Below are 72,089 nucleotides of genomic sequence, written 5' to 3'. Positions count from 1 at the left end.
TGTGTACTGACTTGTCTCTCTGCAGCGTGTGCGCAACCTCTGGATGGAAGATGGAGAGACATCGACATCTGCAGCAAGACGGTGGGAAACTGACTACCCTTGCAACTTGCACTGCATTAAGATGTCGCATTGCAAGTGCTCGGTTGAATACAACGCCCACGAGTGACAACTGCCGTTTATGAACCTCACTAAAGAACACTCGGGCACAGGAACTCATTTACTTCTTATGGGTCGCCTGACAGTGTAATGCATAACTTATTTCACAGGTGGTGAATGACTTTAGTTGTTACATACATTGAAAACGAAGACCTCTAGGTATGCTGTATGGCCACAGTTGTCGCCTATATCAAAATAGATTTCCCATGCCCGAAGTTGGTACACATGGTCCCCTAACTCTTTTGAGCAGTGTATTTTGTAAATATTATTTCTCATTACCAAAGAGCTCATATTGTCAATGCACTACCAGAAATATTTTTCTTTCTTCGAATCCGGTCAACTTATGGACGAGGCACAACGACTACTCCCCATTTCATACTTTCTTTGATTTCTCTTCCTTCTTTACTCCCAATATTTTGCCATTCCTTTGTTCTTCAGTTAGGATCCTTCTCTGGTTGCTCTTTTTCTTTCTCTTGAGAACTTTCAAAATGCTTAATTTTGGTTCTGAAGTATTGTTCGTTATGAGTGTGTTATTCTCAAGCGTTCACTTCTTCTTTCTCTTTTATAGTTTAATTAATGCTTGTTCTTTTTGTTGTTGAAGTAATGGAAATCTTGTTTTATGAGTCTGTTCTATTCATTTATCCAAGAAAGAAGCACTTTTCCCGAATTGTAAAATTTTTTAGAGTGTGCTGCAATGTTCTTTATTGCTCTTCACATTTCTGTTGGATTTCTGATCCCAAAGGTTTCGAGTATATTTCATCTCTATATTCCTGTATTCTCCCCATTTCTTCCACTTTGAGTAAAACCCAACACTTCGCAATGCGTGTGTTCTTCATACTGTGGTGTAATACGTGAATGTTACATTTATGGAGTTGGATTTATGGATATATCTGTTATTGAAGAGTTAGCATGCAGTCTTAATTTTCGAGCTCGCATTTCATTTGCTTCATTTTGTTAGGAATATATGAGGTGTAGCTATAAAATAACGGGGCTATTGCTGTAACACAATTTCTTTCAAAAACATACATATTTAGTTACTGTAACACCCAATACACTCCCTTCCTCTGTCCCTACAACGCTCCATGCGAATATCCCATTGATGAGTGCAGTGCTGGAAGTCTTCCTCTGTGAGCTCAATGATGATGCTTGCTGATTTCTCTTTCACTGCTTCAACGGACGTTAATCTTTTACGTTTCAATGCAGATTTGATCTTGAGGAATGGATAAAAGTCACTTGGTGCTAGGTCAGACGAATAAAGCGGATGGTCCTCCATTTCCATGTCGATTAATAGTTTGACCTTCAGGAATCAAGTGAAGACACACAATTTCAAGAGTATCGAAAAGAATAATCGTCATCGCTTTGAATCTGGATTTGGTCACTCGAGCTTTTTCTCTCTCGGTAAAGTTGGGCCCTTTCAGTGTATAGATTGCCGCTTACTTTCTGCATCATCAGAGAAAATCTTAGACTCGTCATTCGTTACCACTCTTTCCAAGAAATTAGGATCTTTTTCAGTAGTTTTCAAAGTGTTAGCACAAACATTTTCACGATCTAATCAGTGCCTACCTGCTCCACTAGAAGCCCCTCAACAGACAAAGCGCGCATTTTCTTGATGTATAGCCCATAACTTTTTCTTTGACAATTCTAGTTGTTTGTTTATTTTCTCACGGAGTCGAGCAGGAATATTAAGATAGTAATGTTGATTAACAGTTATAAATTCAGGAACCCAGTGAAGATATAAAATTCATTCAGTCTCGAAAAAAAAAGCAGTCATCAGTGCTTTGAATCCTGATTTGCACATTCGAGCTTTTCTGACTCCCGATGAAGTTGGGTCCTTCCATTGCATGAACTGAAGCTTAGTTTCTGGATCTTACGTGTAAAACCACGATTCGTCACATGTTATCACTCTTTCCAAGAAATTACGATCATTTTCAACGGCATTCGAAGTGTCAGTACAAGCATTATCACAGGCTTCTTTTTGTTCGATCGTGAGAGTTTTCGGCACCAGATTCGCACACATGTTTCTCATGTTAAATTGGTTACGTAATATTCGCCTTATGCTCTCATTGTCAGTTCCTACACTTTCGAAAATCCATAGAATACTCAACCGACGGTCAGATCGAATTAGATTATCTAGTTTTTCGATATTTTCATCAGTTTTTTATGTTGAAGGTCGTCTCAAGTGTGAGTCATTTTCAGCGTCTTCTTGGCCATCTTGGAAACGCTCGAACCACTCAAAAACTCTCGTACGCGATAAGCAGTCAACGCCATACAATTATTTTAGTAAAAGATAGGTTTCAGTAGCAGTTCTTCCAATTTTCATGTGAAACTTCACGACAGTTCGTTGCTCTATTATTACACTTACCATATTTCCGCCAAAAAAGAATAACGGCTGTTACACAAACGAAGGCCACGGCAACACTGATTTGCTTACGGACACCATAGGTGCCACATTCGACTGAGAAGGCTTAACGCTTCACTGCTGTTGGTCGTTCATTTTCGCGCATGCGTGCTTACTCTGTGACAATTTCAGTCCCGTTGTTTTATAGCCACAGCTGTTCCTTCACTTTACTTGATGGTTGTACGTTACCACGTACAGTGTCTCCTATACCGGTGTGGAAATCTACTAAGAAAGTACAATTACTGAGACGTGATATATAACGCAGCTGATAACACGTTCTTAAAGCAATGGCAAGAAACTTCGAACACTGAGATGACCATATAATCAGAACTGAGCAACAGGTATGTACAGGTTGGCGCACGAAATGTGTTACCATTTTGTTTTTGAATATTAACTGTGTTGTCAATACAATCTAAAAGGAACATATACTACAAAGAAGAGCCGTCCATGGAGATTTGTTCTAACTCAGCACATGCTCAATATTTCCACCATTTCGTTTCCTAACTTCCTTCAAACGAACACTGAAGTTAGTGATTACCCTACGGCACATGTCATCCGTAATTTCACTGCAAGCTTGAAGAATAAGTCTTCTGAGCTCCATTAAATCACGTGGACGTTTAGGGAAAATTTTTACCCCCCAAAGAAAAAAGGCACATGCATTGAGGTCTGGACTATTGGGGGGGGGGGGGGGGGGCATTTTGTCCGTCATTGGAGCGACCTGGAAACCTGAGTGAATGATCCGCATGTCGAAATGCTCGTGTAAAAACTCCAACACAGTGTTTGCAGTATGTGGCCTTGCTCCATCTTGCATGAACCACTACGTGTTGAAGGGCAAGGCAGTAGCAAGAACCTGTGGAATGAGGCTATTGCGAAGCATGCTCAAATAACGCTCGCTGTTCACAGTTTCTTCAAAGAAAAAGGATCCAATAAGTCCGTGACTGGAAATTGCTGCCCACACTGTAATCCTCGGAGCATAATGCTGTCGTTCATGAAGCACTTGTGGGTTTTCAGTAGCCCAAAAGCGTACATTTTGTTTGTTAACCATACCGTCTAATGGAAAATGCGCCTCGTCTGAAAACCAAACGCCGGCCGGAGTGGCCGAGCGGTTCTAGGCGCTACAGTCTGGAACTGCGCGACCGCTACGGTCGCAGGTTCGAATCATGCCTCCGGCATGGATGTGTGTGATGTCCTTAGGTTAGTTAGGTTTAAGTAGTTCTAAGTTCTAGGGGACTGATGACCTCAGAAGTTAAGTCCCATAGTGCTCAGAGCCATTTGAACCATTTGAAAACCAAACGTTGTGAGAGTTTCTTCCCTATCCTCCGCCCACAGAGCAAACAGTAGTCTCTGCTGCTTGTGTTCTTCAGTGAGCTTCTGTGCACAGGTCATCTTGTATGGGTACATATGGAGGTCACTTTTAAGTATGCGTTGAACGGAGCGTCTGGATATTCCCAGTTGCACTGCTGCCTTTCTACTCGATTTCCCGGGACTTCTCTGTACAGCAACTCGTACCGCTTCAATATTCTCCGGCGAACAAACAGGCCTAGGCCGAGGTCGCTTCGCTTCCAGTACTGTTCCTTCCTGTACAAATTTATCGTAGAACCTGTGGATGGTCTTCTTGCAAGGGACCCATCGTGTGTTAAACTGTTGTCGAAAACGCCTCTGAGTCACAACAAGGCTTTTCCTTTCATGAAAAAGTAACACAATTGCCGATCGTTTCTGTGTCGTCAGTCTTCCACTGTCAGCCATTGTTGCTTACTAGTCTCCTAGCGGCTGTATCGTGAATTACACGTCATTTCGTAACTCCTTTGTTTTTCCAAGCTCTGCTTGTACCGCTGTAGAGATCCCAGCGGGATATCTCATGTGCGTCGTAAATTGTGAAGGAAACAACTGGTAACACATTTCGTGCACCACCCTGTATGCAGGGTGTTACAAAAAGGTACGGCCAAACTTTCAGGAAACATTGCTCACACACAAAGAAAGAAAATATGTTATGTGGACTTGTGTCCGGAAACACTTACTTTCCACGTTAGAGCTCATTTTATCACTTCTCTTCAAATCACATTAATCATGGAGTGGAAACACACAGCAACAGAACGTACCAGTGTGACTTCAAACACTTTGTTACAGGAAATGTTCAAAATGTCCTCCGTTAAGGAGGATACATGCATCCACCCTCAGTCGCATGGAATCCCTGATGCGCTGATGCAGCCCTGGAGAATGGCGTATTGTATCACAGCCGTCCACAATACGAGCACGAAGAGTCTCTACATTTGGTACCGGGGTTACGTAGACAAGAGCTTTCAAATGCCCCCATAAATGAAAGTCAAGAGGGTTGAGGTCAGGAGAGCGTGAAGGCCATGGAATTGGTCCGCCTCTACCAATCCATCGGTCACCGAATCTGTTGTTGAGAAGCGTACGAACATTTCGACTGACGTGTGCAGGAGCTCCATCGTGCATGAACCACATGTTGTGTCGTACTTGTAAAGGCACATGTTCTAACAGCACAGGTAGAGTATCCCGTATGAAATTATGATAACGTGCTCCATTGACCGTAGGTGGAAGAACATGGGGCCCAATCAAGACATCACCAACAATGCCTGCCCAAACGTTCACAGAAAATCTGTGTTGATGACGTGATTGCACAATTGCGTGCGGATTCTCGTCAGCCCACACATGTTGATTGCGAAAATTTGCAATTTGATCACGTTGGAATGAAGCCTCATCCGTAAAGAGAACATTTGCACTGAAATGAGGATTGACACATTGTTGGATGAACCATTCGCAGAAGTGTACCCGTGGAGGCCAATCAGCTGCTGATAGTGCCTGCACACGCTGTACATGGTACGGAAACAACTGGTTCTCCCGTAGCACTCTCCATACAGTGACGTGGTCAACGTTACCTTGTACAGCAGCAACTTCTCTGACGCTGACATTAGGGTTATCGTCAACTGCACGGAGAACTGCCTCGTCCATTGCAGGTCTCCTCGTCGTTCTAGGTCTTCCCCAGTCGCTAGTCGTAGGCTGGAATGTTCCGTGCTCCTTAAGACGACGATCAATTGCTTCAAACGTCTTCCTGTCGGGACACCTTCGTTCTGGAAAACTGTCTCGATACAAACGTACCGCGCCACGACTATTGCCCCGTGTTAATTCATACATCAAATGGGCATCTGCCAACTCCGCATTTGTAAACATTGCACTGACTGCATAACCACGTTCGTGATGAACACTAACCTGTTAATGCTATGTACTGATGTGCTTGATGCTAGTACTGTAGAACAATGAGTCGCATGTCAACACAAGCACCGAAGTCAACATAACCTTCCTTCAATTGGGCCAACTGGCGGTGAATCGAGGAAGTGCAGTACATACTGACGAAACTAAAATGAGCTCTAACATGGAAATTAAGCGTTTCCGGACACATGTCCACATAACACCTTTTCTTTATTTGTGTGTGAGGAATGTTTCCTGAAAGTTTGGCCATACCTTTTTGTAACACCCTGTATACGTGTGTAGCAACGTTTGCAGTGGTAATCCATTCACTTCAACATAAAGCGATTCACTTCTAAATATTCCTTTGAGGTCTGGGAGTGAAAATGCCATCTAGCTACTTAAAAGGCTGGTGTTGCTAAGTAAATTTATTGCTGGTTATTCAACTACTGCAGCGTCTCGAACGCCTGTGAGGTACGTCGAGGTGGCGATCAGTTTAAGTCCCCGGCAGACTTCACACACACTACGTGAGTTCCCGTAGACTGACAGGAGATTCTGGCCCGACGTCAATTATTCGTGACCCGGCTCTCGAAAGCCGTGTCGCATGAATGAGTAACAGCAAATCGATTCAATCCGCCAAAAGTTACCGAGGCCTCCGCCCGCCAGAATAGACCAGCCGCGCTGCTGCTGGCTTTTAGACCTTGGAATCTGGACCGCATTGTGGTCACTGGTCACTAGCCACATCGCAGTCCTTACACAGATTCCCTGGTACAGTAGAATCGCGGTCGCCTGCACGTAGATTCATCGTGGTGCATGTAAAGTTACCAATGCTGTGTCATTCATGTGAACAGTTCGAAATAATGTTGCAGAATCGCTTATAGATTGCGATAGAGCCAGTGTCAATACATCAACATGCACGTTTCAAAACAGGAAGGTCGTACAGGGAAGTATTGTGGATGTTAGATTATTAATTTAACTCAGTATGCAAGCTACTTCAAAAAGAAAAAAATGGTTCAAATGGCTCTGAGCACTATGGGACTTAACTACTGAGGTCATCAGTCCCCTAGAACTTAGAACTACTTAAGCCTAACTAAGCTAAGGACATCACACACATCCATGCCCGAGGCAGGATTCGAACCTGCGACCATAGCGGTCACGCGGTTCCAAACTGACGCGCTTAGAACCGCACGGCCACACCGGCCGGCTCTTCAAAAAGAATAGTAAATGTTTTACGAGACGGTAGTATAGACTAATTAGAAAAAAATTCCATATAGTATGTCTCCAAATTTATTGATTACGGAAAAGCAGCTGGTTGCAGAAATAAATTTTCATTTCGTGCAGTGGTGCTCCTACTGATATTAGTTAATTTATCGATCGTCATGAAGCCGAAATTGTGAGATTGCACTTGAGTTTAAATAATTAAATTTTTCAACTCTGCATGTGATTTTGATTTTTTTGGCCATTTATACCGTATCATTTCAGCACGCCGTACATTTTTATAAATTCTGGGTGTGCCGACACGGTATATGCGTACGGGTATCGTTACGGAACCTCTGCTGTTTCTCGTAGAGAACATGGTAGACGATCTCCTAACCGCAGCGTACCAGGTTCTAGAGTGTTCAAATGGTTCAAATGGCTCTGAGCACTATGGGACTCAACTTCTGAGGTCATTAGTCCCCTCGAACTTAGAACTAGTTAAACCTAACTAACCTAAGGACATCACAAACATCCATGCCTGAGGCAGGATTCGAACCTGCGACCGTAGCGGTCCTGCGGTTCCAGACTGCAGCGCCTCTAGAGTGTTCACTCATGTTTCCACCAAAGTGCGTGAAACTGGTTCACTCTGTTGAACAGAGAGAGGATGATGTACAAGTTAATATTAGTTGATAAAACGCGCACTTCGCCTGTTACGTGGTCCCAAACTTTGATGTTACGTTAGTCGTTAATATCATCCCTCAATATTTCCGTCTTTCTTTGATTTATCTCGGTCCATATTTTTGTGCATTGCTGTTGAGAGTTCTCAGATTTGTCACTGCTCTGTGTTTCATGCAGTAGAGATTTAATTATTAATTAATTCTGTGCATGTGAGGTGTGTTCCTGTTTTGGGTGAGCTTTAGTGGTGACGTTATGTTATCGCTGATTCATTTTAAACATTAGCAAAGTTTTAGCATGGTGATTCAGTTCCGCCCATTATGCAAAGAAACTTTCTTGGTAAGTGACTAAACTTTTATCAGCTACTTTGTGCCATCATCAGAATATACTTTAATTCAATTCTACAAAATGTAAACATGTTTTAAGCTAGTTTTTGTGTGTTTTGGTATTTATCTAATTCTTATTATGCTGTTGGGTCTGTAGGATCCTCATTACATGACTGCATAGTAGTACATCGTAATCTGGAACTGACTGATGATACTCTGGGTTTGGTTGACGGGTCAACAAATCACTTTACCTGTAAACGTAACTTTGTGCACGCCTCTCTGGTTTGCAATTACTATTAACTTCGAAATATTTTTTCTCAGATGTATGCTTATCTGTTGTGAGACTCCACACGTAGACACGATACTTGCTTCCGAGGAACTCCTGTCGCAAGTTACATTTTTCCGCTTCACAGTCTTTATTTTGCTATTGTGCGTCCAGTCCTTGTTAATGTTAATTTGTTTTCGTATCAGTTTGGTGCCAGATTCAACCTGGTTTAGATTATCTCACTCTCTCGGTCCATCGGTGTGGCTTTGTGCTCTTATCTGTTTGTTTTTGTGTGTGTGTCTGTGTGTGTGTGTGTGTGTGTGTGTGTGTCTGGGTGTGTCTGCATGTATGTGGGTAGCTACGTGGGTGGGTGGTGAGTGGGTTAGTTGTTTTAGGTGAGATGTTATGTGTGTTTTTATCTGCTTGTATCTTCTTTTCTGTATAGTTCCTTTAATGTGTTAAATATTATACCACGGTGTAGTGTAGTGTATTCTATTTTCCTTCTGCTAATGCTTATTATGCACGGAATTTCCTTTCATTTTAAGTTTACAGTATAGACTGAGGCTGCGCTTTAGTGCATTTAAATCCGTTTCTATTTTACACTACTGGCCATTAAAATTGCTACACCACGAAGATGACGTGCTACAGACGGGAAATTTAACCGACAGGAAGAAGATGCTGTGATATGCAAATGATTAGCTATTCAGAGCATTCACACAAGATTGGCAGCGGTGGCGACACCTACAACGTGCTGACACGAGAAACGTTTCCAACCGATTTCTCATACACAAACAGCAGTTGACCGGCGTTGCCTGGTGAAACGTTGATGTGATGCCTCGTGTAAGGAGGAGAAATGCGTACCATCACGTTTCCGACTTTGATAAAGGTCGGATTGTAGCCTATCGCGATTGCGGTTTATCGTATCGCGACATTGCTACTCACGTTGGTCGAGGTCCAATTGTAAGTAGGCTGTTTATGTTTTCTTATTGGCAACGTTACGTAGCGCTCTGTATGAAAATCACTGGCTGTGCTGTGTGCAGTCTGTGGCTAGTTTGCATTGTTGTGTGCCATTGTAATGTTGGGCTGTTGGCTGTTAACAGACTGCGTTGCGCAGTTGGAGGTGAGCCGCCAGCAGTGGTGGATGTGGGGAGAGAGATGGCGGAGTTTTGAAATTTGTAATACTGGATATCATGAAGTGATTATGACTATTAAGGTAAATACATTGTTTGTTCTCTATCAAAATCTTTCATTTGCTAACTATGCCTATCAGTAGTTAGTGCCTTCCGTAGTTTGAATCTTTTATTTTGCTGGCAGTAGTGGCGGTCGCTGTATTTTTGTAGTTCGAGTAACGAAGATTTTTGTGAGGTAAGTGATTTGTGAAAGGTATAGGTTAATGTTAGTCAGGGCCATTCTTTTGTAGGGATTATTGAGAGTCAGATTGCGTTGCGCTAAAAATATTGTGTCAGTTTAAGCACAGTCTTGTATAATTTTTCAAAAGGGGACGTTTCATATGTCGACCCTTAGCCTAGGATACCTCACTGTAATCTTGTGATTTTTTTCTTGTAGTTTGTGTAATTAGTGTAGCTGTTGTTTATTGCTAGCGCGTAATTATAGAGAGAATTTCCTTTGTAGTTGCAGCCTTTCATTGTTGTACAATAAAACAGGTGTGGCACGCATGTAGATTTGCACCAAGTATTTCGTAGCTGCAATGAACTAGATATTATTTTCAGTACTATGTTAATGTGTTCTCTTATTTTTGCTCTTCAAATTGTGCTTTTCTGTGTTGTCGTGTGAAATATTGTGACAATAATGGCGTGTGAAAAACATAATACTAGGCTCCAAAGTAAACTGAGAAATGACAGTGAAGACGAAAGCAGTGTGTTAGCGCCGCCGAGTAATGAATTAACTTACGTTCAAAGTAGTAATTTGGTAATTGTGCATAGGGAAATGGAGCGGGCTGCAAATAATGGTGTAGGCAGTGAAACAATTAGTGAAGAGGGAAGCATTATCGATCGATCGGTCGGCAATAGCTCGCCTCAGGAATCCGAAATGACAGGACACAATCTCGCAAATACTGTAGATTCAGGTTTTTTGTCCTCACCGTTTTCTCAAATAAGTCAAGACACATTTTCTGCTTGTCAAAATGTGAATGTTGCCGGTGCAAATTCACTGCCGAAAAGCACTGAGGAACATGTTTCAGACACCAGTGCATTGTTATGACAATTAATGCAACAAATGGGACAAAAGCTTCAAAAGTTAGACACAATGGAACAACACCAGAGACAAACACAGCAACAGTTAGACACAATGGAGCAAAATCTTCAAAAGTTAGACACAATGGAACAACACCAGAGACAAACACAGCAACAGTTAGACGCAATGTAACAAAATCTTCAACAGTTAGACACCACACTTGAACAAACACGTGAAGATTTAACTACTGAGTTACATAACATTGAATCGAAATGTCAAAAAGTCTGTAATGACGTAAAACACAAATTTGTGAGCATTTTCAACCTATTTTTTCGCGGCATGAAAATGCATTACAGAATCACGAAGCAGCCATAAAAGAACTGCGAACTATTGTTCATGAAAATCATGAGACCTTGCAAGCTAAAATTGACTCAGATGCATCTACCGCTTTGGTTACACAACTTGCAAAAACTCAGGAAAACTTAAAGGACACAGTAGATACTCTGAAAATTGGTTCAGAAAGCCACATGGAGGAAATTAGTTCATTATCAGAGAAAGTAGTTGAACTTTCGGATCAGCTAAATAATTTATCTACGAAGGTAGATGATAATCTGAATGACAGAAAACCGGTAGTCTTTAATGACACAAAAGAGTGCGAACAAATTAGAAAATTCAAACAAAATCAAAATCAAATCAATACACGGTACAAAAGAGAAATCCGGGAAGTACAAGATCAGCTGACACAGGTAATACAAGAATTACGTATTTCAGAGGACACTCGCGCCCCAATATGGGAAGAGGGACATAGAAATACGGAACAGCCACAAAATAATAACACAGGGCATTTCGGAAATTATGAAAGAAATTGGCAAGGTGCACCGAATTTTGAGATGGAACCGCCGACACGACGTAACAATGACCGATATGCTACTCGCCGACACGATGATTTTGACTATAAGCTGTTCATTACTACATGTAAATTCAAAACGTTTAAGAATTCTGCCAACGACATTCATCCACAAGCATGGCTTCATCAATTCTCTCATTGTTTTCCTCCCAACTGGTCATTAGAATTTATGTGATTAGAATTTATGTGTGGCTACTTAGAGAATGAACCAACTGTAAGAATGCGGTCGGTCATTCACGATTGTCACAGTGAAGGAGAATTTTACCATGCCTTCCTCTCAGCATATTGGTCTCAAGCTACACAAGACCGAGTAAAACATAGCATCATAATGATGAAACATTTCGAACAATCTGAATTTTCCAGTCTTGTGAAATACTTTGAAGACATGTTGCACAAGAATCAGTACCTGTCAAACCCATACAGCCCCTCAGAACTCATCCGCATTTGCTTAATCAAATTGCCTCAACATTTACGACATATTATTTTGGCAGGACGTTGCAAAGACGACATTGAAGCTTTTCAGGGACTCTTACAAGAATTAGAAATTGACACTGACAATCGTGGAACGCGAAAACAGGAACATAACAATTACAGGTCACATCCGTCGCAATGCCGTGATGAAAGAAATAATAAATGGACATGACAAGGCTATTCTTACAACGTAAATCGTGACCAAAATAGACACCACCCATATGCCAACCGTTGGCAGAATAGTAGTTACAGAGAAAGATCGCATTTCCGTAGTAACGAATATGACAGAGATTACCATAGAAACAGACAATATGGGAACAAAAACAATTATTATCAAGGGAGACAGAATAACTTCAGACGCAACAGTTCAGTGCGCAGTTACGATTCCCGGAGAAATTCTCCACCACATGACCGACAAACAAGAAACTATGTAAACTACCGACAAAACGACAGACCTGAATTCCATCAGAACTGGCGAGCTTCAAACAGGGTAGGGCCTTCTCGTCAAGGTGAATTTGTAGAAGTTCGGTCTCCTAATCCCAATAACGGCGCGCGCCAACAAAGAGACAGACAATGACTCGCACTGCAGGCAGCCGCGTGCGCCGGCTGGCTCAGACAAAAATAACATAGACGCTAACCTTGAGAAAAATTCCAGCATTCTTTACCGACGTATACAACATGACAATTACTTTGAAGTTGAAACTCTGCGTACTAGAAAGGGTAAAGGATTGCCCCACATTTCACATATAAAACCGTTTATTGAAAGATAATCTGCTTTTTAACTTCGTCTTTGCCATAAAACTCTTCACTTCACATTACTAGTATGCTTTGTTAGACGCAGAAACTGTTAACATGCAACAGTGTTTGAAGTTAACTATCCAATCTAGAACCTAGGATACATATTTAGACAGTAGTTACGAGTGCACTGTTATAGTGAACAATCGACACAGTGCTACTGTGTGTGTACATTCTTGCTTGTTAGTTGCACGATCACGTAACGACTATAAGGCTCACATACTTAGAACATATACCGGCACTGCTAATGAGATTTTTATGCAACATTTTGGTTTACTTGAAATGACATTCTTTATTTGAAGTAATTTCTGTGGGATTAAATATGACTTAGCATTTGGTTTCTTTGACAGCTACACAATTATATCACGACGCTACTAATGTGTGACACAATTTACATTGTTGCTTTTGTGCTGTATCTGCTTTATATCTGCACAGTTTTTCTGAATTCTTCTGAAAAGTAAAACATGTTTTAGTAGTAACTTTTGTGGTATAACTACAATGAGACAACCTATTTCGTATCACAACAATACGTTACATTATAGTACTTTCTTGATCATGGTAAGGTACGTAATAACTACGATAACTGTACGCAAAGCATTTCACTTTCGTTTATCATGAGGCAAGTACATTGGCTTCTGCAGAACTTAGCTTTCGGAGGACGATAACTACGAGACTTCCACAGAGATTATCTTGCAACATGACGCACAGTTTAGTCCTACAGTACACGTATTTGAATGATTAATTTCGCACTTAAAACATTTATTTTTTTAAGATATTTGAATTACAAAGAAAGTTTTCCATGATACATTTCATTCCATTGCTGTAATCTGTAACACCTGAGGGTATAATTACATTAATCCTCAGGGGGGTACACGCTTACTTTGTGTACCATGAGTGTGGCAAGCACAAGGGGCCCTAGCTAATATGGTATTTGCTTATAAAACTTTACACATCGGTACCATATTTCTCTAACACAGAATTACACAGCTATCTGATTATCTAACAGAGAAACAAACATGTCTTTTTTACTACATTAGTGACAGATGTTTACGTAATTACACAGCTGGATAACTTCACACTTATGAAATTGTATTTTGTCTGTACTGTGTGAACCCTTCATAATTTTCAGAACCATTGTGATACTATGAGAGCTTTGAATGATGTATTTGGTATGGGATCATGATTTTTAAAGTACGTTTGTGGTGGATGAAACTTTTGACGTGAGCAGAGAATTTTTTTTAGGTTTTTAAATTATTGGAGGAAGCTACGACGATTTTGAGAGTTGACTGAGGTTTTATGATGTTATTATTACGATGACTATGTGTATTATGCTGTTGCGGTATGTTTATGATCAATAAGCTGATGCTATATGAGTTATTTGAATATGCTACGTATCTGTTATGATGAAATATTGAAGAAGTGTCGACGAATAAGGTAAGGAATAATGAGTAGTGGTTAGGGACTCTGGTTTGTGAAAAAGGATGTTGGAAACTGAGAATCGTATTTTAAGAGTTATGAAATGTGTGTACATGTGTGAATGTATCACAATGCCACTGAAAATTTTTTGGACACTGTTATATTCATAGGATTTTGTTTCTACATATTTGCAACGCAAATTCTCGACCTGTGAAATTTTTTATATGAGACTGCAACTGCAGCGGAAACTGCTGTCATAAATATTTCTGTAAGTAAGTTAAGTGACCACCTGCACGTAATGCGTCGTGGGCACCCAGCTATGTCAGACGCCTGGAGAAAAAGCCATTAGTGTGTGCCTTTTCAGAGGCACAGGTAGAAAAAAAAGGGAGGCCATTATCCTCGCTATTGACATTCCTTTGTAGAAAGCATCGCAAATACGACACGCTCAAACTTGAAAACATATGATTATACTGTGGAGCTCTTAATTTATGATATTTACTAAAATGCCTAATGAAACGATGAGAAACATTTCACGACTATTGTCTTGCTAGTTGAGAGAAATGCCATATGGCTTGCTTTATGTATTTATTTACTCAATTTGTTTAATATCTAGTTTCTAGCTGCGCTGCAGCATTGGTTAAAATAAAATTTATAGATGTACTAATATAAATATTTTCTGTCTACAGATTGAGTAAATAATAATTTTTTTCAAAAAAATGAGGGAGCACAAAAAGACATTTACCTTCACAGGAACTGCATTCATAATTTTCTTTTCAAGTACTTGGTAATTTATTTTCTAGAATAAGTTGTGGTGCACCACTTTAATGACATACATATTAAGATGTGAATAGACATTTCCCTTATCTGCATTGTTGTCTTTACTGTAATATTTTTCTGCTTGAGCTTTGTCATGTTAGATATAAGTTATTGCATTTGCTGCTGCTGTTTGCCAGGCATAATGTTACTGAATTTGACTTTGTATTACGCTGTTAAGCCAGTTTTACTACTGATTTTTCTTGTTTGCTGCTCATTGCGTAATATTAGTTGTAATATTGCTGCTTGCTTGGCCAATTTGAATATTTTGTCATTGCTGTTTGTGTTAATTGTTTTGTACTGCTGCATTGCCTCGTCCCTTAGTTTAGCATCTGAGCTCAGTAGATTTAAGTTAGCTTAAGAGGGGGTAGACTATATAAGAGAATGAGTTGCGATGAATTGGAAGAAATGCATTGAGAAGTTATACGAAAAAAGTAAAGAAAGCAGGTATAGATAGGACCTTTTGGGAATAATGAAGAACGAAGGGAGATCTCCGAGAAGTAAAGAAAGTTTTGTTTGCAAAATACTGCAGTAAAAGAAACCCTGTCCTTTCCTTGTGTTATCCCACTATGTGTTTGTGTTCCCTTGTGTATTTGTGTTTTTCCTGTCTTTATGTGTTTAGCTGATGTTGTTATGTTGTAGAATTTTTCTAATACTATGTTATTTACTTTGTAAAGATGTTTAAACATTATTTACTCTGTTCTGTTTTAATGCTCATGGGTGAAGTTGATGTTTCGAAAATTACTCTGATCTTTTATGTATGTACTCATGTCATAATTCCTGTAACACTTTTGTATATGTTATTTCGATTCTTTTGTAAAGCCTGTACTGCAAATGTTATCTGTATTGTTATGTTCTTTAATGATGTATTTTGTACCTTTGTAATTGTATTCTTATGAAAATTGTAATTGACACCAGTTCATCATATTATTAACTTGTAAGTTCCATTTCACTGCACACGTTTCTGTTGGTCATAGTATATGGACAATATGTGAGAAGTAGGGACTGATAGTGTTTGCACGTGTGTTAATAATTCTGCAAGGGACTGGATAACAGCATTGCTGGTTCTAAGAACATGTAAAAAAAAATTTTTGTGAGTGTACAAGTGGTGGTTCATGGACTTGCTACATTATCCGCAAGACTCTTCAATGGTGATTGTGCACCTGCACAGTCACAACAGATGGTTGCTGGCCGTCTCTACAAGGACTACAGTGGGTCTGCATCTCTGGTGGCCCACCAATACCATTATTTCTACAAGGACTGCAGTGGGTCTGCACCTCTGGTGGCCCACCAATACCATAATCTCTACCAGGACTACAGTGGGTCTGCTCTGTGATGACCTACCTACCAATATTCTTCAAAACCTCGACTGACTCTGCTGTGGGTTTGCTCTGTTGTGGCCCATTACCAGTCAGCATGTCAAGAGTCAGCACTGTCTTTCCGTTGGAAGGACAACACTACTTCTTCAAGACTGCATGGAAATCCACTACTTCCATGTGCATTGCCTTTTACTGCTCAGACTTTGAAAAAAAACTGCAATTATACTGTGATGAACGATCAGGACTGTCTTTATGGACTGTGAGTAAATTTTAGCTTTTGACCAACATTGTATTTTATTATCTTTGTTATTGTAAGTATGAAAAATTTTATCAAATCATTATTGGCCACTGCCCAAAACAATTTGTAAAATTTTTTGTGGGGTGCATGGGGGCTATGTAAGTAGGCTGTTTATGTTTTCTTATTGGCAACGTTACGTAGCGCTCTGTATGAAAATCACTGGCTGTGCTGTGTGCAGTCTGTGGCTAGTTTGCACTTTTGTCTGCCATTGTAGTGTTGGGCTGTTGGCTGTTAACAGACTGCGTTGCGCAGTTGGAGGTGAGCCGCCAGCAGTGGTGGATGTGGGGAGAGAGATGGCGGAGTTTTGAAATTTGTAATACTGGATATCATGAAGTGCTATATATATTATGACTATTAAGGTAAATACATTGTTTGTTCTCTATCAAAATCTTTCATTTGCTAACTATGCCTATCAGTAGTTAGTGCCTTCCGTAGTTTGAATCTTTTATTTAGCTGGCAGTAGTGGCGCTCGCTGTATTGCAGTAGTTCGAGTAACGAAGATTTTTGTGAGGTAAGTGATTTGTGAAAGGTATAGGTTAATGTTAGTCAGGGCCATTCTTTTGTAGGGATTATTGAGAGTCAGATTGCGTTGCGCTAAAAATATTGTGTCGGTTTAAGCACAGTCTTGTATAATTTTTCAAAAGGGGATGTTTCATACAATGACTGTTGGCAGAATATGGAATCGGTGCGTTCAGGAGGGTAATACGGAACGCTGTGCTGGATCCCAACGGCCTCGTATCACTAGCAGTCGAGATGACAGGCATCTTATCCGCAAGGCTGTAACGGATCGTGCAACCACCCTCGACCCCTGAGTCAGCAGATGGGGACGTTTGCAAGACAACAACCATCTGCACGAACAGTTCGACGACGTTTGCAGCAGCACGGACTATCAGCTCGGAGACCATGGCTGCGGTTACCCTTAATGCTGTATCACAGACAGGAGAGCCTGCGATGGTATACTCGACGACGAACCTAGGTGCACGATTGGCAAAACGTCAGTTTTGCGGATGCACAGCATCACGATGGCCGAATCCGTGTTTGGCGACATCGCGGTGAACGCACATTGGAAGCGTGTGTTCGTCATCGCCATACTGGCGTATCACTCGGCGTGATGGTATGGTGTGCCATTGGTTACACGTCTCGGTCACCTCACTTTGAATAGTGAACGTTACATTTCAGATGTGTTACGACCCGTGGCTCTACCCTTCATTCGATCCCTGCGAAACCCTACATTTTAGCAGGATAATGCACGACTGCATGTTGCAGGTCCTGTACGGGCCTTTCTGGATACAGAAAATGTTCAACTGCTGCCCTGGTCAGCACATTCTCCAGATCTCTCACCAATTGAAAACGTCTGGTCAATGGTGGCCGAGCAAGTGGCTCGTCACAATACGCCAGTCACTACTCTTGATGAACTGTGGTATCATGTTGAAGCTGCATGGGCAGCTGTACCTGTACACGCCATCCAAGCTCTGTTTGACTCAATGCCCAGACGTATCGAGGCCGTTATTACGGCCAGAGGTGGTTGTTCTGGGAACTGATTTCTCAGGATCTATGCACCCAAATTGCGTGAAAATGTAATGACATGTCAGTTATAGTATAATATATGTGTCTAATGAATACCCGTTTATCATCTGAATTTCTTCTTGGTGTAGCAATTTCAATGGCCAGTAGTGTAGTTGGGTGGTGGTCGGGGGCTATTAAGTGGTTGGAAAATTTCTTACGGAAGCTGTTACTTTTTAGAGTTCGGGGGTGTTATGCGCATATTGTTTTACTGTTCAATTACGAGCGTTGGAGCTTTAATAGTGGCAACTATTTATTTACAAAATAGATACGTGTTTCAAAGTTTTACTAACCTTCATAGTAGTCACCAGCATTGTGTATAACCCGTTGCTAGCGATGTAGAAGTCGTAGGATACTCTTAGCAGTGCCAGTTGTGTTGAGTGTTGGAGCTGCGCGGTATATTGGCCGACGAATTTGTAGCAGTTCTGAGGCGAATGCAGTGAAGTGTTTCCTTCAGTTTACAAATCGAGTAGAACTTACGAGGGCTTAAGTCAAGGGAGTGCAGTAGGTGGTATAGCACAATTCATCAGTCAAACAAATCAGTAACAGCTTGTACTGTACGTGCTTGAGCGTTGTCCTGCAAAACGATGGTCAGGTCCTGCAGAAAGTTTCATCTCTTCTTTCTCTAATTTGGTCGTAGGTTGTGTTCCACAAATGAACAGTTTCACTTGCGTGGCGAGCTTTCCAAAGCACTGGCACTGCTGCCAGAAGGAAAGGAGGTGGCCGACCACGTGTCAACTACAGCAGCAGCTGTCCGCTACAACGTGCAACAGGCCAGAATGCAACACCGTCAGACAGTGGCTGCAATTGCAACCACATTTCGCAGGACTGCAAGGTAGGCAGTCTCACGCCCCACAGTGGGACTGCGATCGCATGGGGGTAGCCTCTTTGCTCGACGACCAGCACGCTGTGTTTCGCTGACACCTGCACATCGGCAGCACCGTCAGCAATGGACCCAAGACCACAGGGACTGGATCAATGGGGTGTGAGATCGAGCAATTTTCTCGGACGAGAGCACGTTCACTCTGACTAGTTATTCTAAACGCAAACTCGTACTGCGAGAATTGGGAACAAATAATGCACCCAGATACATCGTGAACATGAACCTTTTGTTATTCCAGATGTTATGGTGTGGGGAAGCAGAATGTTGCATGGCCGTACTGATCTCCAAATCTCTGAACGTAGTTCGCCAATCCACGTATTGTAACACTGTAATCCTTCCCTACTTACGTCTTTTTAGAGATGCATCCGGCCCTGACTCCATTTTTATGGATAACAACGCGCGACCACATCGAACCGCGCAGGTGGAAGAGCTGTTGGAACGGGAGAACATTCGGTCAAACGACTGGCCTGCGTGTTTCATCGAGCAAGTGTGGGATGCCTTGCGGACACATACCGCAGCGTGTCCACGTACCTCAACGACTATGAAACGGTTGTCAACTGCGCTGGTGAAGAAGTGGAACAACACACCACTACACTTGTTTCCCGTCAGCCGCGGTTCTAGGTGCTGAAGTCCGGAAACGCGCGACTGCTAAGGTCGCAGGTTCGAATCCTGCCTATGGCGTGAGTGTTTGTGATGTCCTTTTCAAAGGTCAATTAAGACGCAACCCATCAGTCAAAATAGTGGAAAACAACATAAAAAGAACTAACCTGTTACTTGGGCGTACACACAAATGAAAAACTGAATTTCCATGAACACATTAGAATACCAACAGACAAGGCAGAAAAATACTGCACAAACAGGCAAGGACAAATTCAAGACAATACAAACTTCCTTTGTCAGTCACACGAACCTACCACAGTGCACTCTTCGAATCAGTACTAAGTTTTGCGGCCAGTACATGGCCGCACCAGCTCAACCTCGTCACAAACAGAACGCGGTTAGGCGAGGACAGAGAAGCGTCATTATGCGACTATCTGGAGCATTTGGCACGACAGCGATCGAAGCGCTGTGTATAGTGCTTGGAATCTTCCCGATAGATATAACACTTAGGCATCGTGCCACACTGTGCTGGTTAAAGATGGGCAGACTAGACCAGGTTAATATAATAACGGGTTCTCCGCTGAACAACAAGCGGATCCTCAAACAATGGGAAATTGATACATGGCAACAAGAATGGGGCACAAGTGATAAGGCACGGAGAGTACATACATTTTTTCCGGATATCACAGAAATGTTAAGAATGAAACATGCCGATCCTAGCCGCGGCATGGTGCATTTATTGACTGGGTACGGACCTTATCCCACGTACATGAAACGCATGAGTCTAAGAGACACATCTACATGTACATGCGGAGGTATGGGAACCCCCGAATATTCAATCCTATTCTGCTGGAAATTCAGACAACACAGGAACACACCAGGAACACAACACTTACAAACTGAACGACACATATACGATGCAATTAGAACACCAGAATTATAGGACGAACTAAACGTACTGAGAGGCGCGATAGACCGTACAGACGAAAAACCTAGATGCAGCACCTACATAGACGCCACAGTGTGGAGGATGAAAACCGAGATAGAAAGAAGACCTGACAGAAATATAGTGTACAGCTATTACAATAGAGGACACATGACTAAACCTATACATGAAAATATGTAAACAGTGTCGGCGCACCTTCGCAACTGCCACAGGCAAACACGGCATTTTAAACCTGTCAATAGCGTAATTATTTTAGTAATAGCTTTAGTAATTAGCCTAGTAATTATAGTTTAGCATAGATCTTCTTAGTCTAAAGGCAAGCAAAGGATTGAAGACTGAGGATCAATGGCTTGACGACAAATTCCAAGGCTTTCATCCTCAGTTCCCCAGGGTGGAGGGACTACGAACTTCTTCCTTTCCTATCTTCTTTCCTCTTCTTCATTCTAAACTTTTTTTTTGTATTTCCTTTTCAAATTTCAAATTTCATGTAAATATTTGTTAAACCGTTTGGGAAAGCTGCCATAAAAAAGAAAGAAAACAAAGCAAACAATGATAACCAAATGAATGAAAACAAAAGTAAAAAAAGACAAAAACAAAACACGATCAACTATGACCTGCCTCCACGTGGCGGGACACGGGCAACGGTGCGGGAACTGGTGTGGATGTTCTAGCCACATCAGCGCCCATACACCGATCGCAGCGGCCAAGTGGTCAATAAAGACCCACCTTACGCAATTAGGTGGTAAAATCATGGCGGCAAGTGGAAAAAAAGTGTCCTTAGGTTAGTTAGGTTTAACTAGTTCTAACTTCTAGGGGACTGGTGACCTCATATGTTAAGTCCCATAGCGCCCAGAGCCATCTGAACCATTTGAACCTGTTTACCAATCTTGTGGCCAGGATGGGAGCACGAATCATGGCAGGCACTGCCAACTGTGGTGATTATACACCCTGTTAAGAACGATGTTCCTGCTTTTATAACGTCCAAGGGACCATCATAAACCGCAGTGACTCCAGTGTAATTATTGTCTTTCAGTAAAAGTGTCATTCCTATTCGTCTTGTTGCACATTTCTTTCAGTTACCTTCAGTGCTACACTGTAGCAGTTCTTTCTAAGCATGGTCCAAGTTTTATCGAATTATATATTACTTGGCAGTGTCACAACGTACGAAAGTTATTTTTCTTCCGGCGTAAAGTCAAGCGCTGGAACGCCAAGCAGCAACGTTAGAGAGAGAGGGCGGTGAAAAAGACGGCAGCCAATTGCAAGTGGACCGACCCCTCTCTAAGACGACAACCAGACGGCAACGCCCTTGAAACGAAGAGGACGTAAGCACCGCGTCGCCTGTCCGCGGCCAGTTGAAGACTATCCAGTTCTCCGAGTTCCACAGCAGCGAGTTCTAGACTAGCATCAAGACTAGTCATTTCGCTTCTACTATGTAGCACTGTCTGTACTGAAAAGATTTCTTGCTTGTCTGTCGCCATTTGGTTCAAATGGTTCAAATGGCTCTGAGCACTATGCGACTCAACTTCTGAGGCCATCAGTCTCCTAGAACTTAGAACTAATTAAACCTAACTAACCTAAGGACATCACACACATCCATGCCCGAGGCAGGATTCGAACCTGCGACCGTAGCTGTCACGCGGTTCCAGACTGAAGCGCCTTTAACCGCACGGCCACACCGGCCGGTGTCGACATTTGCTCGCGACACATCTGCATTTCACAAAGTACTGTAATCATTTCCTTTTGTAATGAACTCATTAATACGATTAGCCTGAATTGTTGTCTAGCGATCCGAGAAGCAGGTTTCCTAGGCATCCCATGTTTGACCAGTAGGTAGGATACAACAATTTTAGTCTGTAAGTCTAGCACATGAGTTTATTATGGATTGTTCCGTTTAACAGGAGGAGCATTAATCTGAAGCTCGCTGGGTGTTTTGAGTGATTTTGGAGAGCGTTCTTCGTGGTTGTCAACTTCATGTACGTTATAAAATTATGTGTATTGTTTATTATTTGTATGATGAGATCCAAAAAATGTAGAGCACTGTATGCTTCTATTTCGAACGTGAAATAAATTTTTGGGTGTGAATTGTTTATTTCATCATGTAACACTTTTATGTGTATATGCCGTTAATAAATCAGGTATGTTATATCATCAACATAATAGCGTCAGTACATAACTTCGTACTTTCTTTGGTTTATTACATGTCTTAAGATGTTGCTTTGTAGACTGCTCATGAATATATGCTATGAGACCACTATCTGATCATCTCTTTATAAGTCCTTCATGTTATGAGTGAAATTGTTCCACAAGGTAATTTTGTGTTATGGTCTTAAGTGTAGTCCTGTTTCTTTAATTTATACGTATGATGTGTTGTTTTTCAGTTTTTGTCCTTGAATGATGATGCTGAGTGTTTTGTCTATTGGAATTTATGCATCCAGTTATGCATTATCAACTGATGTAAGGCTTGCTGTGTCTGGAATGTCTGTACTCATGATCTCGCCTAAAAATATTTGGTGTTTTCATGGTTTCTATTGCTATCAAGAGGCTTTATCTCCTTCAGAGTGTGTGTGTGTGTGTGTGTGTGTGTGTGTGTGTGTGGTGCTAGGAAGGATCGTTCTTAAAATTAATGGCATGTATTGTAGGTATATTTTTTGCTCGCTTTTATTATGAAATTTAGGTTAGGTGTCTCGATTTGTTTGTTTCATTCACCTCATCAGTGTTTGTTGAATGTTTCTCTGATATCTTCCAGTTCATTCACTGATTGTTCTGATGATGTTATCCTTCAGAGAATCTTGTGTTTTGTGTGCGCACTCCTTGTCATTCATGATCAGCACTACGTTGCATTTTTCTGCTTATGCTACTGTTATCTTGTGTTGTTTTAGGTTTTCTGGTAGCTTCTTGGACGTAATTGGAGACAATGGTAGCTTTGTGTGTTTCGATTATTTCAGTTATTTCTGCGACTACTAATTCACTTGTTATATTTGTGTTAACATTTGGTATACTGAGTCTTTCCTATTCCTTTATAATGTGTTCATACTCTGTTCTAACGTCTTCTCTTGATTTGTGTCATACTCAGTTGATTTTGTTTTGGTCTGTTAGCAAGTAAACACTTTTTGTTCCCTGAGATTTATGTCACCATGCAAGACATTCGATGACTATATTTTACAATTATGCACAGTCTTCTTCGAAATATACCCTCCTCTCTGCATGCACATCTGTTGTGGCAGTGCACACACAAACACAACTACTTTTCCAGTTAAAATGGTTTGTTAATCGACCAACGAAACTCAAAGCGGTATCATTTGGTTGCAGATGACAAGCTACTAGTATACAGCTCTCTAAAGACGTTCCTACGAAACCTAGCAATGTGGAAAAATATGATAATGAACTGGCTTTACTCCTAATTTCGTTAGAATAATTAACATTTAAACCACGTTTGCATTTTACAGCATTGAATAAATGATGGCACAAACAAGTTGGAACACGGCTGGAAAATTATAAGCAACCGTTGTTGTCTGCAAACATGCCTACTGCTAGAGCTACAAGATCGCATGATGAATATATATATATTCCTTGCTTACTTGGCCTTTAGATAGCCACGTACTCCTATATACATGCATAATAGACTTGAAGGAAACGTTCTAAGATGACACATCATATGTAGTAATATCATGTCCTCAATTTCCCAACTTCCACGATTTCTTCAGTTTCGGTATGTAGTTCATAAACTATAAATTATTGTCAGAGTCTACATCCAGCAGGGGAAATACTTTGAAGATTAAAACAAAATATCAGAATTCCTCCTCTCTCACTATTATGTTATGTATTTGAAAACTTTCCACGCCTCCAGGTCCCTTGGCAGTGTACAACCCTCTTTTACGATTTTTTAAACCAAGTATTAGCCTTGATTAAATTATACTTTGTGAAAAATTCTGCCAGGCGGCATCCTCTTTGATTTCTTTCACCATTGCATATTTTACTATTTTTCTTATTTTCTTTTCCTGCTATCGAAATGCAGTCCCCAATCATAAATAAATTCTCGTCTCTCTTGACTATCTCAATAATTTCTCTCCTCTCTTCATGTATTCTTTCAGTCTCTCCATTACCTGCTTTTCTGGTTTCCATTAATTCTTAATGACATTGTGGGTGTTGACTTGGTATCTCTCCTCAATAGTGTGAAGCATTTACTATGTTGTTCACACTAGCTTACCCGCATCCCTGTTTCGTGTTTATTTTTAGACCGCCTCCGTAATTACTCCTGTTTGGTTTTGTATTTATACCTGTATACTCACTTGAACAGATGTTCCTGTAGTTCATTATTACTCACTTTATTGAACTTCAAACTGTCCATTTCTTTTGTTAACTTCTCCTACTGATCTACCCACTTGAGGATACTAATACAGATGCTCTGACCTGCAGAACGTTAGTTTTGTTTGTCCTGGTGGCAAAAACCCCATGAACAGTCCCCATCGCGAGACTCAAGAGGAAATTGCCGTCATTTTGGCATACGGAAGAGCTGAATGTCCACAGATAACCGATGGTTGTATTTTCCCCTTGGTTTGTACTGCTCGCAGTATCAACATAGCAAGGCGATGTTGGCTAGTATTATAAGGCCACATCAATGACCCACACTGTTGCTGATGCAACTATTGGAAATGCTTCTGCCAGTCTTCGGCAAGCAAGGATTGGTCTGGACCCTCCACAGATACCCCTCTGTTATGATTCCACCTACTGTACGACCAGTGTTGAGGCACGCAAACCAGCCCACCTCGGCAAGGCCCATCGTTCATGATGGGACAAAGTATCTTACGACTACAATATCTGTGAGTCACAACTGGTATTATCTCGTACAGATATATGGATGTAACTGTTTTTGTGGAAATGAAATAGCAACACTCGAACCCTGTCATCGTGTCTTACCAACTGAAGTCGGAACTGATGTGACCAGGCCACGGATTTCCAGTCTTCTAGGGTCCATATGGTCACTACAGCGGGAGAGGCGCTGCAGGCGATGTCGTGCTGTTAACGAAGGCGCTCTCGCCGGTCGTCTGCTGCCGTAGCCCATTAACGCCAAATTTCACCGCGCCATCCCAACGGGTATGTTTATGGAATGTCCCACATTGATTTCTGCGGTTATTTCACGTAGTGTTCCTTATGTGGCAGCACTGACAAATGTGCACAAAGGTATGTGACAACCGTCCGGCACTACATTGTCTGCGGTGGGAGGCAATGCCTGAAATGTGGTATTTTCGGCACGACCTTGACACTGTGGATCTCGGAATATTGAATTTCCTAGGCCTCCTTTTGAGTCGAAAGAGTCAGAAATTACAATTTATACAATTTCAAAGTTTTTAAAGAGTCACAAAAATTTTTCTTGCCAACAATAAATAGTACTTGCATAAGTAAAGTTTTTTGACGAAAAAAATTAATCTATTCATTCACAAGAAAAATATATATTTATTCATATTCTGTACGTAGTGTTTTTTGACAACAAATTAGATAATATATACATAGTATTATTACATAATCACTTATTATTCAAGTAAAATAATAAAACAATTAAACATTTACTTGCAACAGTAACTTGTAGTTCAATAACAAACAACTGAGCAAATAAATTCCGTGGGAGCGATGGCTTTGCATGGTTTTAGAAAGTTTGGATAAATTTGGTTCATAAATTGTTTTTATTAAGTTTCAAACACGACTCTAAATTTTCATTCGTTAGTTGGCTCCTTACTTTACTTTTAACTATATTCATGCAAGAGAACGCTTGCTCACACGAATATGTCGATCCGAAGATAGTCAGCACTCCAAATGGCAACTTCTTCACCTCACTGTAGCAATCTGGAAGACTATTCCATGCGTCGAATGTAAGTGCCTCAACTCGCGGCATTTCTTTTGAAGCTGTCCACTTCTGTTTCGTTACGTACATACATTTCTGGACTTCCAACTCTTCCAGTTTGCTTTTTAACTCTGTGAATTTTCCACTCCACAAAGCTTTACTTTTCAAATCGATCAATTGCATCTCTAGAGATACACTATCAACTCCAAATGGCTCAATGAGGATTTCGTTACTATTTGTGTTGGGAGGATTTACTATGAATGCTAGAGTGGATTTGTTGGCTTTGAATTGCTGAAATCTGTCAGCAAATTCATCTTTCATTTTTTTAATAACAGTTCTGAAGTAACACGACTCCTTCCAATCCAGATTGAATTCTCGATACTCTTCTTCAGTTTCTCTCTCTCTCTCTCTCTCTCTCTCTCTCTCTCTCTCTCTCTCTCTCTCTTTTGTGAATGCCATGCTTGCGGTGAAGCTGTAATAAAGAATTTTTAAAATCATTATTCAGGTATCCAAAACAGCAGAGGACAAGTTTTGCAATTATTTACTATGTCAACGTGTACCTACGTAAATGCGTCCGGAAAGCTGTAATTTAAAATATAATCTATCAAGAAACATTTTACACCGATAATTCCCAGTTAAAAATACTTACCTTGATAGAATAAATAATTCTGCAATAATTGAATTATTAAAATGAATAATTCAGACACGAAACACTGTTTGTCTCACTCTGTGGTCGCCTGCCGTGTGCGCTGATCGGCGACTGGCATGGACGGACTTGTCAGAACTCAGAACGTGCTCATCGCGGTGCGACAGTGGCGAGTGTCACGGGGGAGGGGTGCGTTGAAAAGCGAGAACAATGGGCTAATTGTGAGAGTTGAAATGGTGCCCAATCCTCGTTAATCGATTCATAACGATTAAATTTTTTTTCTTATAAAATAAATAATATCTGCGTATGGAACAAAGAGCCGCAGCTTCACATTCAAAGAGCTGCATGTGGCACGCGAGCCGCAGGTTGCCGAACTTGAACCTAGGCGATTTCCGAAATGGGTTGTCCCATGCGTCTAGCTCCAAGTACTACTGCGCGATCATAGTCTGGCAGCTCCCGTCGTGCGGCCATAATCACGTCGCAAACAGTTTGACGTGAATCACCTGTATACAAATGACAGTTCAGCGAATGTATTGCCCTTCATAACTTGTGTACGCTATACTATCACCATTATACAGGGTGTTACAAAAAGGTACGGCCAAACTTTCAGGAAACATTCCTCACACACAAAGAAAGAAAATATGTTATGGGGACATGTGTCCGAAAACGCTTACTTTCCGTGTTAGAGCTCATTTTATCACTTCTCTTCAAATCACATTAATCATGGAGTGGAAACACACAGCAACACAACGTACCAGCGTGACTTCAAACACTTTGTTACAGGAAATGTTCAAAATGTCCTCCGTTAGCGAGGATACACCCTCCGTCGCATGGAATCCCTGATGCGCTGATGCAGCCCTGGAGAAAGGCGTATTGTATCACAGCCGTCCGCAATACGAGCACGAAGAGTCTCTACATTTGGTACCGGGGTTGAGTAGACAAGAGCTTTCAAATGCCCCCATAAATGAAAGTCAAGAGGGTTGAGGTCAGAAGAGCGTGGAGGCCATGGAATTGGTCCGCCTCTACCAATCCATCAGTCACCGAATCGGTTGTTGAGAAGCGTACGAACACTTCGACTGAAATGTGCAGGAGCTCCATCGTGCATGAACCACATGTTGTGTCGTACTTGTAAAGGCACATGTTCTAGCAGCACAGGTAGAGTATCGCGTATGAAATCATGATAACGTGCTCCATTGACCGTAGGTGGAAGAATATGGGGCCCAATCAAGACATCACCAACAATGCCTGCCCAGACGTTCACAGAAAATCTGTGTTGATGACGTGATTGCACAGTTGCGTGTGGATTCTCGTCAGCCCACACATGTTGATTGCGAAAATTTGCAATTTGATCACGTTGGAATGAAGCCTCATCCGTAAAGAGAATATTTGCACTGAAATGAGGATTGACACATTTTTGGATGAACCATTCGCAGAAGTGTACCCGTGGAGGCCAATCAGCTGCTGATAGTGCCTGCACACGCTGTACATGGTACGAAACAACTGGTTCTCCCGTAGCACTCTCCATACAGTGACGTGGTCAACGTTACCTTGTACAGCAGCAACTTCTCTGACGCTGACATTAGGGTTATCGTCAACTGCACGAAGAATTGCCTCGTCCATTGCGGGTGTCCTCGTCGTTCTAGGTTTTCCCCAGTCGCGAGTCGTAGGCTGGAATGTTCCGTGCTCCCTAAGACGCCAATCAATTGCTTCGAACGTCTTCCTGTCGGGACACCTTCGTTCTGGAAATCTGTCTCGATACAAACGTACCGCGCCACGGCTATTGCCCCGTGCTAATCCATACATCAAATGGGAATCTGCAACTCCGCATTTGTGAACATTGCACTAACTGCAAAACCAAGTTCGTGATGAACACTAACCTGTTGATGCTACGTACTGATGTGCTTGATGCTAGTACTGTAGAGCAATGAGTCGCATGTCAACACAAGCACTGAAGTCAACATTACCTTCCTTCAATTGGGCCAACTGGCGGTGAATCGAGGAAGTGCAGTACATAATGACGAAACTAAAATGAGCTCTAACATGGAAATTAAGCTTTTCCGGACATATGTCCACATAACATCTTTTCTTTATTTGTGTGTGAGTAATGTTTCCTGAAAGTTTGGCCGTACCTTTTTGTAACACCCTATATGTGTACATATCGCTGTCCCACATTGTTTTGTTCACTTCAGTGTAATCCACAAACGTCCACCTAACGAAGTTTCAGGCAACAGCCCTAAGTGAAGAATTTAGGAATATACCGCCGCTGCCGACAGTTCGCTCCCATAGGAATCGCAAGGTAACATTGGTGTAATTATAACACGCACAGAGGTGCTTGAGAAGTCTTTCAAGGGGAATATTGAGAAGTACCCTCTACTCCGTGCTTCACATTCTTTTGTAGAATAACGATGAAGATGTAGAAATGAAGACAGCGGAAGTAATGGACTGTGGTGCAGAGATTCGCCGGCGTCGACTGACGTGTTTCATAAACACCGCGCGGCACGAGAGCCGCCCGCAGCAGTGCCCGATAGTCATTCATTTAATAGTTCCGGCCGGCGCGGATAAGTGCGGCCGAACTCGCTGTCGGCCGGTATCGCGGCAGCGGCACAGTGGCAGAGTGGCAGACTGGCGGCGGCGGCGGCCGTTTGATCCCCTTTCATCAGTATTCATACACGGCGAGCAAACAGCAGCCGGCCCACGCCCGCGCGCGATACACGCAGCCAGCCCGCGGCAGATATTAAAAAGCAAATCCGGAGATGAAAGCGGCCGCTCGCTTTACACCATTTTGTCATTAGAGAGCTTCCTCCGGCCCTGAATGGAAATTGCTGGAACGCTGCAACGAAGAATTTCGCTACCGATAGTCACAATGAACGCCACAGCGGCGACGAGAGCTTAAAATACATTATAAAAAGAGAAAGAGAGAGAGAGGGAAGAGAGCGAAAAGGCAGATTGTGAAATCGTTAATTAAAGAGGCATTCTGGCAGGTTTCGCCGCGAGCTACGACATACCTACCACCGCTGACGTCCGAAGTATTTCCGATTACCCATTCGCCTGCCTGGACGAGACTGCCGTTCGTTTTCCCGCAGTCGGCGTAGGGAAGCAGACGTCGTGCGTGAATATTACTTTTTCTCAGATACGTAACAATGGCGTGTATTAGATGCACTTCATTCGCAAAAAAATAACTGCTAGACAAATTTTGTTTAGTTTGTACAAAGTACTAGTGCATGCTGGAAAGTAATGCCTCAAAATTTCTACCGTGAAAACTAAAGCTTTGTAAATGAAGCCGGCCGGAGTGACCGAGTGGTTCTAGGCGCTACAGTCTGGAACCGCGTGACCGCTACGATCGCAGGTTCGAATCCTGCCTCGGGCATGGATGTGTGTGTTGTCCTTAGGTTGGCTAGGTTTAAGTAGTTCTAAGTTCTACGGGACTGATGACCTCAGAAGTTAAGTCCCATAGTGCTCAGAGCCATTCGAACCATTTTTTTATAAATGAAACAAACGTTATTAACATCCTACATGTTTATTCTTCATCTCTACATAGGAGAAGGTGGAGTAACATAGCCGCTCTAAGACGAACTGGAATTTCACTAAAGCATCGTATTTGAAACTAGTTTGTCTCTTAAGTATTTCGAATCTACATATTATAAGTTATCATAATATATATTGAAAAGTGGAAGGGTACGTACTGAATAGGACTTATATACATTTCACTGAAGTCTTACATAGTTCAACATCTCCCAGCCTAACAGGGTGAGGTGGACAGCAAGGACATACATACTCGGAAAGTGGACAACACGTTTTCGACTGAAGTAAGCCACCCGTGTTGGTGTCTTCCTTTAAACGCAAAATTCCTGCCGTTCTTGGATTCAGCGTCAACGGTTTCATGTATATTAAAAATATGAAGAGTAGGATGAAATTTCTTCTTCTAATTTTTATGGATATTACATAATTTTTCAATGTTCACCTTCTTAAAACCTACAGCCATCGAGGCAGATTCCCAAGACGGTCTTTCGCTACTGTCTCGGACAGTTTTTTAAAATGATACAGTATTTTGCTCCAGGGTGCCAACTGGAACGTTACTGTCCATAGATTGTCCACCGTAAGTCCATAAAATCGCTTTCCCATTTCAAAAACCTAATCAGGGATTTCTTGTTCTTTATTGAGCGCAATTCAGAAACTTCCCGTAATATTTTTAACAACCACTAAGTTTCTTTTTTCCCTAGAAATTTTCTTTTCAGCGTATTCCATACAACATGAAATTGTTTTGCTGCTTAGAAGACGACATCTTATCGTCCCTTACCCTCCCCCTCCCCCATCACCCCCCGCCCTGTCACCATCGCGGAAGGATCCCATGTTTTTTGTTCTCATTTCTGTATACTGGGTGATCAAAAAGTCAGTATAAATTTGAAAACTTAATAAACCACGGAATAATGTAGGTAGAGAGGTAAAAATTGACACACATCCTTGGAATGACATGGGGTTTTATAGAACCCCCCCCCCAAAAAAAAAAAACAAAGTTCACAAAATGTCCGACAGATGGCGCTGGACAGCAAAACGTCAGTGACTGCGCATGACAATCGTGTATAAAAGGAGCTGTAATGAGAGAATCAGATGCGCCAGCAGTCGCAGCATGTTGACGTTACCTGTACAGGCGCTTTTAGTGAAGCTGTATTATCAGAATGGGGAATGTGCTAGTTCAGCGTTACGATCCTATCGCCATAGGAAGGCGATTCGAACGGTAAAGGTCCGTTGACAAATGCAGCTGTGACGAGAATGATTTAGACGATGGACCGCGTAGTGGCCAACCGAGCACAAGGCGTAATGCTGCTGAGACAGTTCAGGAAGAAATGGAGACTGTAGCGGGTTTGTCTATGCATGGGGAAGTCAGCGCTGGTGCAGTCGCACGTCGCACCGGCATTCCATACGCAACTGTTTGGTTGGCACTGAGGCGTACCCTCCGATGCTATCCGTACAAAATCCATCGACATCATGAACTGTTACCTGGCGATTTAGTGAAGCGGAGGGCATCTGCGGTGTGGGCGTTTCAAAAGATGGCAGAAGATGACGACTGGTTGAGTAACGTGTTGTGGACCGACGAAGCTCATTTCACGCTCCGAGGATCTGTCAACGCCCACAACTGCAGAATCTGGGCTACCGAATATCCTAGAACTGTCGTGAAAACTCCATTGCATGACGAGAAAGCCACGGTACGGGTTGGATTTACCACATCTACCGTTATCGGGCCTTTTTTCTTCGAGGAAATGCGTGATTCTGGTTTTGTAACTGCTACCGTGACGGGTGAGAGGTACGCCGATATGTTACAGAATCGCATCATCCCCAGCCTGGCTGATAAACACCTGCTGGAACGTATGATGTTTATGCAGGATCCGCGCTCCACCACATATTGCTAGACGCGTGGAAGATCTCTTGCGCGCGTCGTTTGGTGATGATGATGTGCTCAACCGCCACTTTCGTCATGCTTGGCCTCCCAGGTCCCCAGACCTCAGTCCGTGCGATTATTGGCTTTGGGGTTACCTGAAGTCGCAAGTGTATCGTGATCGACCGACATCTCTAGGGATACTGAAAGACAACATCCGACGCCAATGCCTCTCCATAACTCCGAACATGCTTTACAGTGCTGTTCACAACATTATTCCTCGACTACACATATTGCTGAGGAATGATGGTTGACATATTGAGCATTTCCTGTAAGAGCGTCATCTTCGCTTTGTCTTACTTTGTTATGCTAGTTATTGCCATTCTCGTCAGATGAAGCGCCATCTGTCGGACATATTTTGAACTTTTGTAGTTTTTTGGTTCTAATAAAACCCCATATTATTCCAAGCACGTGTGTCAATTTGTACCTCTCTACTTACATTATTCAGTGATTTATTCAGTTTTCAAATTTATACTGACTTTTTGATCACCCGGTATATTTCATAGATATCTTGATGCCTCTGTGTTGGAATGAATACCAAACGGCTGCAGGAATTTTCATGCGCATGTCCGTTACTACGCAAAATAAGGTGGTTAAAAATAACATTAGTCAATTAATTCAAAATCTTCGCAAAGGGATGACTGACAGCTTGTAGCGCTGTATGTGCAAGGATACAGAAGCCAATCTGTAGTATTATGTTTGATATCTAGAAGTAAATAACTTATAACGAATAAACAGGTTAAAAACGAACTGCTGGGAGAAGAGGCCACGTTAGCCGACGAGAAGGATCGCCACTTATCCCGATCTGGCATCCCGGAATTAATGGTGCACAGATCAAACCATCAAATTGGAAGAAGCTACAAGTAACTACATTTGTGAGCCAAAAGACGATGTTTACAGTATGATATTGTAAAACATATTAATTTACAAATGTTCTTTATTCCGGTCATTGATCCCAATATTAAGTCCTTCGACGATGACCGGTTTCAGTCAGTAATGACCATCTTCAGATATGTTCTACACCTTGTCCTAATGTGATAAAGCCGTAACGACGTCGTCAAAATATAGAAATCTGACGACCCATTACGGCTTTATCACATTAGAACGGATCTGAAGATGGTGATTACTAACTGAAACCGGCCATCGTCGAAGGATTTAATATTGGGATCAATGACCGGAATAAAACAACATTTGACACTGCCTGGATCACTGTTTATATTCGCGACTATGTCGCAGCTTGTGATAATATTTTCGTATAAGTGAGGTAAAGGTAATAATGTATATGTTTCATATTACCTGAAACGACTGAAAATAGGAAAGCCTTTACTAAAAAATAAAGGAAAAGCATCATCCGTCAGACTCACAGCCATCAGTGACGGAGTTTATTCGTTTGACCACCTCTTGACAGGGAGCAAGAGAGTTCAGGAAACTTCTCCAGCAATGACCTTTTTCGCCCCGCTTTCCACTATTTGCCCATATCTGCCGCTAGAAGGCTCCGATCTGTAGCTTGTAACGTGGCAGTGTGTAACGTAAGTATATCGGTGCTTGAGAAGCAAAGTGCTGCAATCGAGTTTCGAATTCAAAAAGTCCGTCCACACTTGGAGCATCGTCTGCTTCAGCATGATAATTCTAGACCACCCACGAGCGCAGCGACATCTACAACACTCCGACGCCTTGTATTCACTGTCGTCAGGTCATCTGCTGTACAGTCCCTCCTTGGCCCAATCGGATTTTTATGCTTCCAAAACTTAAAGAATACCTTCCAGGACTACTTTGACTGTGATGGAGCAGTGCAAGCAGATGTGAGTTTCTGGCTCCGTCAACGAAGTCAAACGTTCTTAAGTGACTCTGTATCTAAAAACTGGTCTCTTGTCGGGAGAAGCGTGTTCGTACCGGAGTGATCATGTTAACAAATAAATATGTAAACATGAAAAATAATGTCTAAGAATGTTAATAACATTTGTTTCATGTAAAAAGCCTTAGGAGTTTTCAAATAACAAATTCGAAGACAGTGGTTTTCTACTCGCCGTCGTATGTAGCGGCTTACCAATTTCTCTTCAAGTAATTCATCCACTTAAAGAAGTGAATGGTTCAAGTGAGCTAGAGATGATATACTGACAAACTCAAACTACGCTACTCGAAACGAATAAAGAAAATCTATAGACAGAAGAAACAGAGACCAACGGGCGTTCACGGGATGAGACAGTTGTTCAGTTTCTTAGGTACCCGAAGATCATGTTCTGATGTGTCATGAGCGTTGAGCCGTGGTAAAAATTGCTGTTTTGAAGAGCGCGCCGCAGAACGTAGTGTGAAGCAGTCGCCCTCCGTTTCTGGCGGTGGCGCCGCTGTGGCAATCGCAGCTTTGGTGTCTCCCTCTGGTGGGAAAGGGGAACGGTTGCCTGTTCACGTGCATTTAAGGGGCGCTATGAGCTCACCAGTGGGTCAGTCTGGGTCAGTCTCTCGGCCTCAGCTTGCTAGCCTATCTCTCGTCCGCATTTGTTAAGCCGTTAGTGTCTGTCTCTCGCTCGGAGTGTTAGTATGTCGTTCGGATCAACCTTAAAAGCCGGAGAGTCTTTCCACTCCGTCAGTAAGAGAACTCAGAGAGTGGTCGCCCGGTCGGGGCTTAGTTCCCGCATCTGAGTCTGCGCGTTAGGCCGCCAGTCTGCTCGAGTTTGCTCAGGCAATGGTCATTGGCGGTTGGATCGATCGGTTGGTCGATCGCGCACTGAGACACAAGTTGACTTATCCATCTTGAGCGTCGGCGCTTGTGAGGTCGCCACGTGAGTCCAGTGGGCCGCGGCGTATAGCGAGGGGTAGTGACTTCGCGGTCGACACGAGAGAAACAGGAGTCAACCCACGACATCGGGCTGGGCGGTGCGAGCTGCGACGCCGTGAGACGGGAGATCGGCGCGCCTTCCTGCGTCCGCAGAAGCGGCTGGCAGCGGACGGTTCGGGAGAGCGATTTTGGGGTGCTGCGCCAGGTCTTCTCGAGAAATCGCAGTTTATTACAAGTAAAGTGGTTGGTGATAAGCCGGCCGGTGTGGCCGTGCGGTTCTAGGCGCTTCAGTTTGGAACCGCGTGACCGCTACGGTCGCAGGTTCGAATCCTGCCTCGGGCATGGATATGTGTGATGTCCTTAGGTTAGTTAGGTTTAAGTAGTTCTAAGTTCTAGGGGACTGATGACCACAGATGTTAAGTCCCATAGTGCTCAGAGCCATTTGAACCATTTTGATTGGTGATATGTTGTTTGATTTACTCTTGTTAAATTCTACTTGTTTTCTTGGTGAGGTCACCAGCCGTTTTTCTTTGGGGTCGTCCCACCATTCTTCACCGTTTGCCCACCTGCGGGAAGGTGGTTGTTTATAGCACTTGCCCGCGAAAGGCAAAGGTACCGAGTTCGAGTCTCGGTCTGGCACACAGTTTTAATCTGCCTGGAAGTTTCTGGTTGTTTATAAATTGGGTGGTCCGTTTTTCCCTTGTGGAGCAGGGACGGGTTAGAGCAACCTGCGGTTCGGGTTGTTCGGTAATCTTCCTATCAATCTACCGTACGTTAGTAGCTGCCTCTGTAATGTTTGTCGAATTTGGTGTGTTAACGAATTTATTGCTTGAAGTGAAACGGCCTAATACCTGAAATATGTTTTGATCTTTGGAAACTTTTATATTATTGCCTATGATCTCGAGAGGCGGTACCTGTGTACTGTAGAGCATCTTAACTAGTGTTTGGCCTACCTTGTAGAATTTTATATCAGATTGAATCTCATGGGGTGTTATTTAAATGATCATTTTAGTATATAAAGTCGCCATCCTTTCACTGTAAGAATTTTCTTAGAAGTTAAAATCAAGTTGCACCTTCGGTGGTATGGTTTTAATTGTTAGTATTTTGTACCATTTCCATCCTTCCTACGGGGGGGGGGGGGGGGGTGGTGCATAGTTCGTGTGCTTGTGTAAATTGTTAAAACGCTTAGTTTAAAGTTATCTGATGTGTTGCAGATTTGCACCAGTGTAATCTTTCAGAGGCTGTTGTAAGCGGTCGTAACTACGGCCGTGTCAAAAGGGAGCGGCAAGTTTCTCTCCCCGAAAGCTCATAAGGTCAAAAAACGTGTTTCTTTCTGCCTCTGAATAAATATTTAGAGGGTGTTTTCTGATCATCATTTTAAAGCTGTTCCTTTTAAAAAATGATTTTAGGAACTATTAAAGTGAATAAAATTTCCATTCGTTAAAAGAAATTTGGTTATGATTTCATCAGTTACTTCCTGGCAACTACTTCCATGCTTTCATAGTGCGATTAAATGTGTTAATGTTCTTGATGAATCGATAGTAAATAAAATAAATTCTTAAGAGTATTCTTTGAAAATAAATCACGGTTGAAGCATGTGGATAAGCTAAACAAAATGCCCAGTTGTGTCCGCATTGCAGTCAGAATTCCTTGCCACTGAGCTGACCTTCAGAGAAGATTGCTAGCACATTTGCACCCAGTGCTGTCTTATGACGTTATCTTCTGACGTATTACAGCAAATATGAAAAAAGTATTCAATCCACATAAGCGCGCAATAAGAGTTTTGCGTGAATTTGATAGCTAAACATCTTGCGGAACATTAGCGATCCTTACACTTTTATGCCAGTACATATAGTCTATTATGGTGTACGTGGTTAAAATTAAGCTGTGCTTCTGATCTCCAAAACTGTCTATCCTGAGCAGCCTCTTCATCTGCGAATATGTACGGCAGCCTTCAGCCAACTGAACCTGATTGAATGTATCCAATCCTAGCTTTCCCAAGAAACTTTTACCCTCCACACATACACATATTACCAAATTAACGATTTGTTGTTACATCAGGATGCAAGCGATCCCTTCTTTCGGTCAACTTCTACCATAAATCTCTTTTTTCACCAGTTCGATTCAGTGCCTCGTCATTAGTTATTCGATCTACCCGTCTAACCTTCAGCTCTCTTCCTTGATGTCACATATTCTCTTCTTGTTTCAACTCCTTTATCATTCACGTGTCATAACTGTACGAGGCACTTCTGCAGACAAGTATCTTCAGAACAGACATCGTAATACTGAATTTATTTTAGACGTTGACAAATTCCTCTTTTTCAGACATGCCTCCCATGCTGTAGTCAGCGTGAATTTTATTTCCTCGGTCATCAGTTATTTCGCTGGTATAATAAGAAAATTCATCTACTTCTTGATAGTGGTTGGCAAATAGTTCAAATGGCTCTGAGCACTATGGGACTGAACAGCTGTGGTCATCAGTCCCCTAGAACTTAGAACTACTTAAACCTAACTAACCTAAGGACATCACACAACACCCAGTCATCACGAGGCAGTCTTGATAGTGTCTCACTACCTAATCCAATTCCCTCAGATTACCGTGATTTAATTCGACTACATTCCATTATCCTTGTTTCATCTCTGTCGATGTTCATCTTATAATTTATTTTCAAGACACCATTCAGTTCTGCTAATCTTCCAATTCCTTTTCCGCCGCTGACAGAATTATGTCATCGCCATACCTCAAGGTTTTCGTTTCTTCTGCATGAACTTCATTCCTTTTCGAAATTTCTCCTCGACTTCCTTCACTTCTTGTCCATTGTACAAATTGAATATCGCCAGGTGTAGACTACAACACTTTCTCCCGCGCTTCTCAACCACTACTTCCTTTTCAGGTCTTTCACATCTATTATCTGCTTTCTAGCTACTGTAGAAGTAGTAAACAACATTTTGTTCCCTGTATTTTATCCCTGGTGCCTCCAAAAATTGGATGAGTGAAGCCCAGTCAACACTATCAAAAGCTTTCTCTAAATCTACAAATTCTATATATTCATAGTTTTGCTAGTCCATTATCTTCTAAAAAAAGTCATATAGTGAGTATTCCCCGAGGTCGGCTGCTACCAGTTTTTCCATTCTCCTGTAAATAATTCGTTTCAGAATTTTGCAACCATGACTAATTAAGGTGATGGTTGGATGGTATTAACACTCGTCAGAATCCGTCACTTCTTTTTGTAGTGTGAAGGTACACCTGGTGGCGTGGTTTTGTTTTGGCTGGCTCTTGCGAGGATGTCAGTAGTTATGACGGCGTGGCGTCTACTCCATGGGCCTTGTTTCGACTCGGCTCTATCAGTTCTCTGTCAAATTCTTGTCGCAGTATCACATATTGCATCTCCTCTTCATCTACTTCCACATACCTTTGTACAGAATTTTCAGGTTTGTTTCCCTGAAACAAACCCTCTATATTTTATCTCTAGTTTTCAACTTGCTTGAAACTGGTCTCGATATTCAAACAGCTGCATCTCTTTTCCAAAAACTCTCTTTTATTTTCCTATGGGCGGCATCTATTTGTCTCCTAGTCATGCGCGCTCTACAGCCTTGTATTTGTCTTCCAGCCATTCACTCTTAGACATTTCGCACTTTTTAGACAGCTACCACTTTCACTTGTTTCATCTACTGCATTTCTCTATTTTATCTTTTAGATATTTAAATTTAATTAAGTGATTAGTAATAGGATTTAATTTAGAATAAACTCAGCATTTCAGAGCCACAATAACATAAGTTGCAATAATTTCCGTCTCTGAAACGCTGAATGGCGTTTTAAATTCTGGTGCGGAAGTTAATCGATACCCAGTGGACTTCAGACAAGAACTTGAGAACCCCATATATTTAAAACCAAAGTTGAATAATATCTCATCAGTAGTTCCTTGTACAATTTATCAGAATACTTGGACTAAGGAATGTAAATTCCGCCAAACTGTAATACACTGTCCAGTCACGGTAATGCGACCACCGATTATGTTCGACGACTACGTACAATAACCATCCGCAGCAGCACTAGCAGTGGAAGGGATATGAAGCACGTTGGGGGACGAGGAATGTCTTCCAGCCGTTCACGCTTAGACATTTTGCATTTTTTAGACACTACCTCTTTCACCTGCTTCATTTACTGCATTTCTGTGTTTTATCTTTTCGTTATTTAAATTTAATGAAGTGACTAATAACAGGATTTAATTTACAATAAACTCAGCAATTCAGAACCACAATAACATAAGTTGCAATAATTTCTATCCCTGAAATTCTGGTGCGGAAGTTAATCGGTACCCAGTGGACTTCAGACAAGAACTTGAGAACCCCATATATTTAAAACCAAAGTTGAATAATATCTCATCAGCAGTTCCTTGTACAATTTATCAGAATACTTGGACTAAGGAATGTAAATTCCGCCAAACTGTAATACACTGTCCAGTCACGGTAATGCGACCACCGATTATGTTCGACGACTACGTACAATAACCATCCGCAGCAGGACTAGCAGTGGAAGGGATATGAAGCACGTTGGGGGACGAGGAATACAGTGCAATCGTTATCCCAATGCGGAACAGGAACGATTTATCTGACGTCCAAAATGGCATGACCATTGGTTTTCAGGCCAAGGGTCGAAGCTTTTCCGAAATAGCTAATGTTTGTAAGCCGTTCGAGTGCCGCCGTGGTTAAAGTATACTGTGCATGGCAAAAATGCACTGTCTAAAACCAATGCTGAGGCTGCTGTGATCCACCACGGGCCGTAGATGAGAGGGGCGAACGAAGTCTGCGGTGATGTATATTGGCGAATGGACTTTTAGCTGACTGCCCAGATGAACCAAGGGGTTGCCAGTAGTGCCTCCTCAACCACCGTTCACCGAATGTGGCTGCATATGGGTTTCCGCAGCAGGCACCTGTCTGAGGCACCCATCCTCACTGCTGCACGTCGATGACGAGGGCTGGAATTTCCACGCCGATACCGCAACTGCACGACAACTGAGCGGCGACAGGTGGCCTTTTCCGGTGAATCACGTTTTATGCTTCATCGGATAGACGGATTTTGTTCTGTGAATCATCAGGTTTTGGCGGCGCAAAGACTGTTCCATTAAGTTTCGGGTGTGCAGCCGCAAGAAATCTCCTTCTTCTTCTAATATTTCGGCTGTATAACGTTCAGCCATCTTCAGAGTGAGCCGCTCACTCTGAACGTGGCTGAACATTATACAGCCGAAATATTAGAAGAAGAAGATTTCTTGCGGCTGCACACCCGAAACTTAATGGAACGGATTTTGTTCTGTACGCCGTGAAACGTCTGAAAGCAAGCACCCTGCAACAACCGTCGGAAGCATATTTGAAACCCAAATGATTAAATGTTTCAATGTATAAAATGATATTGTAACCTCCCCACAAAAATGTAAGAAAGACAAAACTTAAATGTTAATGGGAATAGACCCTAGTGTAACCTCCCCGCAAAAATGAAAGATAATATTCAAATGTAAATGGACATAGAGCTAAGTGTAACCTCCCCATAATTATTTTTAAATGATATGAATTGAATGAAAATGCAATTAGAGCCAAATGTTAGGTTCCCACAGTAGTAAAACTCAATGATAATAACAATGTGGAAAAATATTAAGTCCCTACAAAATTAACGTTAAGATCAACCTGCTAAATTTTATAAGGTCATCTGCGCTGACCTTAGGCCCTGTGCAAATCTGATAAATTGATTCTGGCAGGAAAAGCATAGGAAGTATTGTTTCAATTGTAATGATTATTTTCTTAAAAATTTGCTTTCAGAACAAAATTATTATTGGGACAATTCTTGGACAAATTAATTACAGTTAATATACATTACATTATCACATGTGCGCAGTGCTGCTTCATTACCTTATTCAAAAATATACCTCGTCCCGAATCTTGACCAGAGACCCATGTCGACCGCCGCCGACTCCTCACACACAACTCCGACTGTCTCGCGCGCGCTACTAGCACGAACGAACTACATGCTCTCGCGACTCGCTACGTACAACTACTTTCTCGCAACTGCACTACATGCTCTCGCGACTCGCTACGTGCAACTACTTTCTCGCAACTGAACTGTCGCGCGGTCAAGCGCAGACTAGCAACGGTAAATAACTCTCTGGTCAGAGATTCTGTCATGCCTCGCCATCGCTGCTACTGAATACATACGTGTTTCAATATGTACTATGTAGAAGTGTCTTTGACGTAACTGCAGAAATGAAAGATATCTGTACACGTATCACGTAATTTGGTACATCAAATAAGTAGTCGATAAAAACAAATGAATCCGCCATCTTGCTTCTAGTTTAGATCATTGATCAGTATGGATTGTAAAAAAAAAAAAAAAAAAAAAAAAAAAAAAAAAAAAAAAAAAACAGACCTGTGTCCTGTAATACGTAAAAGAGAGCTTTTCAGGAAGTAAGTACAGTGTATATGGTATATACACTGAACCGCCAAAGAATCTGGTACAGGCCTGCGTATCAAATACAGAGACATGTAAACAGGCAGAGTACGGCGCTGCGGTCGGCATCGCCTATGTAAGACAACAAGTGTCTCGCACAGTTGTTAATCCCATGGTCGAACACCGGACGCTACCTAGGCGTCACTCAGGGAAGTAAGGGGTAAAGCGCTTGGCAGATTGCGCTTGTTGTACTCCTTACTCAACCCAGCGACGACCCTGCCCCCACACTGCAGCATAACTCTGTACCTGACACTAATCAGGCCAGTGTTAGAGTACGCTGCTGTGGTGTGGGGCAACGCGGCCGACTAGTCCATCGCCAAGCTGCAGACGGTCCAGAACAAGGTGCTTAGGTTAGCGCTTCACCTGCCACGAGACTCCAGCACCGGAGAACTCCACAGAGTAGCGGGAGTCCCACTGCTCAAACACCGATTCCGGCAGGCGGCGCATCGTTTTTATGCGGCCGCCCGGATGTCGGAGAACGATCTCGTCCGCAATTTGGGAAACCAAGTGCACTGGTGCCCGACCACAAGATGGCCAGACCTGTTGCTGGAGTAAAGGCGCGCCGCAACATGAGAAAGATGAAGTAAGAGGACAAACGCAACAGTGAGGAAGATTCCGCCGAGAGGACAACTTCCAACTCACCCAGGCAGACGTAGGAAAGGCGTGATCCGCTCACCCTACAACACACCGGAGTACAATGCTCCGTGAATTAACGTAGCGTAGCGCTGTTGTTACTGCTGCTGTAACGGCAGGTTATAAAGATTTGGGTTTGAACGTGGTGTTATAATCGGCACATCAGCAATGAGACACAGCATTTCCGAGGTAGCGGTGAAGTGGCGATTTTCCCGTACGACCATTATACTTGTGTACCGTGAATATCAGGAATCCGGTAAAACATCAAAATCCCCGACATTGCTGCGGCTGGAAAAAGATCCTGCGAGAACGGGACCAACGACGACTGAAGAGAATCGTTCAGCGTTATTAAAGTGGAACCCTTCCGCAAATTGCTGCAGATTTCAATCCTGCGCCGACAACAAGTGGCAGTGTGCGAACCATTCAACGAAACATCGTCGATATGGGCTTTCGGAGCCGAAGGCCCACTCGCGTCCCCTTAATGACTGCACGACACAAAGCTTTCTTTGCACCTCACTTGGGCCCGTGAACACCGGCATTGGACTGTTGATGACTGGAAACATGTTGCCTGGTCGGACGAGTGTCGTCTCAGATTCTATCGGGCGGATGGGCGTGTACGGTTATGGAGATAACCCTATGAATCCATGGAGTCTGCATGTCAGCAGGTGACTGTTCAAGCTGGTTGAGGCTCTGTTCAATTCCTAAGGGACCAAACTGCTGAGGTTATCAAAATGGTTCAAATGGCTCTGAGCACTATGGGACTCAACTGCTGTGGTCATTAGTCCCCTAGAACTTAGAACTACTTAAACCTAACTAACCTAAGGACATCACACACATCCATGCCCGAAGCAGGATTCGAACTTGCGACCGTAGCAGTCGCACGGTTCCGGACTGCGCGCCTAGAACCGCGAGACCACCGCGGCCGGCGAGGTTATCAGTTCATAGACTTACACACTACTTAAACTAACTTGCCATGCCCGAGGGAGGACTCGAACCTCCGACGGGAGGAGTCGCGCAATCCATGACATGGCGCCTCAAACCGCTCGGCTGGAGGCTCTGTAATAGTGTTGGACTCGTGCACTTTGTGTGGTATGGAACCCCTGATACGTCTATATACAACTCTGACAGTTGACACGTACGTAAGCATCCTGTCTGATCACCTGAATCCTCTCATGTCCATTGTGCGTTCCGACGGACTTGGACAATTCCAGCAGAACAATGCGACATCCCACACGTCCAGAACTCCTACAGAGTGGCTCCAGAAACAGTCTTATGAGTTTAAACACTTTCGCTGGCCACCAAACTCCCCAGACAATAACATTATCGAGCATCTCTCAAATGCCTTGCAACGTGCTGTTCAGAAGAGATCTCCACCCCATTGTACTCTTATGGATTAACGGACAGCCCTGCAGAATTCGTGGTGTCAATTCCCTCCAGCACTACTTCAGACATTAGTCAAGTCCAAGATACGTCGTGTTGTTGTTCTTCTGCGTGCTCCCCGGGTCCCTACACGATATTAGGCAGGTGTACCACTTTCTTTGGCTCTATGAAAGTATCACAAAAAAACTTTGCTAAATTTTAGGTTGCAAATGTAAAATCTTTTTTTAAGTTATGAATTATAAAATTTTTGTTATATTTGGTGGCACAAAAGTAGAACCTTCAAGAAGTCAAAGCTGCAATCTGACGATGTACTCAGGACCGAATAGTCTTCAAACAAAATAGATAAAAAAATTAGTTACGTTACACAAAAACACAATATGCTCTTCGCACTAAGACGTTCACTCTGCAGGTGCCTTGAAGCTCGTGACAGCCCTCAGGTGATGGTGGTATTCATCTTTAAATGTCGGTAGCTCCCTAGCCAGAATGGTTCAGGAGATTAGTACTCTGCGTAAACGTGCCTCATCCGTAAACGTGGCGCGATGTCCCCAATTCGATAGTATTGTGATAGGTGCTGTACGTGGATAAGGCGGCCTGCTGGAAGGTGACCTGCGGAGGGGGAGGCCATTGTGTGGTAGTACTGAACTGGCAGCCACTGGATATTCAATACGGGCGCCCCACTTGGGGCCCGCTCGAGCCGAGCAACAACTGCCATTAAACCATCATTAACATCCCTTAACCTTGCTCAGAACATTCTTCTCTAAAGCGTACTGAACGACGCTATCGAATTTTATACATTTATGATCCATTTCTTCATCCTCGGAACTGAATATTTGATGTTGACGAATCACATACTCTTTAATTTACATCCTATCACTTTTGCGAAGGAAAATTATTCTCCTACTATTCTTAACATTCCTTGTAACACCCGTAGTCACTGCTGCTATCGCAACCATGTAATCATTGATGACCCCCCTCCCCCCTCATCTCCCTCCCCCCCCTATCTTAACTGATTCGGAAAGCTCGAATCTGTTTGTTGTAAGGAGGTTTGAGATGTTATCTTCACGAGTTGCTTCACTTCCTATCTGCTTGAAGTAGTTTTCGGACAAGACACACAGAATAATTTCACACAAATCCCTGTGACACCGTTTTTGTTGGCGTGACTCTCACATGCTGTAGCTGACAAAATGGAGGCTCCGCCTATGAGAATTGCCTTATGAAGAAACTTATTCAGCTGATTTCCGGAAAGCACGAAACACGGTGCGTCACTGGAGATCGTGAATGAAGGTAAGAGCATACAGAGGAGGAGGAGATTAGAACGGAACTTCCCGTCAACAGCGCGGCCATTAGAGACGGAGCACAAGCTCGGATTACGTCAAGCAGGAGGAAGGAAATCGGCCGTGCCCTTTCAAAGGAACCATCCCGGCATTTACCTGGAGCGATTTAGGGTAATCATGGGAAATCTAAAGGGGGTTTGAACCGTCGTCCACTCGAATGCGAGTCCAGTGTGCTAACCACTCCGCCACATCGCTCGGTATTGGCACAGGTTCCCAGATATGTGAGTGGCTAACTTCTTAAGGTAAATGAACTGAGTACGTTGTCCTCAGCAGCAAGTGTTCATCGATTAAATATGTAGTTGTGACGTTGCACAGATATGTAATGAAGCAAACATTTAAGGACAGTAGTAGGGAAGGCGAATTGTCGACTTCGGTTTATAGGGTGAATTTTAGAAACGAGTAGCTCATCTATGAAGGCGACAGCGTACACAGCAATAGTGCGAGCAGTTCTTGACTACTCGAGTGTCTGAGATCCCCGTCTGGTCAGATTAAAGGAAGACAGCGAAACAGTTAACAGGCAGACTGCTAGTTTGTTGCCGGTAGGTTCGATCAGCACGTATGTTTGCAGATATACTTCGTGACCTGAAATGGGAATCCCTGAATGGAACAAGACTTTCTTTTCGCGAGGAAATATTGAGAAAATTTAGAGAACCGACATTTGAGAATGTCCGCAGAATGATTCTACTGCCGCCATCGTATATTTCACGCAAGGACCATGAAGATAAGGGAACCCGCTACGTTTGCGAGTGGAAGAGGAAAAGAAAAGGTGTAACCTCCCCACAAAAATTTAAATGACAATACTTAATTGAAATGGAGCCATGTGTAACCTTCCCGCAAAATATTAATGACAAAGACAATTAAGCAAAATTAGCAATCTGACGCAAGTATAAGTTCGCATAAAATAATGAAACATGATCCCATGACAATGGAACTACAGTGACAATCAAAACTCAGCTTAACCGAAATGTCGGTCTTTGGCCCTGTGCAAAAATCAGAATTAATTTCTTACCTTAGTATAACAGCATGTCAAAATTCTGCTCTTATTCTGCGCCACAGCTTGCAGCAGATGTATCCCAATAACTACATTTTTTGAAGTTAATTGAATTTTTTTGTTTAAAGGAAATGGAAGGAAATCGAATGATTCTTTGTTAAAAAATTGCTTTTATATCCAAATTATTATTGGGGCGATTCTTTAAAGTTCATTACATTTAATTTACATTACTAGCTGAGCGCGATGCTGCTTAATAATATACCTTGTCCTGAATCTCGACCATTGCGGTGCCGACGCCCGCCGACTGCTCTGCGCTACCACTACTGACAGACTCCCGCTCGCTACTACTGCTCGGCTACTACTGCTCCCAACAGACTACTGTACTGCACTGCGCTTCGAGCGCAACTGCTCTGGTCAGAGATTCTACAATGCCTCATCATCGCTGCCAACGAGTACATACGCCTTTCATAACCCTCCACTGGGGGGCAAAAAATTTGGCAGCGATGGTGAGTCATTTGGACTTGCCATCGTAACAAATTTTTCTTTTAATTAATTAACATTTACAAAATATTTGGATGTAATACATGAATTAAATGTTGTGCGCATGCACCGATTACAAAACATTACAGACAAGACAAAATATAAGTACAATGAGTAGAGAGCGTATCAGCAAATCAGAAAAATGTATATACAAATTATTTGACAAATAACAAAGTGCACACGCACTGTAAGATTCTGTAGCATTTTTTTTTTTTTGAACAAAATCATGTTGACAAGGGACATGAGTGCACATGCACTGCAGTGGAGAACATATCAGCAAAAGACGAAATGTATATACAATGAGTAACAAATGACATAAATCATAAAAAGTATACAGAATGAACACAAATCATATCGAAAATTGAGAAGAGTGCACAGTCACTGGAGTTCAGTTGAAAACATATTCACATAAGTGCACATACACTGAAAACTTTTGAACATTTTTATAACAAATAAACGCAAGGGTAGAAAAATCATCAAATCACAAAAAGTATATACAATATAGATGACAAGAGTGCACACATACTGCACTTCAGAACAAATCAAAAAATGTCTTTAGTATTTTCACAATAAATAAACATAATGGCAAAAAATCATGTCGACAAGTGACACAAGTGTACTCGCACTGGAGTTCAACAAATCGAAAAGAAATGTATAGGCCATTAACATAAATGATGTTAGTTAAAATGAGTTTCACTATTAGGATAGGAAAGGAAAGGATTGCATCATGGTTGTAGCACTTTAGTTTGCACACAGCTGCACTGAAAGTCCATATCTTTCCACAGAATCACAACACTAAGTGATACAATCTGCAGTTCCGTTCCCAGAAGTATTTATCAGCGTATCAAGACACTGAAATGTCGTAGTAATATTCCATGCTATCATTTTGCAGTATGCCAGGTACACCAAACAGTGGGACCATAATAACGTCTTCATCGCTTACGGTGGTGGACAGCATGTCGTGTCAACACCACACTCTTAAGAGGCACACCAACGTAGAATTAGTGCAAAAACCAAATATAGTGCTCCATGATAATGAGGATGGACAAGACAAATGGATGTTACAATATTTTCAGGTAATTAGGTCAGAAGGTGAAGGACATTAACTAACACACAAGTCTTGAGTAGTGATTACATAAGTAGTTTGCGGCATCCATACTCTAGTTATTGAACATTTCTGTACCAAGTATTTTAGTATTACAGAATAATGTTCATAAAATTAAATTATTGCCATCATGGGTAGTCGTATTACAATAAACAGCGGCAATCTTTGTTCAGTTACACAATTACAATCATAGCATTAATAATCATAGGCATAATAAGTAGTCTCATTACAATAGACAGTGGCAATTTTTAGCCAGTTACACAATTACAGTCATAGCATTAATAATCATGGGCATTGTAAGTAGTCTCATTACAATAGACAGTGGCAATTACTAGCCAGTTATAAAATTACAATCATAGCATTAATAATCATGGGCATAATAAGTAATCTCATTACAATAGACAGTGGCAATTACTAGCCAGTTATAAAATTACAATCATAGCATTAATAATCATGGGCATTATAAGTAGTCTCATTACAATAAACAGTGGCAGTTATTAGTCAGTTACAAAAATATTTTATATATATATATATACATATATATATATATATATATATATATATATATAGTATCATTAAGAAGTCATTATTCAAGTGACATACTATTCAGAGCTGATCAGTATTATTCAGAATTATCATAAACTAGTGACATTATATGAGACTGGTAATACATTTTTTTTTTTTGTGCTAGCAATGCATTGCGTTGAGTAATTATAAGGGAAAGCAAGAAGAAATAAGAGAAAAAATTGCTTCTAGGTTGTTCCTATAAATGAAAAATGTGTAACGTCATTCGTCATGAGTCAGCTGTAGCAAGGTTATCACTTTATAAATGATAGACACAAATGGGTAAAAAAAAATGCAAGTACTAGAACAGGTATAATAAGTAACAAGTTTAGTAAGTATCACGAAAAGCTTCTCCTGGAAAAAATACAAAATGGATTATTGAGCTGAAAGAAGAAACGCAGACTATGCTGAAAAGTAGTGAACTTCGAATTAACAGGTAGTGAAATGTGTATAAAAAATGTGTTCCATAGCTGTCCTTTCCAAAACTTTGTCATCCTACTATGCAATATAACACCTGCTGTCAAAGCAAACTGCAACAAATACTTAAATAACTACATAGCATAAATTCATAACTTCAACATTATCCTCATCTGTAAAGAAAAACTTCATTATCCATATTATCATAACCTCATTATCATCATCACCTGTAAAGAAAAAACTTCATTATTCATAGTAGCATATTCTTCATCATTATTCTTCATCAGTATTCATTATCATCTGCAAAAATCATTTCATTATTCATTACACAACTATTCCTTATCTCTAGCATATTTCATCACTTAAAACTAAGATGTGTAGTTCTGTCTGACAGCTTGCATCAATCGCTTCGTATTCTGAAAGAAAAAATTAGTTAAGACTGCTATTCTGCGATGTGTATAGTATATTCTTGTTAATGCTTGTTAATTCTGATCCATTTACTCGTCCTCATAAGGTTTTGTATCTTCTTTCATCTATTCCGTAGGTGAAATTCCCATTTCTGTTTAATGTATTTCCTTTACGCATCATTTCTTTCTGAAACTGATGAACAAAGATTAATGTCTTGCATTTAAATCATATACCCATTAGATAATGATTGGTTAATGGTGACACAATTAGGCATACAGCATAACATGACAGCAAACGTAATACCTCAAAAGCATAGACAGTGTTCAAGGCAAAAAGTGTACAGAGAATATCACAATGCAGCAGAAAAAAAGAAAATGTAAAACAGTCTCGATGTTGAGATATCATAGGGCAAAAAATGTCAAAGTCAATTGGTGTGTTATACCTTAGCTATTTCATAATGTATACAAACAAAACAGGGAAACAATCGTACATACATAAGAAAGACAAAATGTGACATTCGTTGTGTTCAGCTTGTATGTAGTGTAGTTAATAGAGGGGATAATTAAAGACTTTAATGGAGAGAGAAATTGATAAAATTAATGCGTCACTACAGAGAATTGCATAATTATTCATAAAAAATGTGTAAGTTCATCCGGAAAATATGCACGGTCTGATGTGTAACGACAAGAAGAGCGACCTGCTAACCTTACCTTGCCGGGCACTTGCCAAGAAAAAATACGATAATCATCAATAAGTAGACATGTGAATATAATTGCAGAAATGTTCATAAAATTTAGTAATTAGCGTTACGGCGTGATAAATCATAAAGTATGTTCACTCAATAAAGGGTTTTATGTTTGACCAATGGTGGTTGCCTTTCGATTTCCTGGTTCTCAGAGTTTCGACGTGTACAACATTAGGGTGAGGAATGCTGCGAATCCGATATGGACCTGCGTACAGAAGTTCAAATTTACTGCACTTACCTTTTAATTTGCTGGATAAATAGTGTGTACGTACTAATATCTTCTGTCCAACGTGAAAATCTCGGCGTCTACAAACCTGTTTTTGCTGTCTTCTCCGGCGCTCTGCGGCACGTTTGATGTTGTTCAGCGCAATGTCAATTATTTCGTGGTGTCGTAATCGACGAGATGTAGGAAATGTTACTAATTCTTTGATTTTGTTTGGTGGTTCAACGTTTTTCAGTATTACAGACGGAGATATCATAGTGGATTGATTTGGAATGGAATTAATTACATCTTGGAATGAGTGTATGTGTGTGTCCCAATTAACATGTCTTTTGTGGCAGTATATTCTACACAGTTTACTAATTTCTTTCATTATTCGTTCACAAGGGTTCGAAGAAGCGTGGTACTTGGATATATAAATCGGAGAAATGTTTCTAGCTCGTAACATGCGTGTCCATATAGCAGAACGAAATTGTGATCCATTGTCAGAAATTACTTTCATCACATGCCCTACATGAAATAGAAAATGTTTTACAAATGCTTTCGAAACAGTTTTAGCAGTAGCTTTGCGTAACGGAGTGAAAGTAACAAATTTTGAAGTGAGTTCAACAGCGACAAAGATGTAGCAAAAACCTCTGTTAGTTCTCGGAATTGGACCCAAAATATCTACTGCGGCCATATGTCTTAATTTAACAGGTACAATGGGAAATAATGGAGGAATGTGTGAAGTGGTGTCTGATTTAGCTTTCTGGCAAATTTTACATGACGCTAAAACTCGTCGTGTACGTTTTTCCATGTTCGAAAAATAACAGTTCTGTCTCAGTATAAGAAAACATTTTCTCGCTCCGTAATGTGCATAACTTAAATGAGTGTACCAGATTAATTTGTTAACAAGTTCGTCAGGAATGCATAATAACCAATTGTTGCTGTCAGGATGAGAGCGGCGAAACAGAATGTCATTGCGTACAGTGTAGTGGTTCCTAATCGTAACATTATTCTTATCTTGCCAAAGGTGTTTAACTTCTTTCCACACATTGTCTTTGCTTTGCTCTCGTGCTATGTCCTGTAATGACGACGAAATAAAATTTTCAAATGCAACTTGCTGAATGTACATGACACTGAAATTTGCTTTGCAGAAGTTGGTTGCCACGTCTTGCTGATTGTTGCTGAGAGAACGCGAAAGTGCGTCTGCTATAACATTTTGTGTGCCGGGAATGTGAACAATCGTAAAATTAAATTCCTGTAAATAAAGTTTCCATCTGCTTAACCTATCGTGAGTAAGTTTAGCCGAAAGTAAGAATTGTATAGCTCTGTGATCTGTGTAAACAGTCGTATGTCTGCCATAAAGAAAGTGTCTAAATCTCGTAAAAGCCCATACAACACACAACGTTTCCAATTCTGTGACGGAATAATTTCGTTCAGCAGGTGACAAAATGCGGCTTGCAAATGCGATGTTTTTAATTACTGTAGAACCATCCTCTTCAATTTCCTGAAAAATGTGTACTCCTAAAGCGGTGTTGGAACTGTCGGTGGCAATAGAAAAATTTCGAGTAAGATCTGGGTGCGATAAAAGTGGTGTATTCAGCAAAGCATGTTTCAACAACATTCTCGTGAATAAGATTCTACGTGTCAAAATTATTGCTTACGTTACTGGAATATGCAACCTGTACTGTATCTGGTCAAATTCTGTCGTACGTGCTGTTATTTACGGGACGATGCTGTGGTATTTTGACTATTTAAACTGCTCTGTTATTTCTTACTGACGTGTTACGCTATAGATGATACCTATTGTCTGTTTCATTCATGATTATATGTTGTTGCTAACATTCTTGCTGCTGAAAAGATCGACTGTAATGAAATGTACGCTGAAAAATTGTGCTCGTTAATTTTACGTCTGTCATAATAGTCACTTCTATACGGCGCATTACGATACGAGTCTAAATAGTGTGTTGTCTGTACGTAGTTATTTCTTTGCTGCTGTGTGTTACTATTTATTGTAGCTGGGACTACACGTGCACGCGGCGAAACATTAAAGCTTGGTTGACCTTGTAGACTGCATTGTTGGTTAGGTATGCTAAGCGGCTAACTTTCATGCTGTTACAGTGAAAAACATCTATTGTTACTAAAAGGTGGTTCCTGTTGCTGAAAATTTTGACGATTGCTGTAAATGCTATACATACTGATTATTAAAATTTTATCTGATATCAAAATTACGCTAGTAGTTCTGGAGTGCCTAATGATAATTGTCACTTTCGGTAAAAGTTGTCTTATCGGGTTTTCTTTAGTCATTTTTCTTAATTCTAAGTAGAGCAATAGTTAAAGAGCTGTTTTGATAGATATAAAGGATAGTAGAAGAGAAGGCTGCAGTGCAGAAAACTAAAGATGAAACAGCACTACTACAGCTCGGGGCCCTATGCTCGCTACGGCACATATTCATTAAAGCGTAATGAATCCCCTGAGGTCTATTGCGCTCTGCAAATAAATTTTAGTTTTTGCGTTCCAGGCAATGTCGGTATAAATTCAGAAATAAATTGCTGTATCCATGCTAATTGTCGTTTCTGTAGTACACTCAATGCTGATGAAAATACAAAAGCAAATTGTCGTATCAGTTCAAAGTTTGTTTCACTGTTACAGACCAAGCTGGTGAAAGTACAAAAATAAATCGACATAACCAGTTCAAATCGTGTATCTGTACTCTGTCATTATTATGTTCCTTAGATTTTCTTACAAATAAAAATTGCTCGTAATGTACGTTCTCGTCACTGAATTTAACAAAACGTTCAGGTTTGTGTGAGAATCTGTTGAACTGTGGTTGTTCGGAATCTAAGTCCCGTACTCTTTGTAGATTACTCAAATTACACGCGCTGCGTGACTCTGGCAAATGTTCGAAAAGTGGCATCTGCTGTGATGTGTTATTAACTGAAATGTTTTTCATCTCTGTTACCTCCTGCTGTAAACTTGACAATTTTCTACGCAAGGTGTTATTAGACGAATCGATCTCATTAATTGTCTGCTGTAAATTTTGAAATTCGGGTGTTTGATTAAATGAAACCGGTGAAGTATCGTCTGATTTATTGTCATTAGTACTTTCGATCACATCAATACGACTGGCCAATTCATCACATTTTTCAGTCAGTATTTTTACCTGATCATCGGTTTTAGTGTCAGTGGCATTAATCTGGTTTTGCAATTTACGTGTAGTTTCGTTCAGTTTTCTAACGTCAGCTTTGACGACATCGGAATCCTGTGTTAGTTCTAATTGTTCGAGTCTATCGGTCACTGTTTGAAAATCGGTTGTGTATGTGTCTGTTTTTGACTTAAGATCAGAAATTTCGTCACGTAATTCTGTGTTTGACTGTTCAATAGTATTAATTTTGTCCGAAACTGTGGCAATATTATTGTCTACGTATGTTTTTGCCTTCGCAAACATTTTACGTTTGTCTTCCTGTCTCTGAACAGTGATTGTTTCCATTACTTCACGTTTTACTTTATTTTGATCATCAATAAATTTGCGGAAACGCGTATCACTGTTTTGTATATGGAGACTAAGACGTTCGTTAATTTGTGTGTTCTGTTGGTCGAATTTCGCGTCACTCTTTTCATCCATTGTGCGCGAAAGTTCTGCTGTCACTGCTTTAAATTCGTCGCGTAATTGTGTAGCTTTTTCAGAGCATTGTTTAGCGACTGTACTGATTTCCGCTCTAAGTGTTTCTGTTGCAGCTGTTTGCAATTCCCTTAATTCCTGAGCAACAGACTTAATTTCTTCGCTACTTTTTTTTTGAACAAGCCTCGATTTCCTCGCGTAACTGTTCCTTTGTGTCATGACACTGCGCGGCAACGGCTCTAATTTGTTCACTAAGCTGTCTGGAATTTTCGTCTAATTTTTCATTAAGATTGTCTTGTTTTTCGCTCTGTTGTCTGACCTGTTCACTAACCTGTTTGATATTTACATCATTGTTGTCTAATTTTTCACTGTGTTGTCTGACCTGTTCACTAAGTTTGTCTTGTTTTTCATTAAACTGTTTGTTCTGTTCACTAAGTTGTCTGAAATTTTGTGGCAAAAATGCCATAATTGGATCCGATAAAAAATTAGCATTTCTGTTCACTGTGTTAATCAATGCTGGATCTGGAATTGTCTCATTTTGTGTAACCATTTGGTTATTCTGAGATTCACAAAAAGGTTTGTCAGTCGGATGTGTACTGTCAGACATTATTTCGGAATTAAATAAATCCGGCGTACTTTGTGTACACTGCCCATTTTCATTAGACAAATTTGTCTGTTCGTTACTTGAATTTTCCAAACCGGGTGTGTTAACCTGGGCAGCGCTCATTACAACAGAGCGTCCCTCGTCATCGATTGTCGTCAAATCAACAGAGGACATAACCGAGTTCGTTTGTTCATCATTAAGACAAAAGTCATCGTTAGTGGTTGAAAAGCATTGATTGTCGGTGCACGCAGGATTGTCATCATTACACTGCGTGTCACAATTACTATCAGTCACGTTGTTTAAATCGGTAATTTCATTCAAAATACCTCGCGATACACTATTCACAGTCTTTCGCGGCATTTTTACAACAGTCACAATTATTCAAAAAAGAAATAAGCACAAATACAAAAGCAACACACAAATACAACAGAGCAACGAATCGCCGATGATCTGAGGAAAGAAAGTCACAAATTAGTAAAAGCGTTGCGCCAAATTATAATTATATTTAAGCAAATAAGAGCAGATATCTGACTGTTTTTCAAAAGATTCTCACGAAATACGATCCTGGACTGGGTGTCGCCAAGTGTAACCTCCCCACAAAAATTTAAATGACAATACTTAATAGAAATGGAGCCATGTGTAACCTTCCCGCAAAATATTAATGACAAAGACAATTAAGCAAAATTAGCAATCTGACGCAAGTATAAGTTCGCATAAAATAATGAAACATGATCCCATGACAATGGAACTACAGTGACAATCAAAACTCAGCTTAACCGAAATGTCGGTCTTTGGCCCTGTGCAAAAATCAGAATTAATTTCTTACCTTAGTATAACAGCATGTCAAAATTCTGCTCTTATTCTGCGCCACAGCTTGCAGCAGATGTATCCCAATAACTACATTTTTTGAAGTTAATTGAATTTTTTTGTTTAAAGGAAATGGAAGGAAATCGAATGATTCTTTGTTAAAAAATTGCTTTTATATCCAAATTATTATTGGGGCGATTCTTTAAAGTTCATTACATTTAATTTACATTACTAGCTGAGCGCGATGCTGCTTAATAATATACCTTGTCCTGAATCTCGACCATTGCGGTGCCGACGCCCGCCGACTGCTCTGCGCTACCACTACTGACAGACTCCCGCTCGCTACTACTGCTCGGATACTACTGCTCCCAACAGACTACTGTACTGCACTGCGCTTCGAGCGCAACTGCTCTGGTCAGAGATTCTACAATGCCTCATCATCGCTGCCAACGAGTACATACGCCTTTCAAAGGTTAGTAGTGGAACAAAGTACCCTGCGCCGCGCAGAGGACAGTGGCTTGCGGAGTATGTGTACGGATGTAGATGGAGATGTAGGCTCTGTAAACGTTTGCCGGCCGCGGTAGCCGTGAAGTTCTAGGCGCTTCAGTCCGGAACCGCGCGACTGCTACGGTCGCAGGTTCGAATTCTGCCTCGGGCATGGATGTGCGTGATCTCCTTAGGTTAGTTAGGTTTAAGTAGCTCTAAGTTCTAGGGGACTGATGACCTCAGATGTTAAGTCCCATAGTGCTCAGAGCCATTTGAACCATTTTTTCTGAAGCGCTCTGCTTCTATAGCTGCTGGCCCATGTGGCCTACAAACGCTTCTGACTGGCACTCTTGACCCACCTTTGATGCTGAACTTCGCCCGGATTAGGCTGTTTCACAACGGTAATCACTAATAACCTCATTGTAAATTGCTTACTGCAATAAATAAGCTGCCACCATTGGCTTATAACCTGTTGCTGCAGTATTTAATCTATTCCGTATTAGGACGTCCTTGCTATTCATTTCCTGTTTCATATAACTCCCTGTTCCTAAAACTATCCGGGCATTATTACCTTTAATAAGCTATAGTAATTCTGGTATCCTACCATGGATGTTCTTGCAGTTTATTAATATCATATTAACCTTTAACATGTTGGATCGGCGAGGACGAATATTTTCTATGATGTGCCTGACTTGTCTTCGATTTCTGCAGGGAATTCTGCATTGATCCCAAGAGAGGAGAGGGGTGGGATGGCTGTTCTAACCTACAAAAACCGCCATGTACACGCTACACATACTCTGCTACCTCAGTAGTCACTTCCTGATTGTAGTATACGTTTGACCTATTTGGGAGGGTGTTACAGTTCTCCACCCGGTAGTGGAAATCGAGAAATTAGCATCTGATATTGTCAAAGAATCATCTGAGCATCTGCTTTAGAGCTTTCACTCAGCTCCAAACAAGAGGCACGGGTACTACGCTACAAACAGTGAACTGGGCTTGCAGCCCTCGTGCAATGCTAAATCCATTCACCAGTTCAGTTTATCGCGAGAGAGACCGAAGATGGCCTCAGAACCCAAGAAGCAGGTGTCATTCGTGCTGACATGGGCCTCGATCTGCGGCTGGTTGCATCCAGTGCGTCCGATGGCCGCTAGCACAGCCTCCCCCTCTCCTCCATATCTAAGATCTCCAGGAAACATACCGAGAGCACATTGGCATTCTTCCCTAATCTTCCTGCTAGTTTCCTCAGGGTCTCCTTAAGCCCTTTAACGTTGGAGCTGAAACGTCCCCTTTGGAAAAATTATATATATGAAACGTCCCCTTAGAAAAATTATACCTGACTGTGCTTAACCTGACACACAATATTTTTAGCGCAACGCAATCTGACTTTCAAAAATCCCTACAAAAGAATGGTCCTGACTACCATTAACCTATACCTTTCACAAATCACTTACCTCACAAAAATCTTGGTTACTCGAACTACAGCAATACAGCGAGCGCCACTACTGCCAGCTAAATAAAAGATTCAAACTACGGAAGGCACTAACTACTGATAGGCATAGTTAGCAAATGAAAGATTTTAATAGAGAACAAACGATGTATTTACCTTAATAATGTTGAAAACTCATAATATACATAGCAGTTCATGACATCCAGTTTTAAAAATTTCACAACTCCGCCATCTCTCTCCCCACATCCACCACTGCTGGCGGCTCACCTCCAACTGCGCAACGCTACGCGCTGTTCACATCCAGCTGCCGCTGCCCAACACTACAATGGCAGACAACAATGCAAACTAGCCACAGACTGCACACAGCACAGCCAGTGATTTTCATACAGAGCGCTAAGTAACGTTGCCAATAAGAAAACATAAACAGCCTACTTACAGAGCTTCCTATGGCCAGCATAAACGCCCTCTCCACGTGACCTGACTGAGGACGGGAAATCGGTCACTGGCCTAACAGGATAGCCGTACTACGCCGGCTCACGTGTCCCATCAGCACTAACCAGCACTTATACCTGCTGCTAGGGCATAAAGTGGCAGACGTGCGTCCAATTCCCATTTTCGCCCCCGTCAGAGATACGTCAAATGACCGCTCTCCGCCACTCACCCTCTAGTGAAGACAGGTCCGTCAGATGTTGTGTATCGGAAGACTCACTGACAATAGAATTTTTAAGGGATTCCGACGGCACCAAAGATGTTAAAGCTTTCACACCTGGAACTCCAATGTTTTGAGCAGCAGCCCGAAGCTTGTCGATTTTGGCCAAAGCAACTTCCAGCTGTTCCCAGACTGCGGCCAGTACACCTTATGTTCACACACAACAAGCGCAGCACTGCCCATACCGCAGTGTATAGCACAACTTGTATAGAATCCAAAAAAAAGACAGTCGGGATTAATTGAGAAACACCAATCAGATCTCAATAAGAAATAAAATTACCCGGCTGTGGAGCTATTGAATTTGGGGCACGCATAAATGTAACCGAAAGAACTGAAAAAAGGCAGCACTGAAAAATACTCTATAGGGTCGCTCTCTACACTAAGGTCGCACAATCCTAAAACTTCTACAACAAATGTAAATTAGAGTTTTGAAAACAGATGTATAAACAGTTACTTTTCTCCTCCAAGTCAAGTCACACAAACTAAGATATGAAAACAAATACACCAGTAGCTAGAAAATTTATTTAAACAGGAGTCAGACCAGATAGATACACATACATTATCCACTTCCTGACATAAGCTCGTCAGAAAGCACTGAACTAAACGTTCCACACAAACACAGATAACTGCTGTTGCTCTTGGCAACTGCTCACTCCTGGGCGGCTGTAGCTGATCACCGTTTTAACGATTTCGTTCAAATGGTTCAAATAGCTCTGATCACTATGGGACTTAACATCTAAGGTCATCAGTCCCCTAGAACTTAGAACTACTTAATCCTAACTAACCTAGGGACATCACACATATCCATGCCCGAGGCAGGATGCGAACCTGCGACCGTAGCGGTCACGCGGTTCCAAACTGAAGCGCTTAGAACCGCACGGCCACACCGGCCGGCAAGGATTTCGTGACGTGAATTGTTTTCAGTTACCGGTCCACACTCTTCTCAGGGCTAGGTAACAGGTGACACCTAAGAGGCTTTATTGTTTACAATCCACCTTGCCAGAAATGGAAGGAAATGTTTAAGGAGATTTTGCGCAGACTGCTTGAGTACGAGGAAGCTAGCAGTTGAGTTACGATAGCAAAAACCCTTTTAATCCTCAAACCAGGGAATCCGAAAAACTATCTCTCAAGCTATCATCCAATTGCCTTCTCATTGTCTGTTATAAACTACTAGAACGGCTTATCTACTTTAGGATTTACCGAACTGATGACAGTAAAGTTCCTTCGTACCAAACAGGCTTCAGGCAAAACCGCATCTGCTGTGAAGAAGCAGTGGCGCTCACATATTACATCGAAGCTGGTATCGAGAAAGGACTGAAAACTTCAGTAGCGTTTGTGGATCTTGTGGTGTCACCGCCAGACACCACACTTGCTAGGTGGTAGCCTTTAAATCGGCCGCGGTCCGCTAGCATACGTCGGACCCGCGTGTCGCCACTGTCAGTGATTGCAGACCGAGCGCCGCCACACGACAGGTCTAGAGAGACGTCCTAGCACTCGCCCCAGTTGTACAGCAGACTTTGCCACAGATGGATCAATGACAAATACGCTCTCATTTGCCGAGACGATAGTTAGCATAGCCTTCAGCTACGTCATTTGCTACGACCTAGCAAGGCGCCATTACCAGTTTATATTGAGACTGTAATTCATGTATCATCAAGAGCGATGTACTCCAATTATGGATTAAAGTTAAGTATTCCAAGAGCTCCCTACTTTATTTATTAGACTCAACTCCTTTAACTGTTCCAGACCTCACGCCAGTCTGCGTGAGTTTAAACGCATGCATTTCGGCCTCCTCTAGCAACACGGTGTTGGCTCTTCTGCCAACACATCAGATCTGACTGCTGCTTACGATACGTTGTGGCCGAATGGACTAATATTAAAGCTAAAGTAAACTGTAAGTTGCTTAAGACTAACAACAATGTTGTCCAAGATGTTGGAAAACAGGTACTCCTGAGTCTACTTTCATGACAGAATGAGCAAGTCATATACTGTCAAGAACCGTCTACCACAATGATCTGTGTTATCTTTACTGTTGTTTAACCTGTATATAAGTTACATGCCAGAAACTGTATCCAGGAAGTTCTGCTATGCGGATGATACCGCCATTGCACTTCAAAGCAACCACCTGTGGCATGCAAATATGTGCTCTTGAGACTATCTGGCGATTATTACAGACACTGGAGATTGTGACCTAACCCTCAAAAACTGAAGTCACAACCTGCCACCTTAACAACCGTTTCCAGAATGGGATTTTCACTCTGCAGCGGAGTGTGCGCTGATATGAAACTTCCTGGCAGATTAAAACTGTGTGCCCGACCGAGACTCGAACTCGAGTTTTCTTAACAACCGTTTAGCAGACCAGCCCCCAAAAGTCACCTTCTATAACAAACTGGTTAAGATCGACCTTCACCCTAAGTATTTCGAAATCACACTGGGGCATTCATTATCATCCATGTCTCATCTCGTCAGATGTAGAAAAGTTAAAGATCGGGAACAACATTGTCCGGATACTAAGTGGAACTTCTTGGGGAGCTCATGCTAACACTCTGCGTACAGCGGCCTTGTTTCTCGTTTATTCTGAGGCTGAATATTGCGCACCAGCATGGTACAAAAGAGTGCATGTCAGTATGATGGACATTCATTTGAATGATACCTTGAGAATCATAACGATCACCTTGAGATTACCTCCCCTACCTCAATAACGTTGTTCCATCACATATGAATCTATGAGTCGACAAGAAACAGTGACCTGTGAATGTGAAAAGATTATTAATTTAGAGTTTTGCCAAAGGGTATCTGTCCAGAAAATTGTGCTCAGTCGACCAGCAAGCGTCTGAAGTCAAGGAAATCTTTTTGGACAGCTCGTGAGATCCATCCACTCAAGACTGAAGGTGTCTGGGAGGAGATACGGAAAAACAACACCAATACACGTCGTCGTGGACTCAAAGATCCTACACGTACTCGTATTAGGTTTGCAACTGCCTTGAGGAAGCTGATGTCAGCTGAGCAGAATCTGATGTGGACATGGAACAACTAAGTCCAACATGTACAAATGGGGATTCTTATACTCCCCACTGCGTGACTGTGAAAATTCAGAGCAGACCACTGACCACATTGTAATGTCCCAAGAGCTCTATACTGGAAGGATATCAATGCCTCTCCAACAGTCAACTGAGATCAGAGCTCTTGCAGATGTCTTTTATACTTTTTGTGTAAATATCGCTGTGTATTCTGTATGTATATGTCCATTCGATAAATAAATTTTGTTGAACGATCACGCGAGTTACGTAAAGACATGGCCTGTTCATAATCGGAGTACTTTGCATTGTTTCTAATAAGGATATTTTGTTGTTCTTATTTATTGCTCCACGCAAAACGGAAATGGGTTTCCTGCGACGCTGAAAGGAGACTGCGTTAAACCTCCACAGTGTGATAATCTTACGACAGATTATTGTTTCTTTACCAATTACTGTTGTACGTGGTATCGGGGAGAACTATGGTCTGTCAAAGGTTAACATGGTCTAATGAGTTATTCTGCGTAGCTGTAAAAAATCCCCAGGTGTAATTAATTTGCCCTTATGAAATCTAAATTGGACTGCTTATTTTCAGTATGAAACTAAAAGATGACCAGCATTTCAAAGGCATATCTTAAAAAAACTATTTTACCCCTGTTCTTTTTCGAATTCCCCCTTCAATGTGTTTCTAAACACCACGTTAACTCATAGCATGATGTATTCCGAACGCCTTCCATTATATATAAAATGGCAGAAGGAGTAAAGACAAGTTTCTGAAATGTCTTCAGGAAGTCGCAGAAAGTTGCAAGTTGATGAAAAGAGGGGAAAAGCAGTGTGACTAAAAATTAATAAGGCCTTATATTTGTTACGACAAGGTTGCGTGCTATGTGAACTGCCCGTTGCTGAAATTTCTAGGACTTTTCTGACGATCCAAATGCATTATGTAGCTAGAACGGTCCCAAAGTGGCTGAAGATGGATTCCGCGTAGGACGTGGAATCCACGCAAGACTAAATTCTCCTGTATGGGGTCACTTCGGCGTGTTCGTAAATTTATCGAATCGAAGTTAAATTGGATGTTCCGACTTGCCCGCACAGAGCGAGGCTATGCTCCAATTGCATTAGCTCGTATTGGAATCGTCTCGTGCCCCGCCACGGCCGTGGCAGTAAATTCTGAATAAAGTTTCTCCGCGGAAACCCCACCGCTGTCTCTCGTGGCGGTACCGGGCGATATGTCTGAGGAACGAAATATTCTGCGATTTCTAGGCGGCTGTGATTCACTGCAGAAGCGTGATCATTATAAACTGCCCTTTGCGTTCTTTGCAACAAGGCGAACACTGTAAGCAGTCGACTATCATCTCTCTATCACCCGCTAACATGCTTGTGTTCGTGGTTTTGTAATTTTATCTGTATGAAACAGAAGTTCATTACAAGAATTGTGCAAGAGATCAGTTTCGTATCGGACAGCTGACACTTGACTAACAGTGATGAACGAAAACATTATGACCGCAGCACACCGCAAGATTGAAGGCCCCTGGTAGCGTAGTGGGCCCGTAAGTGATGTACAGAAGCGGAGTAGAGACGGAGATGAATCGTTCTAGTGACTATGCGGGACGTAAATGCTGACATCTGCAAGATACCTCGTGTGGGAGGGAGAAAGAGATGTGAATTTTATTTAAATTCTATAAATGAAATCCAAGGAGTGCTGTTCACCATATAAGTGGTTTATTCAGTGAAACTGCATTAAACTGCATGTGCAAGTTTTATCAAATTCATTTAACAATCACTCAAAAATTATTCAAAGAATGATAAACAAAAATAAAAAATTGGGTCGCCAGATACTGTAGAAAGTATTAAAAAAAAAAAACAAATAGAACTGAATTGGCACCAAGAGCTAACAACAAGTGAATTATATAAGGTGCCTGCCCTGGTATTTGCCTTTTGACATGAGCATTGTATGACTTCATTCTAATTTAACATATAAATAAATTACACAAGAAGGGTTGACCTGATGTAATAAATAAGGAAGGAATAAAAAAGAAAAACAGCTGAACATATTACTCTCTTAACGGGCAAAGGGTGAATGCGTCTTTATGAGCATCTAACACATTGCAAGGAAAGTGAAGAAAGGGAAAGAAGAATGCGCAGCTAGGAAGCGTGCGTTTTCTGTATTACCATGTTCATAGCGTGGTCGGCGTGGCGGTGGAGTCGGCTGATTGAGTGCGGCTGCATCAAGACTCTGCCGGCGACGTAGTTGATAGCGTCTAACATGTCCTACGCTGAAAATAGTGACCAAAACCTGCTACTGGAAGTCATCATTACTGGACGACGGTATGCGTCCATCTGCAAGTGAAAACCTACGTGAAACTGCATTAAACAAAGCTCAAAACTATTCTAACAGTACTACCGTCATCGGACATGAAGTAAACCAGAATGTGATTCTGAGTTAAGCACTTGATAAAGCGCACAGTGAGTGAAGCTCGCCTACTTGGATCTAACAAACATTGCTCTCTACGCTGTTTGCGACGAATGCAAAGTACATTGTCTCATGACAAGCGGTAAGAGAATCCTTGCGACTTATCAGAAGCAGTCAAGAGTGAACTGCCTCCTCAGAAGCAAATATTCGGAAAATGCCCAATACTAGTGCGCTCCTCGCACCTGGACAGAGAGAGCCGCTCCCCTCCGGCGTCTTGTCTCCGCCCTTCCGCAAATTACGTAGCTCGTACTATTTTTCAAAGCGAACATTAGGTTCTTGCCAATGAAGAAGTCCCTTTCAAAATTTCCTCCCTCCTTGCCGTCGCATTCCGCGGGGAAAAGAGAGCGATACCTTGTGTGAGACAGAGTATACAAATAAACCGAGACTTCTCCTTTTGAGTATTGCCGCTATGTTCCCAGGTGTTCTGCTCGCGGGAAACGGCCAAAATACCGCGGGCCACTTGAGATTCGTGGACACCCAAGTCGTGCTGTTGTTATTCAACTCGCCGCTATGTCCGCGTTACCTAGAATCGTGACAAAACTGTTTTTCGCTCTAAGTTTGTAGTTTCCGCTGCCTCGGGCACACGTGCGAATGTCCACGGCTTCCCTTGGTAGCGTGTTGATGTATGCAGCGTCTCCGCCTGTCGCTAATCCTCTGGGGGTCTGCCCTCTGTGAAGCGTGCCGACATAGGCGCGTGACCACCGCTCGCCCGTGGTCACTATGAAACGTCCCCTCGGAAAAATTATACGTGACTGTGCTTAAACTGACACACAATATTTTTAGCGCAACGCTATCTGACTTTCAATAACCCCTACAAAAGAATGGCCCTGACTAACAATAACCTATACCTTTCATGACTCACTTACCTCACAAAAATCTTCGTTACTCCAACTACTGCAATACAGCGTGCGCCAATACTGCCAGCTGAATGAAAGGTTCTAACTACTGAAGGCACTAACTACCGATAGGCAGCAAATGAAAGATTTTGATAGAGAACAAACAATGTATTTCCCTTAATACTGTTCAAAAGTCATATATATCAGTTCATGACATCCAGTCTTACAAATTTACTGTCTCTGATGGACACACGTCCAGATCATCCGCTCTCAAAACTCCGCCATCTCTCTCCCCAAATCCACCACTGCTGGCGGCTCACCTCCGACTGCGCAATGCTACGCGCTGTTAACATCCAACTGCCCAGCACTACAGTAGCAAATTCCAACAATGCAAACCAGCCGCAGACTGCACACAGCACAGTGATTTTCATATAGAGCGCTACATGGCGTTACCAACATAAAAACCTAAACATCCTACTTACAACTACCTGTGTCCACCTGGTCGCCGGGCTTCCCAGCTAGGAACGCATCAAAAGAATTCCTTTCATGCACAAAGTGTACCAAGTTTGCAAAGAAAAGAATCATAGCCCTTTACCGATGCTTAATGACACAATAATTCACCTCCATCGCACTTCATATATTGCAATAAGCTAATTGATTTTAAAAGCAATTATCTCCCTTAATTATAAACATGAAAAGCTTTGACACTTTTCACATCCACTGACATAAACAGCTTAGCCAGAGGGCAGATTCTTACGGTTCGGCCCCTGGAAATGAACATTTACGAAGCTGGTCGGTTGTTCGCGTGCTACTGTCGCGAGCTTCTGTGCAAAGTAGTCGAAGGCCGGTAAAATAATGAGCACGCAACAGACTTCGGATGTCCACGGCTCATCACAGAGGGTGCCTGCTCTGTAACGCTTGTACACGGCTACGTTTGTGCAGATACGACGACCGAGCAGCGGGCCGGCGTGGCCGAGCGGTTAAAGGCGCTACAGTCTGGAACCGCACCACCGCTACGGTCGCAGGGTCGAATCCTGCCTCGGGCATGGATGTGAGTGATGTCCTTAGGTTTAAGTAGTTCTAAGTTCTAGGGGACTTATGACCACAGCAGTTGAGTCCCATAGTGCTCAGAGCCATTTTGACGACTGAGCACAGGCAGGCACAAATGTTTTGGAGCACGTCGAGCAGGTCACACTGACGATCATGGTGCTCCGCAGCGGTCGAGCTGTACGTGTGTCCGTGTTGACCCAACGACGTCGTCAGTTAATGACTGCAATGGGACGGGATCATCGAGACTGGACCGTCGAATGATGGAAACGAGTCACCAGGCCGTATCAGTTACGTTTCTTGTTACAGCAGGTCGATGGTGGTGTACGGATACGCCATAACCCAAGCGAATGGCTGCTCGAGATATACGCAACACCATGGACGCAGGCCGGTGGAGGCAGTATTATCGTGCTTTAGGGTAGATTTCGCTGAGCTTTTATGGGACCTGCGACAGAAGTCGAAGGCGTATGATAACTGCGGACTACACGAACATTACTAAGGACAATCTGCATCCCTTTATGCTTGTTGTCTTCCCCACCAGGGTCAGCGACGGCGTCTTCCCCGTCACATGGTCTCAATCGTGGTCCAGTGGATTTAGGTTCATGACAGAGAACTCACGTCGATGTCTCATTCACTAAGTTCGCCTGATATGAAAGCAATGGAACACATCTGACCTGCTGCAAGTAGTCGACCTCACGTGCACACCATACCGACCCGTAATTTATGTGAGTTATGTGACCTGTGGGTGGAATGACTCCGGAAGTCTACCAAGCACTTGTCTAATGCTAAATCGCTGCTGTAATGCACTCGAAGCTCGAACCATCACGCTAGTAAGCAAGTTGTCATAACATTTTCGCCTATGTTTGTATGTCAGAGCCACATGGGCACTGTATGCAGAAACCAATCCAGATCAATTAAGCGGGCCTAGAAGAAAGTACGTGGGGAGACAGGGAAGCAAATAAACTGATCATTTAACAGACTGCAATAAAACACTTTCGCCAGCCTTATCACGATACTATAATGGATGTGGTTGGAACTTGTAGCCTAGCCAACGGAATATAGGTCGGCAATGGAAGGTCTTCGCACTATGCCATAAGAAGAGGCCGAGAAGTTCAACTAACCGAACACTGATCTATAATTTTAGAAAGTGAACAACAGAAATAAGGATGCGTGTAAAATGGAGAAATCGAGAAGATATATACACGCCTTGGATGTCAAGTGGCCGAAAAAGAACGAAGGTATTGATAAGTTCGTGTGTTACTTTTGAAGAATGGATCGTTGTATGAATAACTTGCAAATGATGTACTCGAGTGGGACAGGAAGATTCGTCATCGACTGCGATACGACAGTGGTGAATGTTAAATCCGCATTCAGTACTGGAGCACCAGTGTGCTATTTGAAATTTCACGATCATCTTTGTGTCATTTAGTTGAATTTTATGAAAAATAATTTTACGGCACTACTGATTCAAAACGTGTACTACTGTAGCTCCGGAAATGTATATCTTAAACAGCAGTATGGGTCTTGCTTGAAGGGGAGCGAGAATATTGTGTGAAAGACTGTAGTTCGACTGCACAATTCTCGTATTTGTCACTGTCACCAGACCGCTGATATATATTGTTTCATTGCACCAACTGGCAATTGGGCTTATCTGACTTAATAAAGCGGTGTGACAAATTCACACCCCATGACACCATCAAAAAAACTTTATTGTTTGTTATTGATTTTAAGAATTTTATTACATTACAAATAGAGGACAAATGTAAGGATGTAGAGGCTTGTCTCACTAGGGGTAAGATAGATACTGCCTACAGGAAAATTAAAGAGACCTTTGGAGAGAAGAGAACCACTTGTATGAATATCAAGAGCTCAGATGGCAACCCAGTTCTAAGCAAAGAAGGGAAGGCAGAAAGGTGGAAGGAGTATATAGAGGGTTTATACAAGGGCGATGCACTTGAGGACAATATTATGGAAATGGAAGAGGATGTAGATGAAGATGAAATGGAGGTAAGAAACTGCGTGAATAGTTTGACAGAGCACTGAAAGACCTGAGTCGAAACAAGGCCCCGGGAGTAGACAACATTCCATTAGAACTACTGATGGCCTTGGGAGAGCCAGTCATGACAAAACTCTACCATCTGGTGAGCAAGATGTATGAGACAGGCGAAATACCCACAGACTTCAAGAAGAATATAATAATTCCAATCCCAAAGAGAGCAGGTGTTGACAGATGTGAAAATTACCGAACTATCAGTTTAATAAGTCACAGCTGCAAAATACTAACGCGAATTCTTTACAGACGAATGGAAAAACTGGTAGAAGCGGACCTCGGGGAAGATCAGTTTGGATTCCGTAGAAATGTTGGAACACGTGAGGCAATACTAACCTCACGACTTATCTTAGAAAAAAGATTAAGAAAGGGCAAACCTACGTTTCTAGCATTTGTAGACTTAGAGAAAGCTTTTGACAACGTTAACTGGAATACCCTCTTTCAAATTCTGAAGGTGGCAGGGGTAAAATACAAGGAGCGAAAGGCTATTTCCAATTTGTAAGGAAACCAGATGGCAGTTATAAGAGTCGAGGGGCATGAAAGGGAAGCAGTGGTTGGGAAAGGAGTGAGACAGGGGTGTAGCCTCCCCGATGTTATTCAATCTGTATATTGAGCAAGCAGTAAAGGAAACAAAAGAAAAATTCGGAGTAGGTATTAAAATTCATGGAGAAGAAGTAAAAACTTTGAGGTTCGCCGAAGACTTTGTAATTCTGTGAGAGACAGCAAAGGACTGGGAAGAGCAGTTGAACGGAATGGACAGTGTCTTGAAAGGAGGATATAAGATGAACATCAACAAAAGCAAAACGAGGATAATGGAATGTAGTCAAATTAAATCGGGTGATGCTGAGGGGATTAGATTAGGAAATGAGACACTTAAAGTAGTAAAGGAGTTTTGCTATTTAGGGAGTAAAATAACTGATGATGGTCGAAGTAGAGAGGATATAAAATGTAGACTGGCAATGGCAAGGAAATCGTTTGTGAAGAAGAGAAATTTGTTAACATCGAGTATAGATTTAAGTGTCAGGAAGTCGTTTCTGAAAGTATTTGTATGGAGTGTAGCCATGTATGGAAGTGAAACATGGACGATAAATAGTTTGGACAAGAAGAGAATAGAAGCTTTCGAAATGTGATGCTACAGAAGAATGCTGAAGATAAGGTGGGTAGATCACGTAACTAATGAGGAGGTGTTGAATAGGATTGGGGAGAAGGGAAGTTTGTGGCACAACTTGACTAGAAGAAGTGATCGGTTGGTAGGACATGTTTTGAGGCATCAAGGGATCACAAATTTGGCATTGGAGGGCAGCGTGGAGGGTAAAAATCGTAGAGGGAGACCAAGAGATGAATACACTAAGCAGATTCAGAAGGATGTAGGTTGCAGTAGGTACTGGGAGATGAAGAGGCTTGCACAGGATAGAGTGGCATGGAGAGCTACATCAAACCAGTCTCAGGACTGAAGACCACAACAACAACATTACATTTTCACTGCAGTGACACTCACGCACTCTAAGAAAAAAAAGAAAGGTCACACCACATAGGAATTATTCGAATGTGACGGAAATCGGTAGATGTTATGTATATGGCAGCCAAACAAATGATTAAAATTTCAGAAAATGAGGGTGATATCTATGTGTGTAGATATATAATTTTCAGATTGTTACGAAAGTGTTTCAACGAAATCATCGTCTTCTTCGTGCATTACAGACGTGTTTTACCAATTGATCTTTTTTCATGTTGCCTATTTAATTGTATGATTGCATTCAACTTCCTTTGTCTACTGGACCATGCTGTCTTCAAGCAGTTTCTTCATCGTATAAGACGAGTAAATGTTTCCTCAGTGTTAGTTTAGCTATCTAAAATGCAACAGAAGTGTTTTTCTTATTTTTCCCTCTCAGTTGCCGCTTTCATTGTCTGATTCCATTCTGTTTTCATGATGTACTGAATCACGTTTCCATGGGTCAGTTTAGCCATGCTATAACACGAGTAAATGTTTTTCTAGTGCCTCTTTCACTTATTATAATGTTACTGAAGGATCTGATTTTTTATTTGCGTATTGCTGTTTCCGTTGTCTGATTTAATGCCGCTTCCATCTTGTACAGAAACATGTACCTGTGAATTAGTTTAGTCGTGTTATAAGGAGTAAATGTTTTCATACTACTCCTCTCCCTGTTTAAAATATTGTGGGAGCGTGTCCTTAGGATTTCATTATAAATAATCGATCTAATTGTCTTGATTTCATTGCATTTTCCCCGTGTACTCAACCAAGTACTGCTGATTCGTTCAGTCAAGCTACCAGGTGAATGTAATCAAAGTGCAGCTACTCACAGATGTCCACTATGAGCTGTAGTTATCGCAGGGTAGCGCAAGTCTGTTGCTATCTTAATGCGGACTCGATTTCCACTGGAAGAAAGTGAGTTCCAGCACACGTTTCATTTTCGCAGAACACCTAATGAACAAAAACCGTAACCGCACTAGTATCTAAAGTGATCTACACATTCTGAAACACAGCATCGGTTTATACCGACAACTAACAACAGAAGAAAATTATTACATACGAAAGGCTGTAGTGGAAGGGAAAGACTTGATAAACGAAAACACAACACTTTGCAACAACACACTCCTTACCGCTCTCAGAGAACTGACACGGACACAGAACAGAAAACACAAATACACAAAAGAACCACTGCGCCATAACATACAGACGCATAAATAAGGAATAGATGTCAGAAGTCCCGCTACAATTTTCATAGCCTTCTTGGATCATGCGATACTTTCCTCGCGACACACGCGAACATCAAGATGGCGTAATGTTTTGGATTATGAAAGAAGTGAGAAAGAAGTGTGTATGGAAGTAGCTGCAAGCCGTTCAAAACGCCTGAGCGCGACATAATACGTAACAACCCAGAACACCTCAGAAAGGTATCCACAACACTACCGCAATCACAACTGTGTAACGCTGACATACGTAAGTCCACGTTTTTGTATTTGTGTACTAACAGCCACTCACACTGTTGCAGATGACATGTTGTATGACGAGGAATACGGCAACAGAAAAACACAGAAAATATGCCACAAACAGCGACAACAATCTTAAAACCGTGCTGTGTTTTATAGTAAATAAGATATTATGAAAGTATTCACAAAAACAGTATTTAAAAAACAAACAGTACACATGCAATAATGTTTTACAATGTTTTATAACTATGCTATTTCTGCAACTTTTAGAATTAAAGCACCCACTGATGATGCCGATATTTGTCGCTGAAACTAGTTTTGGAATAAACAAATAAATAACAAAATGTTTTGCATCAAGGCGCACCCGCGATGACCATATTGTTATTTCAACAATGGTTTAGACAGGGGAAAAAATCTCTCATGTCTCAATTTAGAATCAACAGACGCAGATCCTGTGAAAACAACAACTCATACCTAAAAGTGTCCCGTTTGTGTTCTCAATTCCGCAATTATCAATTGAGTTATGATGCACACTATTCATTTGTATGGCTGTGCTGATCGTTACAAATAGTCATTTATAAGTGAGAAAGGTGAAGGAGGTTCATGATTTTTACATGGGATGCAAGTGCTAATTGAAGTGGCAGAGTAGTTTGATCACGTCTTTTGTCATACCACGAAGCATTGTTTTTCAGGGGAGCGTACGTGGAACATATGTAGGGTGGCAAGCAATGTAAGCCTAACATTTGTTTCGATATCGAGATTTAGAACTACGGCATGGTCATCGCCTTCAACAAAGATGAAAGAGCAATGCAAACTGTTTGTCTATCTGCAAATCAAATCGATGAATGCTCTCTTCCCATTTACTGGGCCTGTCAGTGACAGTAGGTACACAGTGCGGTCTCTGGCAGAGTGGATTGTTGTCAAAATTCCCGCCTTAACCCCATCCCCTCTACCTACGACGTTGTCCAATGTTGCTATATTTTTGACAAAGGCCAGGTGTACTATATACGAACTGGTGAGACATGAAAATATTGGCAGGAAACTCAAATTTTGGTGGGAAATTCAAAAATTTGTGGGGAACTGAGAAACAGCATAATTGTGTTACAAGGTCCCTCACACGCCACTGTGACATCCCCGTAGAAGTCCTGCAGATCCATGCTTGCCTGTTAGAAAAAAAAGGTGCCAGTCTGAGCCTGGGATTCTGGAACATTAGCCACTGTCTGCCAAGATCATCTCCTCTCCATCCTACCATTCACAGGACACAGGGTGTTTGTTTCCCCTGCCGGTATAACCGTGTCTGTTAGACAATGGATACCAGTCGTTGTCCGAAGACGTTTTTGACTCTACCAGTACCAACCAGTCTGCTGACCCACCTTCAGCGACATCAAAAATTGCTTAGCATGTTTCCCCCCAAGCTATTATTCAGTCAAATCACTTGTTCTAAGTAAAGAACTCAATCAGTTGTTTTAAGTAAAGAATTCAAAATGACCACCAGGTTCTCCACTGACATTACGCTCATACTGCCTCTCCTAACTGCAGTTGAATCTTTAACAAAATGAGAAACGTCTTTGTTTCAATGATATCGACCCCAAATCCCGTATCATGTCCGTGTCACTCTCTTCTCTATTTCGCGATAATACAAACGTGCTACCCTTGTTTGAACTTTCGTGATGTACTCTATTAATCCTATTTGGTAAGGATTCCATACCATGATGTGGTACTCCAAAAGAGGACAGACAAGTGTAGTGGGGGCAATCTCTCTAGTAGATCTGTTACATCTTCTAAGTGTTCTGCCAATAAAACTTATAATATAATAAAAAATATATAATAATAAAAAATAAAGTGTATGGCTTTTTAGATATATTGAATTAATGAGATTATTTCTTTGGCACTCGGACAAGCACAATAAGTTGGGCCATGCCTGTAAAAGGGTAAAGAATCCATTTATATTAGTTTCACATAAATGAAATAGTTTTTCTATTGTGGTATATTTATGCTTACCAATTAATAATATTATGTCCGATCGTCGTATCCACTTACAAAATCTTGACCGTGTCCAAATTGCGTTAATCGGATCTTCGTAAATTTTCCGAAGTACACA

Source organism: Schistocerca nitens, chromosome 6 (assembly GCF_023898315.1).
Source record: "Schistocerca nitens isolate TAMUIC-IGC-003100 chromosome 6, iqSchNite1.1, whole genome shotgun sequence".
In the NCBI taxonomy this organism is placed as follows: domain Eukaryota; kingdom Metazoa; phylum Arthropoda; class Insecta; order Orthoptera; family Acrididae; genus Schistocerca; species Schistocerca nitens.
This window is presented reverse-complemented; position numbering follows the sequence as displayed.